The sequence below is a fragment of the Lupinus angustifolius genome, chromosome LG20, assembly GCF_001865875.1.
Source record: "Lupinus angustifolius cultivar Tanjil chromosome LG20, LupAngTanjil_v1.0, whole genome shotgun sequence".
In the NCBI taxonomy this organism is placed as follows: domain Eukaryota; kingdom Viridiplantae; phylum Streptophyta; class Magnoliopsida; order Fabales; family Fabaceae; genus Lupinus; species Lupinus angustifolius.
This window is the reverse complement of record NC_032028.1, coordinates 4,397,798-4,459,485: the sequence shown is the minus strand read 5'-3', so window position 1 is coordinate 4,459,485 and position 61,688 is coordinate 4,397,798. Positions and strand designations below refer to the sequence as shown.

Genomic DNA, 61,688 nt, shown 5'->3' with positions numbered 1-61,688 from the left:
TCATTATTAGACTTTAATATTTTGAAAACGTTAATTTTTTCCTATACAATTATTATGCACGTTAATTGTTTTAGGTAACAATTGTTAATTTAATCACATTAACTTTGGAAAGTTTAATATTTAAAACATTTAATATTTTGAACACTTTATGTATTCAGATTATAATAATAATAATCATTTAATATTTTGAACACGTTATGTATTCAGATTGTAATAATAATGTGTAATAATAATAATAATGTAAATAATTTTGAATTATTGATAGTTAACAATAGGAAAAATATTAAATGATTTATGCAAAATATTATTTAACCACGTTATAGGTTAAATTTTTTAGGCAATTGTTAATTTAGCCATGCTAACTTTTTGGAAGTTTAATATTTGAAGCATTTACACACGTTATGTATTCAGATTATAATAATAATGTAAATCATTTTGAATTGTAGATAATTAACTTTTTTATAGCTAAAATATTAAATGATTTATGCAAAATATTATTTAACAATGTTAACTTTTTGGAAGTTTAATATTATGTATTAAGGTTATAAAAATAATGGGTAATAATAATAATGTAAATCATTTTGAATTATTGATAGTATTCTTCTTCATATATAATAATGCTAAAAATCGAGAAACAAAGAACAAAGACATTATATTGTGTTATCATAGATGATGTGACAATTCAGGTGATGACACATATATGTGTAGAAGGTAATTTTTGGAGGGAAAAAACATAGATTCAATGAGGTCATGACACATGTCATAGATGATGATGCAATTCAATGAGGTGATGACATATGTATATGAAAGAGGTTTATTGGCAAGAATTTTTTGGAGGGAAAACATAGATTAAGTGAGGTCATGACACATGTGATAGATGATGTGTCAAATCAATGAGGTGATGACACATGTATGTGTAGGAGTTTTTTTGTTAAAAAGTAAATAGATAGATTATGCTTAGGGCTAATAATGTATGAATACAGTTTAATATTTATTCGAAACACAATTTGTTATCTAGTTCGATAAATTTAGTTCATGAACCAAGTGATTTCGATTTAAACTAAAAAATTAGCTCGTTAAATAAATGAGACAAACTTGAATCCAATATATTTCGATTTGTTAGATTCGTGATCTATCTCAGTTATATATATACAAAAGTGATTGAAGTGATAACATTTTTCATATAAAAATTATCAAAACAATAAATTAGTGTCATATAAATATATATATAGATTATTAAAATTAAATGTGCACTTATTTTTAACATTGACAATTCAAATACAATAAATGATTCATATTAGTTGTTGGCATTTCTAAGATTAAAATTTATTCTCATTTAAGTAACTTTATATATATATATATATAAATAAATAAATAAATAAGGACACACTTTTTAACAATGATGTCAAAATTGGACTGTATCGACCGGTTCAACTGGTGAACCGGTCTTCTAACCAGTACGGTACAGATGTTGAACCGGCCAAGTATCAAAACTGGTCAAAATCGATCAAAAATCGGTCAAAACCGGTGAACCGGTTGTTTTATATATATATATATTTTTGAAAAAAAACTTAAAAAACCCATTACATTGTGACCAATCTTTCCAACCCTTCTTCAATACTTCAAGACACATGCTTTCAAGGCATACTTAGATTACACATTTTGGTTCCTAACATTCGTGTGTAATCTCAGTGACATTTGTGTAATCTTGGAGTTCTGAAGATAGAATTTGGTGCAAAAATATAACATCGATATGAGACAACTTTGACTCTTTGATGTTAAATGTTAAAATTCCAAATTTATTTGTTTTGTACAGTGAGTTATGAACTTGTGTCATTCATTTATATTTTGTGGTTGTTAAGTAATACTTTTGAATTGATATATGTTTTGTAATTTAAATTTTGAATTTGTTAAAGACTTAAAGTTGTTTGTTTATGTGAATTTTGAGTAGATTATAAATATGGATTATAAATTTGAGTATCTACCTATTTAGAATTTTTTTTTGTTATATGTTTATTTATATATATATAAGTAGGTATATCCAGTTTAATCGGTATGCGATTTAATTACTGACTGTACCACTATACCAGTACCCTGACCGGTTTAATAACCGATACGGTTGTAACAATACTGATATTTAGTACATGAACTTTAATTAGTAGTTACATTACAAACTTTTATATATATATATATGATTCACTAAGAATCTTGTAGACCCTTTATATTTATGTTAATGAATAAGATAAATTTGAGCTGATTAACCTAATTCAGAATTTGTGTACTTTGATTAAGCTGAAAAATTGTATTGTATTGAATTTGACTTGAGTCAATCATTAACGAGTCGAGTTGAGTTAGATATGATATATTGATTTTATAATTTCATATTTTATAATAGTAATCCAAATACATAATCTATTTCAACCTAGGAAATAGGAAATAATAGGAAAGAAAGCTTCTGGTTCTGTCCCCCGTGACTCTCCAATTAATCCAATACTATTTATAACTGAAACCTAGAACTTTAAAACAATACTTAAGACTTTTTTGGGGCTTCGCATCCTTGAAACTCAAACTTTGGACTGATTCCATTACCATTTTTCTCAAAAGGGTCCCCAACCCTTAGTAATTAATTAATTACTATAATTTCCCTTCCAAGAGAACATGGTCTAATTCATTTGATTGGAGTATACATACATACTACTATTTATCTTGGGATTGTAAGTTTCCAACTCTAATAATAGGCATGAAATCCTGCAATTGACCAGTTTTTTGTCTTTTATGTATCTGTCTGCCTTCTTAATTTGGTTCCTCGATAATCTAACAAATTAAAATTGATTTTGGTACCTAGAAAATTGATATGGAAAAGCTAAATCTAACATATTTAATGTTTTCAATTTCATACTCTAAGAGGTCTATGCTAACAGACAACCAGGACCAAAAGGTTACTAATAATATATATGGAGGATGGACAATCATAAATTCTAAAAGAGATTATTTCTTTACTAAAAGGTTACTAATACTCTTAGTAATATTAAAAAAACTGAATAGATATTTCTATTCAACCATCAGGGAAAATACAAAAGTAGATAAAGATGAGTTATGTGACTAGAACAGTATTATAGTAATATAACTCAATGAGCAAGAGCAAGAAGCAACTACTAATTTCATCATTTATCATATCTGAAAACTAATACAAAGATAAAATTATGAGATGAATGAATAATATCAACTTTCAACTCTTTTTTATTTACCAGAAACACAATGAAGAATCACTTTTGCGGTTTAAAAGCTTTGAAAACCTTCTCCTGCGGTAATAGAAGGCGCATTTTAACCTTGACAATACTAACCTCCTAGCAGACCTTAGCCTCAGCCATATAACTTTCTTGGCACGGATCATAGAGCCTTTGATTCTCTCACTCAGACTCTTCTTTCTACTGAACTGGTAGCTTCTCAGGAATAGTTGTCTCTTCTCTATCATGGTGTAATTTTGCTCAGGGTTGTAATTGTAATGCCCAAAAGACTCAGTTCTAAACAATGGGTTCATTGTCAAACTTCCCATGACTCACTATGATTCTCAATCAGACCCAAAGAAGAAGAATAAGAAGAGAGGAATATAAAGAAATATATAGAACCAACTATTTAGCTGCTAGTTGTTGAAGCCAGATTTAAAAGAAAAAAGTGATTAGTGCAAGATTAAAGAGAAATATGTAGAAGAGAAGAGAAGGGTGTTCTGAATTGTAGAAATTCAAGGCACTTTGCTTTGTTTAAGGACAAGTCATGTTTGTTTGTTTTTTTTTTTTTTCATTCTTCTCTCATTCTCTCTTATACATGATGAAGGTGTGTGTGTATAGAACATTATTTTATGGAGCACTTTAACACATGGAGTGCCCTATTGGCTCGTGTTATTTTGGATGGACGGTCATGTGCATTTTTTGTCATCTTTATATATTTGACCCTTTTTTCTTTGTAATATTTTAACTATATATTACATGTTTTTCATATCTATGGTTATGGTTGAATTTACATGAGCCGTATAAGTCAAGACAAACACTCCCAACTACGTGTGGGCATAGGTTGGAACTTGGATGGTCAATTGAGTGTTTAAATCCTATACTCTTCTCAATCTATATATCTCTAGTTTATCTCTTTAGATCCTAATGTGTTAATGCTGCATCTGTATAAGTTTTTGTCCCTTACTCAAGTCATGCTTGCTTGGTTCAATGATAAATTGATTAAACTTTGGATATTCATGTAATGTAAAGGTAAATATTATAAACCTGATAAATAGTCTCACGAGAAGGAGGGTTAACAAAAAAGGTTTCCCTGTCTGGAATGGTGGAAACCATTTTTACCAACATTTTTGTTATAAAAATATAGTCTCCATCCATACATATATATATATATATACATACATATATATATATATACATACATATATATATATACATATATATATATACATATATATATATATATGTATGTATGTATATATATATGTATGTATGTATGTATATATATATATCCACGTCAGCAACTTATCTATGGTGGTTGATAATGGGTATCATGGTCAAAACAGATAGGAACTTTACCTAGGTGTGTGCCGTGTCCCAATAAAAGTAATGAGGACTATTACCACTACCACCAATCTTTGTGCTAAAAGAAAAAAATACACGAATCGAAAACAATATAAAACGTTTTGGATGATGATGAACACGATTGTTACGTGTGAATTGAAAAATATATGAACAATTCAAGTTGATGACGAATCACTATATTAATTACAAATACGCATTAGGTATCTATCACATTGTACAATCGCTTTTATAAGTCATGAGGCAAGTTTCAAATTATAATTTCTGATCAGTCATCAAATAGAATAGAACAGAAAGCGAGGGTTTCAATTTGATAAGTTTCTTGCAAAAAAGTATCACCACTAAAATAGTCTTTTTTTAAAATTTTCATTTTATAGCGTGCAGACTGATAATATATTTTAGTTGTGAAGAAAAGGACGAATGAGTTAGTTTTTGAACCTTCATAACACTCAACTAGTATTATATGAAATTAAGAAAAGTGGATAGTATAAATTTTCAGTTACTTTAGGCCTTTGACCCCTAAGAGTTTCCAACAGGAATAAGACAGTAGTAGATATTATTGCATCCACACGTGGATCAGGAAGCATGTCCAGAAGCATAAAGTTAAAATCAATAATGCAAAAGGGTCAAAGATGATGGCAATGGCATTCTATGATACAAAACCTGAATCTAGATTCAAGGTGCATAGGAATAAAGAAACGACCAATTAATTAGTTCTAATTCACATTCACTTAATATCTGTCATGTTTGAAGTATGCCAATGAATTATGTTATCTGCAATGTGCACATGATACACAACCATTTAAGACAATTACACTATGAAGAATGAACACCAATTATCAAGGACTGGTGTGCTTGGAAGCTATAAGGGCTTTTACTATAAATCTGACAAACCTTGGAGCTGGAAACCACAGTTAGCTCATAATTCTCTCCTAGAACCAAAAATGGAAAATGTTTAATGGCTCTCCACTTTCTTTCCTCTACTCTCCCCATGAATGACGATTTTCCAACCAACTGAGTTCTGTATATTCCCCATGGTCACCTCGTACCAGCTCCGTCAGCTGCGGGACCTTTTTCAGGGTAATTTGATGCATCCAAGTCCATAAGTATCATATCTAAGGCACTGATAGAGAATTTGACATATCCACAAGCAAGGTTGACTTCATTTCATTGGAACTTTTAGCATTAGAGACGGAGGGAGTGCAACTGTTAGAAAGACCAGAAAACTGTAATTCATCTACCTTGCTTCCAAACATAAGCTTATTCCTTCTCACAGAGTCCATCTCTGGTTCAGTTGGAACAAAGGTTCGTGACCTATACTTCCTTGTTCCCTCTTCACCTTCACCATGGTTATAGAGAACATAATCATTATATGTTGGCGTAAACTGCCAGAAGATTAAGTAACATCAGACTAGAAGTACTGATTCGACAAAACAAAAGTAGGGCCAGAATTATCGACAATATCCCCTATGAATTGAGGACTGCAAGTCATCAGAAACCATGATGGCTTCAGAACCCGGCCGTTTAAACTTAGGTCCACAGCTCCAGGACCACCAACCCATGCAGACATAGCTGTAGGAAATTATAAATAACCCAAGCGTCATAGCCGAAAATGTAGACAATAGAATGCAATAAATATACTACTCCTTCTTAACAAACAGATCTGTAAAATCTTAGAGATTTCACAGTTTTATGTTGCTGCCAGCTCTGTAAAATGAATTTATATTTAAAAAAAGTAACAACAAGGGAGATATTAAGATTAGTGAACTGAACATTTGAGGAGACATGAAAGAATGTAAAGAGAGTCGAATCAAACTAAAGGTGAACGAAAAAAAAGTGGCTTCCATTCTTACAACTACACATGTAAGCACTTTTGCTGCTTCAGCACTCGCCTTCACCTCAGTCACACAATCAACAGAATAATGCTACCGTTCTTTAACTCTTAAGCGTGTTTGGTGGTTACCAGCCAACAAGGTATTACGTATATATCCTAATTACTTGTCTTGAAAGGAAAATAAATAAATTTTTATCCTCGGAATTGGACCCCACCTAGATAGGATATCAGACAGTAAGTTCAAAGAATTAACTTCAAAGGTTTCTGAACAAAATAACACATGGGACTACTTCTGACTGTTCACTAAATCAAGACTTGAGCAGAATCATTGTAGGTAATTCTTATACCTGTATGAGTATACCATATGCGGAGACAAGTTCATCTTGCAAATCATTGAAACAAAAAAGAGATGAACAAATGTAAACAATGAAACATGAATGAACAAAAAGCATACAATACAGTATTCAGACTTGATATCAGCAACAACCAGGATATATAAAGAATCATAGAATAACTTACACTTCCTGGATGAAATTAAAATAGATTGAACTCTCAGGCAGAGCAAGGCACAACAATGACATTAATGCATAAACCTGTCAGAGAAAAATAAATTGAAACTGTCTAAACTAAATCATATATACATAACAGAATACGATATCGTATTATTCCTGGTGAAATATCAAAATTAGATAAATAAAAAACAAGCAAACCAACAACTAGGAATCACACAACCACGAAATGTGATAAGCAAAAATACACACTTCACACTTTGGTATTGAACCAATCGATTAAAGCAACATCCATTCTACTTTCTATACCAAGATAACTAATGGAAACATAACCAATCCTTAATCTGAAAGTACCCAATTCCTTACTCGCATACATACCCCGTTTCAACAGTCCTCTAATTGAGTAAATGAAATGTACTATAATGTGCATTTGACTTGGCATTTCAATTCCAGATCATAAACCCTAAAGCATGGCAACGAATTGACAACTTTGCTACTAAAGACTAATACTACTTTGTGCATTAAATGCACACAAACACCAATTTAACCATACTAAACAAACAAGCACCACTCAAAAATATATATTAAAATGTAGATAAAACATTATATAGATTACAGAATAAAAGTTCCAATTACAGCAAATTATTAACAAATATTAAGATAATCAAGACTCAAGAGTGTATAGAGGTACAGTAAAAAAAGCAGAAAGAGAGATTGTGGGTAAATAACTTAACGGGGCCGTGAAGATGATTCTGAGTATTTCTGACAATGTAGCGCAGAAAAGTGGGCTTGGTTTTTATGATGCTTAATGCAATGGAACATGATAGAACTGATGAATTGAAGGGTTACAAACTTACGGTGTAACTTACAATGATATACAAAGGGAATTTAACCTTCCTTTAGGATCTGTTTTGGAGGGAAAATAATAATAGACAAAAGGCTTAAACTCAAGTATTTCCTCCTCTAAAAACCCATCCTGTTATATTTGGATACAATTGAATTTGTATTTTTGGTGTTATTATTTTAGTTATAATAACTAAATTTTTAAAGTATTGTTAAAATTTTATTGTTCTATATATATATATATATTTATACAAAATTTTATCACTTGTAATAGTTATATAGTATTATTATAAAGATTTATATATATTTAATATATTGTTGATCATCCATTTTTTTATTCTTTTGAAGAGAATCAATAATTATTAAACATGAATAAAAAAAATGTAATAGTGACAATATATGGACTATTGCATATATTTTTAATTTTTTAATGGAATAGAAAATATGTAAATAATGGGTAGGTGACTTTTGTTTCCATTTCATCTTTTTTTTACAAGTAATAGTTTAATTTGTATGAGAATTTTTTGGATGAGAATTATATTTTACATTTTTCTGTGAAGTTACTTTTATGCCCTCGTTTAATAACCTATCAATCATAATTTTACAAATGGTGTTTTATGAATCAAATAAGATAGTCTAAGCTATAAGACAAGGATCATATATCGTATAATTTTTTTGTCCCTCTGTCCTAAATCAATTAAATTTCATAAAATATTATTAAAATATTAAATTTTGATTTTATAATTTTTGTTTTTAAATAAGTGGAGCTTTGTGATTGACTTGATACACCAAATAAAACATGAATGAGGCATGTGAACCTCATCCCTAAGCTCTCTTCTCTCTTGATCATCTTATTTTAATATTGATTTAGCATTAGAGAACATTCTCAAATGGAGAATGAGTTTAATATTTATGTAGTATAAAAATTATGTAGATTTTCTTTACAAAAAGATAAACTAATAATACGAAGGTAACAAATATCTTGTTTGATAGGTTATAGTTGAAAATATCTAAGGACCAATATTATCCTTCACACATAGAAACGTAGCGAGGTGGAAGTTTAAAAAGCCATACATTCATTCTGAAACAAGTGCTAGCCACCCTTATCTTCTAGCCGCTTCTTTCTCTATAAGGTTTTTCACTTTAAACCTCTTCCCGTCACAACAAAATGGCTTCTATCATTGGCGTTTCTTCCATTTACCAAACCCCTTCTCTCGAACTCCTTAAACGACAACAAACTAACCCCTCCGTTTCATTAAAACCATTGTCGTTTGACAACAAGTCTCACTTCAACACTGTTCTCAGAGCTCACCTCAATAACCGAACCCTTTCTGCCATTGCTACCAACAATTCTTCTGTTCTCAGTGAAGAAGCGTTTAATGGCCTTGGTTTTGATGATGTCACTCGTGACGATGATGAGTTGCGTGGTTTTGAGTATGAAAATGGAAACCCTTCTTCTGTTCCTGTCAGTAAAGATGAACTTGATGTTTCTAAGTTGGATTTGCCTTCTAGACTTATACAATCGCTCAATAAACGTGGAATTACTCACCTTTTCCCCATTCAGGTCTTTTCTCAACTTTCCCCTCTCCTTTTTTTTATTCAAATATGTAATTATTTTCCAGTTACTAGGGTGGGATGGCTTATATTTGTAATAATACGTGTCCTAAATAATTCATTAGGTGATAAAATCCAATTGTAATTACTATTTTTCACGATATAATAATGTATGTACCAATGTATAAGAGTTTATACAGTGTTACTGCATCGTCGAAAATCTTAAAGTAATGCAAAAGGACACATTACACTCTTAGTTCACTTCCTATTACTTATCTCTCATTTTTACAAATATTTGAAATTATTAAGAGTTTAGTTTCAATGCAATGTAAGTGTAAGTATTTTTATAGTATCAACCAATCATTGTATATTAGTATGGTACAGTAACATGTGTTTGGCTTTTGAGGCATCAACTATTTTTACTGACGTGGTAGTGTATGATTGGATGGCAATGTAAGAATCTTTAACCCTGTCAACGGATTAAAATTCAATGCAATTACTAACATATTGTTTGTGCTCCTTTCTTCTGGTAATTTGAAGGTAAATATATGTTTCAATGGTTAGTTACATTCACATTGTGGGCTAACATGGACTTATTTTGGTGGGTGCGTCTGCAATTGTTGTGTGATGCCATTACGGTGGGCACCACACACAAGGTGTTGCAGCCGTATCAAATGATGCTACACAGCCGACTATTTAAAACATTTATATATACGGGTTTAAGTTCCTGTTATTATCTATGCACTATGTGATTATCTTTGTTGCTATTATTGATGTTTATTTGTCTAATGTGTACAAAATCCTTCTTTAATTGCAACTTTACCCTCTCCTTTTTGTGTTGGTTAGAGAGCTGTGCTATTGCCCGCACTAGAAGGTAAAGATATCATTGCTCGGGCAAAGACTGGAACTGGAAAGACATTAGCGTTTGGAATTCCGATTCTTAAAGGCCTCAGTGATGATGACCGTAATTCTCTGAGGTGCACATCAATATTACACCCTATTCATTTTAGGTTTTCTAGATAAACTGATATTGATGCATTTGCTTGTTTATTGCAGGCGTGGTCGCCTTCCGAAAGCATTGGTCCTTGCACCTACTAGGGAGTTGGCAAAACAAGTCGAGAAAGAGATAAATGAATCTGCACCATATCTGAGCACAGTTTGTGTCTATGGTGGTGTTTCCTATGTAACACAGCAAAGTTCACTATCACGTGGAGTTGATGTAGTGGTTGGTACACCTGGTAGAATAATTGACCTAATAAATGGGAACAGCCTCAAACTGAATGAAATTGAGTATTTAGTCCTCGATGAAGCTGACCGTATGCTTGCTGTTGGATTTGAGGAGGATGTAGAAACAATTTTACAGACGGTCCCAGTCGAGCGGCAGACCATGCTTTTTTCTGCAACCATGCCGGGTTGGGTGCAGAAACTGTCAAGAAAATATTTGAAGAAACCATTGACAATAGATTTGGTAGGTTATTTTTCCTTTTCTGCTTATCTCCTCTCTAAATAATCAAATTGTTAATTAAAATATTGTAAATTTGGTTGCGGTCATGATCGATCTAGACTGCTGAGAATTGCGCTTACTGATGTTGAAGTTATTTTAAAATTAAAGTTAAATCAATATTTATGAATCTTTTGTAACCCTCAAAAATCATGGTTATGATGCACTTCCCTGTTTTTTGAAACAAGGTTGGTAATGAAGAAGAAAAGCTAGCTGAAGGGATCAAGCTTTATGCTATGTCAGCCACCTCTACTTCGAAGAGGACAGTTCTTTCTGATCTTGTAACTGTAAGTTTTTAGATGGTTGTTATAATCTTAACTTAATGTTTGGTAATATCTGCAGTTTGCATTTCTTGGTTGTAATAGTATTTATGTTCAGTAATATTACTGTCATTACTAGATTTGGAAACAAAAACTAATTCAATAAAAACTTGTTCAGCAAACTTTTTAGATGGTTGAAGCAGACTACTAACCAACTCTTCTCGAGAAATTTCATTTTTTAGCAGTCAAGTATACTGCAAAAGCAACCCTCCTCATATTGGGATCAATGTACTCTGTGTTGAGTACCCAGACACAAACTCATGGTTCTGTATTCTTTAAGATTGATTTTGCTTGTGAAAATTTGAAAGATATATTACACCAGCAAATTTTATGTTTTCTAATGCACTTAGTTACTGTTGATGCAAAGATAGGGAAGTTCAATAATTTCACTTAATGTTACTTCATTTTTAGGTTTATGCAAAGGGTGGGAAGACTATTGTTTTCACACAGACAAAAAAAGATGCTGATGAAGTGTCATTGTCCTTAACAAATATTATATCTTCTGAAGCATTGCATGGTGATATATCTCAGCATCAGAGAGAGAGAACATTGAATGGTTTCCGGCAAGGGAAATTCACGGTGCTGGTTGCCACTGATGTTGCATCTCGTGGACTTGATATTCCCAATGTTGATTTGGTAAGTTAAAAGGGCTGGTTTTTGGCCCCTCATCCACATTTAAATATCATATCTCCAGCCTTGGTTCTGTATGAACCTTGAATTCCAGCAGTTTTATTTTTTTATCATGCAATTCTTATTAAATGCCAACTGGGGCTGAGGTAGTAAGCCCTATCACTTTGTCTATTCAGGTTACTGAAGCACTTATGACATAAGCACTTATATATGAGATCTTATGACATAAGTACTTAGATTCCAATAATCATTTACATTTTGATGTATGCTATAAGAAACACTTACTGAATTGAGGTGTTTGGAAGATTCATTAGATAAATACTTCTAAGTGCACACCTTAATTCTTAAAAACTAATTAAAATTATCTTTTTGAATTCAAAATCAAAAAATAATTTAATATATATAATTATATGTGATTAAAAATATATTTAAAAAATTACAATTAAATTTATGTTTACATATTATCATACCATTATTAAAAAGTAAGATTTTGAATGTAAAAGAATAGTGAACATGCTGTACATTTGTTATATATATTATCATGTCAATGTCAACGGTGCTGTATATTTCTGTGTGGTGGACTAAGAAAAGAAAATGGCTCTCGTCTCAGCTAGAAAAAAAAAATTAGAAATGTAGAAAGGGGTGAGGCCAAGAGTCGGAGAAGGGGGATGAATTGGCATTTTTCATGTATTCTAGATAAGCTCTTTTTCATAAGCTTGCATTATGAGCTTATGAATGTAATATAGAAGAAGCTTGTATTTTTTTGAAGAGCTCTTTTTATAAGCTCTCACAAACACATTAATAAGTGTTTATAGAATAAGATAAGTTCAAATAAGCTTAAACTTAACTCTTCCAAACACTACCATAGAGTTTGAGTAGAAATTTGGTCTTTAGATATCTTATCCCTAGGTTGGGCAATCACTGTATTGCCTATTCTGGATTAGGATTTTCTTACTCTCAAGTTTGCGTTGCTTGTTCTAGTAGAATTTGGATTGTCTGCTTTGATACTAGGAGATGTTTTTTGTGCATCTGATGTTACTTTTCTATCTTTATCACTGTGCTCTATTTTTAGTCTGAATTAACAAGTTGACAGTTTGATGTTATATTTTATTAAATGTGTGGCTTAACAGTAGCTTGGTTAATTCTTTCATCTCATTCTCTATTCTGTTTACCACCAGAGAAGTTTAAGTTCCATATTTGAAGTACAAGTTCGATACTGAAATGCTTGTTGGCCTTACATGTTTTCTTCAGGTTATCCATTATGAACTTCCCAATGATCCTGAGACTTTTGTACACCGCTCTGGTCGAACTGGGCGTGCAGGAAAACTAGGTACTGCCATTCTGATGTACACCAGTAGCCAGAGGAGAACAGTTAGATCACTTGAGCGTGATGTCGGCTGCAAATTTGAATTTATTAGTCCACCAGCAATAGGAGAGATTTTGGAATCATCCGCCCAGCAAGTTGTTGCTACACTTAAACTTGTTCATCCTGAGTCTATTGAGTTCTTCATGCCAACCGCACAAAAATTGGTTGAAGAACAAGGAGCAAATGCCCTTGCAGCTGCACTAGCACAGCTGAGTGGATTCTCTCGACCTCCGTCATCCCGGTCTCTTATCAACCATGAACAGGTTTGGGGGAGTTTATATTTTCCAATATAAATTTGTAGGCCTTACAATTTTTGAAGGATTTATTTATCCCACATATCCGTTCTGGTTAATAATACTACTGATCTTGCAATTGATTTATACTTCATGTACAGTGTGTAAAGGATGTGCATCAAATAGAAAATTCTTTTCAGAAATAGAGAAATCTAAATAATGCTCCGGCACTATCACAATTACACTATAATATACTTGTATTTTATTAGGTGTTTATCAAACCCTAAAAGCTAGCTTATTTTGGTTTATTTTCATATTTTCTGTACGTAAAGCTTTGAAAACTAGTTATTATTTGATTAATTTTTAGTTGAAACTAGTTCCGGAAAAAACATTCAAGGTTGGTTCTAATTAATTAGATTTTTTTTAAATTCATTTTCCTTATTTCTCTTATTCCTAGTTTAATCTTCCATATGAATGATTTTTTGCTCTCATGTTATTTGGTTAGCTGATTAAAATCTTGGCATTGCAGGGATGGGTTACGTTACAACTGACTCGAGATGGAGATAACTCTAGAAGATTTCTTTCTGCAAGATCAGTAACTGGGTTTTTGTCTGATGTTTATTCTCCAGCAGCTGATGAAGTTGGAAAAATACACTTAATTGCAGATGAAAAGGTTTGCAAGTTCTTATAAACTTCAGTCCTTTTGATTTAATGCACCCACACCGTTGAATTTGTTTGACATTGCTAATGACTGATATCAGGTTCAAGGAGCTGTTTTTGATCTTCCGGAGGAGATTGCAAAAGAGTTACTCACTAAGGAGGTACCACCAGGCAACACTATTTCCAAGATCACCAAGGTAAGTTACAATATTTGGTTAATATTTTTTTGTTTTGTAGTTCTTTGTGCAGTGTTTCTTGTTTTCTCCCCACAAGCAAAACACCATATCTTGGTATCAGTTCATCGGATTACTAATTTGATAATGGCATTGCGTATGTTACTTTGTACTGGCAGTTACCTCCTTTGCAAGATGATGGACCTGCAAGCGATTTCTATGGGAGGTTCTCTGACGACAGAGAACAAGGAAGTTCTAGAAATCGGGGAGGAGGTTTTAAGAGCTCACGATCATGGGGAGGTAGTGGCCGAAACTCTGACGATGACTTTGGTGATTCATATGGGAGAGGTGGCGGTAGAGGTTACAGATCTGGCAACAACAGGTCTCAATCAAGGAGAAGTGGTGGAGATGACTGGCTAATTGGAGGTAGAGGATCAAGCAGGTCTTCATCAAACAGGTAATAATAACTGTTCAATTTTTATTTGATGATTTTATTCCTCCGCGAATTATACCAAGAGTCATATCTGATATAATATTTGAATGTACATAGCAGAGGTGGCTATGGAGGAGGGAGCTACGGAGGAGGGGCAGGGGCCTGTTTTAATTGTGGACAATCTGGGCATAGGGCAGCAGAATGTCCTAAGAAGAGAGACTTTTTTTAGTTTAGACATCTTGAAATTTGATGCCACCTTGTCCAAGGTTTGAGCTGCTACCACTGGTGATGATGGTCTAATAGGTTCAAGAAATTGAATTATGCTTCATCAAGAGGATTACAGAATCATTGCTAGCTACTTTGAAGCACTTGGGGTTTTGGTTTTAGAGATGTTTTACAGTCTATACCGCTGATGTAAAATTTATTATCACTTGTATTGCGGCTGTGATATTTGGCAAGAACAGTAATGTGGTCCTGTTTTGTCTATTTAACCGTCTTGTTTATGATCCGGATGAACCTTTATATGGTTTAGAAAAAGGGACAGGAATAGCTTTGCTTTATATGCAGAATATGTTTCCAACTGTTATTGTTAATTTGATATTCTTTATAAGACATTTCAACGTGGAAACCGATATTTTGTCATTTGATGCACTATTTTCTCTCCATTTATGGATGTGTACTTTCTAGGAATCTTTTTAACCTAAGATCATGACTTTACACTATAGTTAGCTTCACCAATCAAGAAGCTTTTTCAAAATTCCAATATGATTGCTAAAATTGTGAATGGTGTTAGCATGGAAAATGTTCACTAAGATAACAATTGTATTTTTCTTTTGGGAAATGTTGACAAGTGCTCTATTATTAACATTAGTCAATAGGACATTTTTCTTTTTATTTTGTGTATTTAATGAAATGTTAACAAGTGCATTAGTTAATTAGACCCTTCTATTGTCTGGGTAAAAAAAATTGATAAAAGAGAGATTAAGGAAAATGTATACCTAGAATTAAGGAACACGATTTGTTGTCTCAACTTATATTGAATTAATTAACATGTCCTGTTTTTATTAGACAATAAAAACCAGATATTAGGCAGCCAAAGAAAGTCATTAGCATGCACGTGAAACAAAAGGAAAGGCATAAAACCAAAGAAAGTCATAGATTCCATGTTCCAAACAATGCACACTACACTAAGTACTAAGTAGTGCATCTAAGCTACTTGCCAAAAAGAATGTTCATAACATTTCTACAAACAGGGCCACGTTTATTGCTAAGAACCTCCTTCACGGCTTTCTCATCAGGAACAAACCCCTTAGCCTTCATCTGCTCCAGCAACTCAGCAGCCTCATCAACCTTCTCCTCCTTAGCCAAAGCCTCAAACACTGCGGTGTAAGTTGCCGCGTTCGGCCTCATCCCTTTATCCATCATTTCCAAAAGATACTTCTTAGCATCCTTCAAAAACTTGGCACTAACACAAAGCCCTTTAACAAGAACAGCATAGGTATAAACATTGGGGGTGACCCCTGAAGCAAGCATGCGCATGTAAACCTTAAGAGCCTCTTTAGGCTGAGAAGCATTGGCATAGGCCTCAATGATGGCAGTGTGGGACACCACGTCGGGCATTTGACCCTTGTCTTTGATTTGTCCAAAGAGTTCTAAAGCTTCATGGGTTAGACCCTGCTTGGACAAATGGTCGAACATCTTGGCTGCATGGTTTAATAACCCATCACCGGTTCTCATGTTGTGGAAAATCTCTTGCAAGTCTTTTGGGTCTTTGGGTTCTTCTATTGCTGGTTTTTTGTTAAATGGGTCGTAAGGTGGTGGAAGCTTCTTGCTCTTGTCAATTTGTTTGGTGGGTGTAGCACCTTTTTCATCATCAGAATCGGAATCAGAATCAGAGAGTGAGAAATTGACCTTTGTGTCAATGTTTTTTCTAATGGGGTTACTTTCAGAGCTGAAATGGCGCTTAATGGAATCAAAAATTGAAACTTTGGGAGATGGGTATTTAGGGGAGAAGGGTTTTGTTGAAATGGGAAAAGGTGGATATGAAGTGAAAAATCTGCATTGGATTTGGAGGGAAGAGAGAAACAAAGGTGAAGTTTTAGAGGTGAAAATTAAAGCACGAGATATTGATACGAATGTGCCTTTGCCAGTGGCAGCAGAGAGAGCCATTGATAGTTGAGTTGTTCAGTTTTGATCGAGTGAGTGCTTCGTCACAAGTTCAGCAACGAGAAGAAAGGAAGGTTCTTTTCTCATTTCGAACCCTTCTAGAAAATTCGGATGGTGGCGAATATTATAGAATTTAACAAAAAAATTGTACTGCTATGAAATTTGATGACAAAATTATTATATTTGTCATCTAAATTATTTTTTATTTAAAAAAATAATCGATTATGAATCTTAAACCATAGCGTATGAATCTCATTTCGTATGCCACCCCGTGGATCGTATTAGATTATTGGGCCCAAAGCCCAAAACTTCAACGGCCCAAAGATTTGAAAAAACGCGCGCATTTTAACCACTGAACCAAGACATTTTGCTGTTATAAAGAAAAAAACGCGCGTCCATTTTGTCTTCTCTCGCGTTTGAAATTCAAAGAAACAAACAACGCATTTAGGCCAGATTCAATCAAACACTAAACTAGAACGGTAGTTCATTTTTCTTACAACTATAATAATACAAATCCATTGAAAAATTTACTTCATCGATTAATTCTCTGAATTTTTTGTGATTAAATTGAGCTCAATAATCTACAGAAGCATAGCGATTATATTGTGTTACTGTTCATATTACTATTCTGTTATTTACATCCCAAATGCTTGCGGTTATAGAGTTTCGAATCTTCGGATTTACTTTTTATGCTAGGCTTTTGCACGAGTTAATTGCAATTTAATAATACACGTGTTTTTTTTCCCAATCTTAGATGAATTTTGTAGTGTTTTAATTAGATTGTGTATAATTGCTTTTAGATTTAGAACGAAAACAGATTCATATATGGTTTACTTGTATCTGCATTAGCTTAACCAATGTCAACTAAAAAAGGAAGCCCAGAGAGTGGAGGTTCAAGAAAACGTAAGAATTCAGAGGTAACTGTTTTCATCTATGGTAACCTTACCTTATTTTTTGGTGCGGTATACTGTTTTATTTAATTTGATTTTCACAATAAACAGGTGGAAGAAAAAACTGGAGATGAAGCAGAATCACAGAATGTACAGGGGGAAGGATTTGAGGGCAACATTACTGGATCAGAAGAAATGGAGCTCAATATCTCTCTCATTCTTGAGAAGATTGAAAATTTCACTCAGAGGGTAACCTATCTAGCTATACACTGTGTGAAGCTTGAAATTGGAATCATACTATATGGAAAATAAACTCTTTAATTGACATGCCGAATTATATGGGTTACATGTAGGTATCTGAGCTCCTTGAATCAGGGAAAACAATGTTTAAGGAACTACTGAATGATTTTGAAGAGAAACTGATCATGTGAGCTGATAAGTTTTTGTTTTATTTTGGTATTCTTATTATTTTGATTTCTGCTGGTAAGATCATTTTAACTTCTATATGCAGGATTCATAAGGAGCAAGTGGAAAAGTGGCAGGAAGAAATCAAAGAATTGCGTGCACTCGATGCCTCAAATGAGGAAGCCAATGCTGTTCTGCATAATGCACGATATGTACTTCAGCTCACTAGCAATAATTAGTCAAGGTATTTGTCTAATACTTCAAGAATGAATAAATGTATAACTTCTTAGAAGGGTTTGGTTCATTTGAATTGGACTGTGGTCATCACCAGATTAATCTTTATGTGCAATATAGAAACTCATAACACTTGACTAATCTAGTTGGGGAAATAGTACATATTTCAATAGTGATGAATCATAATCAGGAAAATCTGTTCAATTTGAGTTTGGGGCATGGAAATTCAGGAACAGGAAGGGTGTTCCTTTAATAGTAAAAAGATGCAGGAGTGTAGCCTTTTCTTAACGTGCTTCAGATTTAAATTTGTCTTTGCTTGACCAATTTCCTTATGTAGAATTGAGCTTTGCTAAAGCCTAACATTGTTGAATCTTCACATGCAGGTTTTTCAACATTTGTTGATTAAGTGAAAACACCTGAGGTATATAATCCGTATTTCCCTTTATCTACAACCAATTAGTGCATCGAAATAAAATGACAAGAAAGTTTCATGCTTACTATAGCTACCACCGTTTTGGAAATAGGTTAGGCAGACATTTATATCACTGCTGCTGTTTCTTGGCTCGTACTTGGCGGATTTCGGTTAACAAATGTAAATGTGCTGCTGAGTAAGGCTGTAATATGTCTTTTCAACTTTTCCCATTAACATGCTTAAAATATCAAAAATAGTTAGTTTAATATTCTGAAATGTAGCTCAAGCATACCAAAGTTTGAATCTTACTGTTGAAATTAAGGTTGTGTGCAACAATTTGACAGTATCTTTTTGTTTGTTCATTGAACAGAAGGCTATATAGTTGTGCAGGCAATTAATTTCTTTTTGTAGTTTTATTTGTATTACTCTTATATACCTTGTGTGGCTAATAATAGTTGACATTATTGTACAATTGAATATCAGAGATGTATACTAGCTTATGCATGTTATGATAGACTCATAGTCTGGTTTATGCTAGAGTATTTGGTAGGTACTCTTATTTATTAGTCATGAACCATTGAAGACATGAATGATGAATCGAATAAAAATATATCTACATCGTGGTGGTTATTAGCCAACTCATTAGTGCTAATCTCTTGTAGTGAACGTTATCAATTATATGCAACAGTGTGCTTTGTAGATTTAAGGGAAGCAAAATCAAGAATAGAAATGAAGCAAACGACGGAAAAGAGATATATTATGCTAATAACTAAAGGGAAGTTTATTAGCATATGCATGTTATGTCACCCTCTTTATTTTCCTACGCTTAGCCTTGGGTTTGCATTTTACAATTAACCATAAGGTCTATGACCACATAAATATATGCAATTATGTATAATTAGTCTAACGTAAAAATGTTGGTCAAATTCATACATTTTGTTCTGTCTCAACATAGAAAAGAAAAGGAAAGTGATAATTTCAATTTTAAATTTCTCATTTTTCTTGACATACAAAATTATCAGTTATTGGTTTGAGAATATTTTGACATCAAAGGCTATATCCTAAATCCTAATTGGAGTTTCGAAGAAAGGCAATCTAGAGAAGCAGTTCAGGTGGAGAACAAATCTCTAATTCTAATAACTACCAAAGATCTTGCGTTGCCATTTTTTGTGGATATGGTAAATCACTCTAAACACCCAACTATTTGGACAATCGTAGATATAATACTTCATCATTGGGAAGTATCCATTTTAAGTGGTAATTATATTTAACTATCTTGCTTAGCTTCCTGATAAAGAAGGAAAGGAAAAGACATTGATTGTATCCGGTGAATAACTTTGGTATGTCTACCAAAAAAAGATTTCAGGTATTGTATCCAGTGAATCACCCAACTATTGGATTTGTATTATTCTTAATAACACGTATATTATGATCGATACAACTATTTTACGCTCAATAGCGTATAAATGAGCAAAATGCAACATCACAACCCTTCAAGGATTATTATTACTATTAAAAAAAAGAAGAGGAAACGTGTATCTTTATATATAAAGACCATATCTTCCTTTAGTTCTGCTTAACTAACTCTTCTTAGGAGCAAGTTTGGCTTTGATTGCATCAACCAGTTTAGTCTCAATCTGAAATGCCTTGGCAAGCACATCATCAGGCACAGTTGGTGTTGATGTAAACAAAGTTGCAGCTATTGACACAGTACCAGGTAGTTGGCTATTAAAGGCAGAAATAACAGCAGCATGGTTATCCCCATTGTTCTTCTGATAGTGTACCAAACCTTTTGGGAACACAAAGATTTCACCTTTCTTTATGGTCTTTGAGATGAGTTTGTTAGCTGTGGTGATAAACCCCACATCTAATTGTCCTTCCAACACAAACACAATCTCAGTGGCACGTGGGTGTGTGTGAGGTGGGTTAAGTCCCCCAGCTTTGTAATCTATCCTTGAAAATGATACCCCCAATGTGTTAAGGCCTGGAATTTTTTCTACATTGGCTGCAGTAACCAATGACCCCACTGTGTTGTTTATAATTCCAGGCTTGGCTAGACCGGCGAAGAAGAAGTCACTTTCTGTCACATTTGTTTCTGCCTTGCAAGCAAAACCATTCACCTTCACACCTGCACATAACATATAATGTATTAAGGGTTACAAATATAGCATTAGTTGATTATGAATAACCAATTATAATGACATAGTTGATTCTCTGGGTAATATAGCATAAGGTCTTATTATTATGCTGGTGAAATAGAGACTTATAAGTAAAGAACCATTTATAATGACATGGTGCTAGATTCTTGGGTGTAGTTACACCCTATTATTTTATTACATGCATGCACATCACTGATTAATTTCCTAAACATAATGTTTGTGAAAATGGTAATGTATATTATTACAATTACCTGAAGAGGGAAGAGCAACACAAAGGTCTTGGAGTGAGTCAGGGTCAGAAGCTAAGGCAAAGGAGATGACACTGTAGAGGATGACCAAAATTGCGAACATGTTTGGTGGCAACATGCTTTGGAGGATTAATGTATCTATTATATATAATAATAATAAAGAGGTGGGATGGAATGATGAATGAAAAAAGAAGAAAAGATTGATGTATAGCTAGAGAGAAGAGAGGTTAAATATTTGAGACTGATGGTAAGAAATGTGAAGAGGTGTTGTATTATATATATGAGGTATTTGTATATGGATTTAATATATATATATTGACAGTGTAAGTAATTTTTATACTATTTGTAAATTCCCACCATTTATATGTTTGCTAGTATTGACTTTCAAACAAAAATATTACAAATCAATGATGGATGATTGAGAGTATAAAAAACTTTACAAGCACATAGATTTTAAACTCTCTGTATATAGAGAATGATTATGGGCAGAGTAGATGGGAATGATGTGATGGTAAAGCATTAGCAAAAGTCCTTCATCTTTAATTCAAAGCAATTGAACAAAGGGGCCATGTTAGAATTCTTTTGAAGTCTTTATTTAGTTGAAAATATGATTATTCATGTAAATAGGAATTAACGTAGAGATTAGTTTTTGTTGATTCATGATTGATGGGAAAATGCCAACATTGAGAGTCCAATGAACAAGGTTTTGGTGAGAGTTGATAATAAGAAAGATATTGAGGCGTATGAGTGGCATGAATACCAAATCTGAACAACCTTTGGTAAAGGATTAGCCCCTTGAGACGAGACACCAACCGCTTCAGTTCTACCGTTCCTTTCAATGTTTATTACATCTCCAAAATCTGTGAAAAGCAATTGTGAACTCAATCACCTTATTTAAGTGGGACAACTTTAATTTAACTTGAATACACTATCATTTAAAGATTATACATATTCAAAAAATATATATATATATATATATATATATATTCATCATTCATTTATATTACATTTATTACATAGTTAATAATATACAAAGTTAATAATAATTAAACATGGTTATGCATATATTTTCCCCCTCTTAAATAGATAAACTGATATAATTTATAAATTTAAATTATAAGCATTACCAGGTAGTAACTAAATTTAACGTATATTTTTTAATATATAATTTATAATAAATAATATAATATAATTATGTTGTAATGATATATAAAACCTTTATCCTACAAAATTCTTATACACCCATATATGATTATAAATAAATTTTACATTTAAAAAAAAGTAAAACATCAAGATAAGCTAAGGTGACTCAAAGCATAACTTGAGTCTAGCTGAAAAATATGACTCTAATTTTTAAAGCATGAGCTCATTATAATTAGCTTTGAACAAAGATAAGTCAGTTAAAATTTAATAGATTTGTTTTACTTAAAAATATACGGTACATATACATGTTAATAATGTGCTGGGGTTAAGGGCTTAATTAAGTATTTATTGAATATTCTTTATTTTTAAATAAGTAAATAAAACTTATCCATAAGTTTTTGCTTAATAAAAATAAGCGAAAAATATTGATTTGAAGGTCATAATCTATTTTTGTAAATTATGACAAATTTATTTCATAAATTGATGTTCTCAGCTTTTTTTTTCTCTATAGCTCTTTAGCCGAAGTCATAATAATGGTAAAAAAATATAAATGAAAAATCATTTGCCTGTAGCGAAACATGGATGGGCCATTCTGTGTAGTTGTACTCAGTGCAGTATGTTAATATATGTGGAAAAAATTATTTAAGTTAAAATTATAATTATTAAATATTTTATGATTAATTATTCCTCCTGGTATATAAAGTGATATAAAATAATAAATAGTGGAACAACATTCTCAATTCCTCATGTTGATATACTCTTTCTTTTGTGACATAGTTTCTTACTTAACCAGTAAAGTACTACAAAAACTTGTAGTAACCTTCCATTAACTGAATTTCCAATAAACTTGGTTTGAGACTAGAGAAAAATATGTTTCATTTCGAAATGATTCAAAGACTAATTTTGATTTCTAAAATCAATTTTACTCCTAGCCCAAAATTGTTACATTATTAAATAGAGAAGCATTTAGTTAAAAGAAAAATAGAAAGAGAAAAGAGAATTATCCTGATGATTTCCAAATTCTCCCTTCCAAAGAAACCACCATAACAGATACATCATCATGATATTTACGTCGATCCCCATTAGGAATATCAAGCAATTCATGAAAATCCATTCCTGCCACAATAAAAAAAAATGTCATATAAGAAACAAGAAATAACACTCAAATTTTAATAAATTAACTTCCATTAAAAAACAAGTTATCAGAATTAGGTGGTTGTTTCTAGTTGGTAGCAAAGAGAATGATACATAATAATATATGACAAGAATCCTCATTTGTTTAAAGAGCTTTAATTATTCACAACTAATCTAAGAATCAAACATGTCAAATAGAAATCTTGCACCCCAAAAACATCCTAAACATGTAACGTTTTCATATGTTGACACTTGAAGTTAGAAGGATTACTAGTTTGTAAAAACAAAATCAAGGCTATTTTGATATAGCAGTGTAATTTTTTTACTAGTGTGATTTCTATGAAGCTATTATAAGAGCCAAACATTTTTAATGATAATGACAACAACACATAATTGGTTAATAGTGTAAAAACAGACACTGGGGATGCACCATAATTAATGTTGTGTACTATGAAGAGGAAAGTTGGAAACATTTGACATCTCTGATATTGGCACATGATAGCTTTCTTTTTATAGAGAAGGATGAAAGAGTATGTCTGTAACAAATTCCAATTCAAACATACGGCTCTTTCAGCAACATTGTAGGGCCACCTCGATAAAAATAGAACTCATTTCGAAAAGATGTTTGGTTTCAAAGAATTTGCTCAAGAACATTAAGTGGAAAGCAAGTTGAGAGGAGCAGGTGTAAAGAATTACTCAGATGTAATGTGTTAAGTTGTGAAAATAATATCTGAGGACTAGGAAAGTGGAGTAACTGACCATTCTTTTTAGCAGCGCGGAAGAGAAGCTCGGCAATAAGGTATTGTGCGGGGTCACCTTCGGGGACATTTTCCATGAACCACGTAACATGGGCTACTACCTCTTCATTGCTGAAATATTGGTAAAGCCCATCAGAGGAGAGTACCAAGAACTGGTCACTTGACGAAAGTCTGTGATGCAAAACAGAAGGTGTGCAACTTAGGTAAGGAGCAGTTCCCACATAATCAACTTGAAACATCTCCAGCAGAGCTTCGTTGAAAGATGGCTAAAACAAAGCAATCAATGTTAGAAAAAGGTTTCAATGATTCTGCATCGGATGGATTAAATAAAACAAACAAATAGTGCAAGGTATTTTATTACATAGTTAATAATATACAAAGTTAATAATAATTAAACATGGTTATGCATATATTTTCCCCCTCTTAAATAGATAAACTGATATAATTTATAAATTTAAATTATAAGCATTACCAGGTAGTAACTAAATTTAACGTATATTTTTTAATATATAATTTATAATAAATAATATAATATAATTATGTTGTAATGATATATAAAACCTTTATCCTACAAAATTCTTATACACCCATATATGATTATAAATAAATTTTACATTTAAAAAAAAGTAAAACATCAAGATAAGCTAAGGTGACTCAAAGCATAACTTGAGTCTAGCTGAAAAATATGACTCTAATTTTTAAAGCATGAGCTCATTATAATTAGCTTTGAACAAAGATAAGTCAGTTAAAATTTAATAGATTTGTTTTACTTAAAAATATACGGTACATATACATGTTAATAATGTGCTGGGGTTAAGGGCTTAATTAAGTATTTATTGAATATTCTTTATTTTTAAATAAGTAAATAAAACTTATCCATAAGTTTTTGCTTAATAAAAATAAGCGAAAAATATTGATTTGAAGGTCATAATCTATTTTTGTAAATTATGACAAATTTATTTCATAAATTGATGTTCTCAGCTTTTTTTTTCTCTATAGCTCTTTAGCCGAAGTCATAATAATGGTAAAAAAATATAAATGAAAAATCATTTGCCTGTAGCGAAACATGGATGGGCCATTCTGTGTAGTTGTACTCAGTGCAGTATGTTAATATATGTGGAAAAAATTATTTAAGTTAAAATTATAATTATTAAATATTTTATGATTAATTATTCCTCCTGGTATATAAAGTGATATAAAATAATAAATAGTGGAACAACATTCTCAATTCCTCATGTTGATATACTCTTTCTTTTGTGACATAGTTTCTTACTTAACCAGTAAAGTACTACAAAAACTTGTAGTAACCTTCCATTAACTGAATTTCCAATAAACTTGGTTTGAGACTAGAGAAAAATATGTTTCATTTCGAAATGATTCAAAGACTAATTTTGATTTCTAAAATCAATTTTACTCCTAGCCCAAAATTGTTACATTATTAAATAGAGAAGCATTTAGTTAAAAGAAAAATAGAAAGAGAAAAGAGAATTATCCTGATGATTTCCAAATTCTCCCTTCCAAAGAAACCACCATAACAGATACATCATCATGATATTTACGTCGATCCCCATTAGGAATATCAAGCAATTCATGAAAATCCATTCCTGCCACAATAAAAAAAAATGTCATATAAGAAACAAGAAATAACACTCAAATTTTAATAAATTAACTTCCATTAAAAAACAAGTTATCAGAATTAGGTGGTTGTTTCTAGTTGGTAGCAAAGAGAATGATACATAATAATATATGACAAGAATCCTCATTTGTTTAAAGAGCTTTAATTATTCACAACTAATCTAAGAATCAAACATGTCAAATAGAAATCTTGCACCCCAAAAACATCCTAAACATGTAACGTTTTCATATGTTGACACTTGAAGTTAGAAGGATTACTAGTTTGTAAAAACAAAATCAAGGCTATTTTGATATAGCAGTGTAATTTTTTTACTAGTGTGATTTCTATGAAGCTATTATAAGAGCCAAACATTTTTAATGATAATGACAACAACACATAATTGGTTAATAGTGTAAAAACAGACACTGGGGATGCACCATAATTAATGTTGTGTACTATGAAGAGGAAAGTTGGAAACATTTGACATCTCTGATATTGGCACATGATAGCTTTCTTTTTATAGAGAAGGATGAAAGAGTATGTCTGTAACAAATTCCAATTCAAACATACGGCTCTTTCAGCAACATTGTAGGGCCACCTCGATAAAAATAGAACTCATTTCGAAAAGATGTTTGGTTTCAAAGAATTTGCTCAAGAACATTAAGTGGAAAGCAAGTTGAGAGGAGCAGGTGTAAAGAATTACTCAGATGTAATGTGTTAAGTTGTGAAAATAATATCTGAGGACTAGGAAAGTGGAGTAACTGACCATTCTTTTTAGCAGCGCGGAAGAGAAGCTCGGCAATAAGGTATTGTGCGGGGTCACCTTCGGGGACATTTTCCATGAACCACGTAACATGGGCTACTACCTCTTCATTGCTGAAATATTGGTAAAGCCCATCAGAGGAGAGTACCAAGAACTGGTCACTTGACGAAAGTCTGTGATGCAAAACAGAAGGTGTGCAACTTAGGTAAGGAGCAGTTCCCACATAATCAACTTGAAACATCTCCAGCAGAGCTTCGTTGAAAGATGGCTAAAACAAAGCAATCAATGTTAGAAAAAGGTTTCAATGATTCTGCATCGGATGGATTAAATAAAACAAACAAATAGTGCAAGGTATTGTTGTCATAATCGAAAAGTTAGTTAAAGTCATACAAATGATTTTATTTGTCACCCTCACAAGTCTAGGTAGCTTGAACTACAATATTATATGGTAGCTTCAGGCTATTAACTGACATCGTAAAGAGAGCAATGCTAGCAAATACACTCTATTTAACACTGTAATTAGGTGGGTTTCATGTTGAATCAACTAGATAGAGTGTACCTATGCGATTTAGTGGGTCCTGCATAAAATCCATTCAATTATAGAGAATGTGTTAAGAAGAGTGTTTTAAAGAGGTGTTGCTAGCATTTTTCTCGGACATATAAACTAAGATGCTTCACAATTAATCTAAACTACCCCAAATGAATCTTCACATATGCGATAATGGTCAATTAGAAAATTTGTGGGACTGGGATGCAATGCAATAATATGCCAAAAATCCAACCTGCTGGTCCAATTTTCCGCCATTCCCTCAACTCTCTCTTTAAAGTATAGTAGTATACTAGACCTCGGAAATCAAAATGTGAAAACCCACCATTGACTGTCACCCACCCAAACACAGGGTAGACCCATGTAGAGGGCCATTAATTTGCTCTTAGCCTGAAGGGAGTTGGGATCGAAGAGAGTCAGAGAATCATGCCCAGCTATGACGTGGGCCTGTGATTGCCCCAACTACTTTTTACATAGTAGGGACCAAGACAAAAGTATCAGTTTAAACGGTGGATCACTTATTGCCAGCCTAAAATATCAACCACCTATCAAGGCAAATTGCTAAGAAATCAATAACCTAACATTCATAATCTTGTGGCCCCAGATTCCAAGAGTGTTGACTAGACCAATTCATGCCCACCTTCCATGACCATGAGGGTAAGTTTACCGCCAACCCGAAACCTTTGACTACTCTTTCCAATTAATAATTTTCCTAATACATACATGCAACTCCAGACCAATGAGGTCCATGATTAAAGATGCGCTTTCTACCATTTGGCATGTACAAATTATAGTCTCCCAAATCAAATATAGAAAATATTTCATAAAAGGGAGTTTACAAATGGGAAATCGACCAATTCCCAAAAGAGGCTAGGCCAGAATAATCCTACTTGATTCTGCTAGTATAATAGATTGTGACATTTAATCTACCAAGGCACTGACCATGCAGTCTTCCAAGTCAAGGATCAAAGTGAGAAAATGGTACTTACAGCTAATAGATTGTGACATTTATGGGACATAACCCCAACCAACATTTTATACTTCCGTTCGTGCCATCATTTAAGTCATTTGATGTGCATGCTTCTACTTGAGAGAGAGTTAAAAGTAAAAGACCGAAATAAGAAAATGGCAAAAATGGAACAAGAAGATCCATATGCCAGCCAATGGCAAACACTTTTTAATGACAATAAGATGCATAAACATCAGTTGGGAGTAATTGATTTTAGATTGGCACTTTTATAGTATCACTTATAACAACCAGCCATCTTCAAAGTTTCCCCTTCATTATATTTTTCTTGCTTGAAAAGGTTGATTTCAATGAAAGGAAATCACAAGGAGTCAAGGTCATAAACTATCTTATCCAGAACATATACAGTGAAATACTCCTCAAGAGAATAAATGCAAATAAAATATCTGAGGAAGATAATGCAAGAGAAAAGTAAATGGAGACAGATGTAAAGCTAGCTACAATTGCCAATATCCTCTGAAGCTATGACAAATGCATCATTTAGAAATTAAATAACTAGGTGATAAATGGTATCCACAATTCCACACACGCATACAGAAACAGTGAACTTAAGTTAATGGGTTTAAAGTCAGGATTTGTAATAAATATTTGAAGACAAAAGTCATGAAATACATGGCAAGGCTCCTCTAAAGTGCAAAGCCTAAAGTGCATGAATCTATACAAATTTTAATGTAGATTCATTAGTTGAGGTACGACGACCTCAACTATTTATTCATCATATTCAACGGTTTAGATTGAAGCACTTTCACCCCAAAGTGCAAAATGCACTTTAGAGGAGCCACGCCCTGATACATATATTGTTTCCTTATTTTACTGTATTTTCTGAAAAAATAGTAAGTATGAAAGCATGTGGAATCCCTACCTATAAGCTACAGACAAAAGGACTGCAGCAAACAAAATTTCAGATAAGTCAAAGTCAGAGTATCAACTGACCCTCTTCAAGAACCCAGCACCAAATGCTCTGGTGACTTTTAATTGTCCTTTCACTCTACCATTAAATATGGCTTGATTATCATCAGGATGTTCTGTTCTTATTCTAAAAACTTCCTGCAGAAAACATGCAAAGTTGAAAACTATTCAGTAAAAGTCGGATTTCATCAAATACCATCAGTTTTCCCTTCTAGTAAATGCTTCATATTTTAAATATGTTCGATGAAATATGACCCAGGTTTTTGCTAGTGAATGTAATGTTTGTAAAATATAAGAGAAATGCTAATGCAAAATGAACTTCGGAACAAATGTACCTAGAAATTGATTTTGCCATTTCGGAACCACATTATATTTTGCTTCATATTTTATCAAAATTCAATGAGAGAGGAAATCCACTGTTTCAGCAAATGACCAACAACTGTTCTGGACCATAACTGGATACGGTAAAGACAAATTTATGTTGATATACTACATTTTATTGTGTGGCAGAACAGTTTCATTATGAAAAAAAAGGTATCACAAACTATTCTATTCACCAATATAAGAAAATGGCAGAAACATACCTCTTCAGTATTTGTGCTGTGATCTATGGAAACCTGAACAGCCCTCATTTTCAATCTGCATATAGATATTTCTCTGTTTTTGTTCATCTTATTAACATCACTGTTTTGATTGTGAATTGGGGACTCCTCTGAAATCCGATCCAGCTCCATGCGTACTAATGACTCTCTAGATCGATTTTTATGCCTCTTTTCATCCTTGACAGAACTTGGATTAGGATGACGATCATTTGGTCTTTCTTGAGCCAAAATCACACAACTATCTCCAAGGTTCATGACATAAACATCTTGATCCTTCATCAGCATCACTAGAACACACGATCCCATTAAAGCAAGCTCTGGATTTTTATCCAGATTATTCTCCACCATTTTCATGTACGCCTCTTCTGCTCTTTCAAGGGCTCGTTCCATTGCTCTTAAAACTGCATTATGATCGATTCCAGACTTGCATCTTCTAATGGGTCCTGAGGCTTCCACTAGTTTCTCATCAACAAAAGCTTCCTCCCTATGCCAATCATAACTCCAAGGAAAAAGTTTCTTACATAGGGACTTTGGCTTCCTGTACATTTGTCTGAGTTTTGTATTGATAAATGACTTTCTTGAATTCTGCCGTTGCGCTGAAACAGAAAAAGCAGCTATTTGCTCCTGTTTAGTTGCATCGAACCCAATGCTTCCATCTTTTCCTGATGTAGTGGGATCTTCATCCCAATTTCTGGATATTTCTTCTTTTAAATTAGATGAGCAAGGTCTCATATGCCCCTCTAGTGTAGACTCCCTAGGAACAGAAGAATCTTTACCTTGTTCTGAGGCGGGGAAAAGACCCTGTTCATCCCAAGATTCCATCTGAAGTAGCTCATAAAGCCGCACACTTTTTCTACCTTTACCCGACAATTGTCCAAATGGAACAGAGGCTGGAGCAGTACATGGGATTGTCGAACTTCCGCAGTTAGGTAACTTGTTTTCAGCATTATCCTCAACTATCTCACGGTTAGATGACTGATCCTGGATTATTACTGGACCAGAAGAAGAACCTAAACTTCCTTGATTTGAATTAGCATGAACATCACATAGTTCCCCCCTATTGCTTACTGGAGCAGCCATAGATTTTACAGTTTTAGGGACTTCAGGTTCAAGTGGATGTGGATCTACCGGATTATCTTCATAATCCCAAAGTAACCCCTCCAGTTCCATGTCTATAAATCTATAAAGATGGCTCATCAGAAAATCAGGTGCATCTGGGCCACTAAAACCATCATATATCCCAATAAACAGCCACCCTTGTTCTTCAGAAAGCACTACATGAACCCTATCTTCACCAGCCTTGCCTTGAGCCCACTGCAAATTATGTGTATGTTTATACTCCACTTCAGATGGTCCAACTTCACCACAATTTCTAGCAACTTCGGATCGACACTTTGCCTCTCTGGAATGCCAAGCTAGTTGGGTCACTGGATGAAACAATAACCGTTGCATCCAACTGCCACTGGTAGAGTTCTTAGAGAAAGTCCGAGAAAAGGTATTCTTCATTGGTCCACTTACACTTCTCATGAGATGTTGGAGACGAGGCCTCCGGCGACCATGTGCAAGGGGTGCTGAAAAGTTGGATTTATCGTTATCATCAAGAGGGCCTGACATAACTCCCTTCTCTATTGGCCCAGACATGAAACCACCACCCCTATCCAACGGACCTGAGGCATAAGCTCTCTCCAGAGGCCCGGACATGAAACCATTCAAAGGTCCAGAACCACGCGGAACAGGCTGCAAAGGGATAGCAGCAAATGAGGCAGTTCCCTCAAACGAAGCAGCAGGTTCCAGGGCATCACTAGCAAACAATGCACTCTGGTTACCAGTCCTTGCAGTGGAAACATTGGCACTGACAGAAGCCCCCGAAATTGTCTTAAAAGTAGTTTCCGGAAAATTCTTACTCGGCTTGTGTATGCCAGAAGAATCTTCCATGCTATCATGCCTAAAGGATCCGCTCAAAGTTTCCGAATCAAGGGTACTGGAATCAAGAGTATACCTCTCAGAATTTGACGGGGTAATGGCAGGAGATTCAAATATGGATGGTCTCACATAACAGAAGGAATGACCTAACCCTTCATCTAATGGCTCTAGAAACTCCAAATCAACACCTTTGCCATTGAATGGTACCAAACAGCCAACAACACGAGAAGTACCATTACCCATTATTGCAAACAACAATCCAAAACAAAGCCCTTAGATACAAATATAAGGTTTCTAAAATTGAGCACTCTCAACAAATACAGATACAAAAGATAGACCGAACTCCTTGAAAACCCCATAACCTGAAGAACCACCCCATGATGATGAATACTCACCTCACCATGCATCACCATAAAACACAAATTCCCATGTGCTATTTCCACCAAAACTAGCATAAAAAAACACTCTTTAGCGCAGTAGGTGAGTATTGCAAACAGTGCCAAAGAGATAAAGCTAAGAAATTTTTTAAACAAATTAAAAATTTCTTGCAAACATGGTGATCTAACCTTGTGGGCAAAGTTGAAAACAGATCTAAGAGCAACAGAAACCCATTTCAGAATTTATAAAAAAAATTGTTCTTTCTTGTTTATGGAATCTGAGAAATAAACATTGGAGGGAACCATGGCCGAAATAACTCTTCCACGCATGAATTGAGTCATTGGGGCATAGCCACTAGTCCACTACTACCTTCAGTTGAATATAACAAATATAAAATAAATACAATTTTTTTTGTTGAGAAATGGTGTAAGGAGTGTGTTTTGGAACAATGGGGGAAGTTGAGCTTTAAGACAAAGAAAGTGAAGATGGGGGTTTTGGTTGGAATATTTTAAAATGAGACCAAAATAATTATAAATAAAATAATGGAGATTTGGTTAGATGATGAAGAATCATGCTGAGTTCATTTCAGGGGTTCTCTCTATCTTTGAGTTTTCAAATAGTTATATCTTTGGAGGTATAATATAATTGTTAAGTAATTAATCATTTTTGGATATCTAGTTATTCCTATCAACAACATGTATCATAATAAATTGATGCAAAAGCTTTAAGATGAATGGAAACTACTTAGTAATTAACTTCAATAATTAATTAAGTAGATGGAGGATTATCTAGTAAGAACACTAAGCTTCAGGTTGGTTAAAATAATTTGAAAACACGAGGTCGTCTAATCTTGTTATTGAAGTCTTTTATTAATCAATTTCATAATAGCATATCAAACAATATATTATATACCACATCAAAGGAAACTTCTTGCTAATTGCAATGAAATGAAATGTGAACTCAAATGAATTGTATTATTAAAAAGTTGAATTTTGAAATCATCACCAAGAAGTTGATGGTTAATCAATTAATGTAAGAGTGTAAAATGTATACACTAATAATATAAAGATTTATACATGTATATTTCATTATTCACCATTCATTATCTTTTTTTTTTAAATTAACAGTAATTAAAAATCAATGGTGATAATGTAATGACAATATATAAAATTCATACACTATCAATAAATGTACATTTTTTTCTCTTTATCTAACGTCATGCCTCATACATACATAACACATAAAGATCTTCTTTATTAGCAGAGTAAATAATTTTGTATGTAATAAAAATATAAATGAATGATTGACGATATATTATTCTATATAATTTTTGTATTAGTATTATATAAATATCACATTTATAAATCTAAGTCACGGTCAGCATTGGTGTTACACTGGTCAAAGTAGTAAATTCATTTTTACTTACTAATATTACCTTGATTTTCTTTTTAATAATGTGAACTTAGAATTATACAAATAGGAACTAATATTATCTGGACTTTTTAAACAAAATAAAAATTTAGTATGAAAGAATAGCATTAGCAAAAGGCAATTTTCAATCCATTTGTGTTATGATAGCAGAAATGCACTACACTTACATTTTCAAACCAATATTATGTTATTGGAGAATTTGAAATTATGTGAAGTTGTGGCAGCCACACGTTATTCATTACTCATTAGTGGCAAGATAAAAGAAAATGAGATATCCAACTTTTATTCTCCTTAGAATAATTAATTAAAAAATGAATACATGGATAAATATAATTTGAGTGCACAAATGTAGAACTAGTGAATAAAAATTATACCAGGATTTCCCACTACTCTACCAAACATATGTTGCATGATCATTGGAATTTAGTGCAATTCAATTTCACAATGCAAATTACTAGTCACAAAAATTAAACAAATTTAAGAGAAAAGTAAACTTATAAACTCGTGAGAAACATAACCAATTTCAAAAACTTTAACATTCCTTATCTTAAACTAATCATATATTGTCACATAAAGAAAAAAATAAAAATTAAAAATAACATTTTTATACTACTTATTAAAATTTAATTGGAATGGACAGAAAATGAAACTGCTACCTTAAGAATAGAGGAGTACATTTGTTGTCTCACAACTTGTATTACTGTATATATTATTAGTCTATGATTGGTTGAACAAATATTTTTAAATTAAAAAATTAATAATTAATTATTTTTTTGATCAATCATAAATGTAAATGTTTATCGTTAGAATAGGTGATATATGTTCATTGATTAACCAAACCCACTAGATAATCACGATGAGGTAAACTAGGTGGCCCCATTTGTTCTCTTTTCAACGCTTATAATGAACAAATAAAATAAATAGCCATGACTTCAGGTACGTATCTTATTATGTTAATAAGCTATATAAATGTGTAGTGAATAATAAGCATCCTACAAATATATTATACACCTCAAGTGGGTATCTTCGACCAAAGTCTTCGCTCAGATAAAAATAATTAATTTAAACGGGAATAAGTGAGGCAAATTAAACCACCAATTATGCAATGGAACCTTCCACGTGCAACATTACGCACGCCATGAAAATGGACGTAATGGCTTTACAAATTACAATAGTCATAAAAAGTTTTGTGTTAAAAGAAAGAGAGAAAACATATATGCCCTTAAGATAATTTTATATTGTCACTGAATTATTTATTGTTCATTTTTTATTATTATTGACTTTTAAACATAAGTAATATAAATAAATTGTGTATCATATACTGATTATGTACAAATTTTTATAGCGAAAGTAGATCTATTTCAAACTTTAAAAAAATGGAGCATGTTCTTTTCTTTTAATTAAAAAAATATTGAAGATTGAGTAAGAGGTACTCACCAATATAAATCGAATCAACACATATATGAGACATATTAATTGAGGTCACTTCTTGTTACATGAAAGTGACATGCATATATTTTACGCTTATGGGTGGCTCAACTATAAGGCAACTCAAGCAGTGGCTCTATGCCCACAAATATGGAGAGAGAAAATTAGTTATCCCAAATTATGTTCCACACAAATTATATTGAAATAAAAATAGAAAAAATAATAAATATTTAATTTTTTAATTGAAATGTCATATTTTTATTAATCCAATATATAGTTTGGGATAATATATCCTTGTCCTCAAATATCGTAGGTATTTAAATTTTTATTACTTTTAATCGTTAATAATGGACAAAAAAAAGACTTGGTGAGACTACTTGTTATAATGTGATACTTTCAAGAATAATTTGGTTATTTTACTATTTAGTTTGGTACAATATCATAGTTTCAAGGGCATTTATTTAGGTTTAACAGTGATTTTTTTGTAATCAAGGCTTTTGCATATCATTTAATTATGATAATTTAATAAAAAAGTCATTATGAAAAACCCAAAAATAAACTTCAAGTAAATAAGGCTCATTTTAAATTTGACTAGGACCTGATATAGCTAGGCCACTCTTATTAGTGTTAAATATAATTATAAAAGATTAAAATATATAAGACTAAGACTTAGTAACTTTTTAAGTTGTCATATATTCTAATTTATTCAATTTTATAGTTTTAATAAAACTAACTTCTAATCTCAAGCTACATGATTATATACGTGATTTATTCATCTAATTCACATAAAAAATGTCCTCGAACATCTTCCAAATCCACTCCTTAATTAATTAAAAGTATGTTTTTCCTATATTTAGAAGAGAGGGTGAAAGATGACTAAAAAAGTGGGTAAACCAAAAACACCTTGGTCTGCATGGATATAATAAAGTATGAAAGTTATTTTTTAAGGGGTAAAAGGTGTACAAGTTATGATACGTGAGGTATATTGATATTTTCAAATGTTTATTACTGTGTTAACTATCATCACAGTTTTGTAAGATAAATATTTAGAAGCGTGATGTTTCTATAATTCTTAATTTCGTGTAATTGTTTATAATTACATCTGTGGATACGCTACCCCCAATCCTCTAATGAATATTGTTTTCTGCTTAATCATCTTATAAATAATTTTGAGTTTAAAGTGCAAAGAATTTAAACTTATATATTTGATTTGGTTTCTTCATAAGTTTTTGAGGTGAAGATAATTTTTATTTCCTGAATAGTCGACTCAATTAATAGAATTGTGTCACATTACAATTTAAAATTTGTGCACTGTTTTTATACTGTGAGCACATCATTCACCATCAATTTGTATTACTTTTTATTTGAGAGTCAATAATAATTAATAAATTAATGGTGGATGATTGACTGATAGTGTAAAAAACATTTACATAGTATACATATTAAATCCTATAAAATATACTTTTCATTAAGAAAGTGAAAAAGAACGAGGAATAGGGAAGTCCACTTTGTGTTAGTTAAAGATTACTTGTCAAAGGGTCATAGGTTATATGACAATCACGTGGCTTAGTTGCTGTTGATGATGATCAACTCTAATTATTTATACACTCATCATTTTCTTATTATACTCATAACTTTGTCTCATTCAATGAATTCCCATGTTATATGCATCCACTCCATGATTCATGAGTAGAAGACAACAAAACCAATTTGTATTTAGAATAACCTATGATCCAAATCTGTGTAGATTTGGTATTTTTGTTAACTGGTATATATAATGTTTATGTGCAGGATATACTAATGATACATACTTGCAATCACATGTAAATCTAACCAAGATGAGAGTGTTATTTTGTGATACAAGTGATATTATATTCCCCCCAAAATAGGATGATGTAAATGTAACATTATTTAGAATTTGATTGTGAAGTTAATGTGATGTATCGTGTAGGAGTAGAATGAGACTCCTCTCCAGTAATGGAGAGGCAAGTGATGCCAAAACCTAAAGAAAATATAATATGCTTTTACATTTATACCTTTATATTTATTATAATAAGACAAATTTATCTTTTAAACTAAAGGGAAAAGTTACATTTGCCTCTCCATTAATGGAGAGCAGCCTAACCCGTAGGAGTAGTAATTGAGTAAGTGTGAGTAGAATGAATAGTGGGTAAGATAAAGAAAGAAATGTCAGGGTCAGGGGTCAACAATAGTACTAGTCCAAACCTCAAAGTTGATTAATAACGTAACATATCATGCTTCTTGGTTGAATTGAAAATTTGATGTATCACACCCTTGTGGTCTTACGTGATAAGGGACAATTATTTAATCACTCCAGATCAATATTGACCAAACTGACAATAATGGACGAATTTGATGCAGATTGTCAAACTCAATGGTCTAATATATAGAAAGAGATTATCTCTCCCAAAACAGTATCATTCTTTATTTTGGACTAATCATAATATTATTTATTTTTTTATAAAAATTATTTTATTCATATAACAATATATGATTGGTTTGGGATAAGAATAATACATCATTTGGGATAGTTGATTTTTCCCTTATCTATATCGGTTGCTTCATTATATTTATTAAAATAGCACCACAAAACTACCTTGTTTTTTTTCTTAAAGAAAGAAGAAAGGTAAAACTGAGAAAGGGAAAAGTGCCCTAAATTAATGTCAAATTTAATCACTCCTTTTCTGATTTTGTTGTATTGAAGGTAAAACAAACGCAACAAAAACTTCTTGAAACAATGGGTTATGTCTCCCTTAATAGATTAAAGTCGTTAAACCTGTCAAATGAAACAATCTACGTCACTGGTCCAACCACAACTATGTTTCTATTTGAATCCATTGTTCTCTTTCCAACATCACGTATCTAATGTCAAAATTTAGGTGACAATGTAGCAATTTCTCATTTTCTTATTATTAATAAACATTGGACTAGTTATTATGAACTCCATTTTATAGGCACGAATATTAAGTGGGTAAGGGTAATAATGATAGCATTGTTGGAATGTGGGGTTTGGAGTGATTAAGGGTAATTTAAGAAGAAAAAAATATTAAAAGTGGGGTGTGTCAAACTAATTGTGGAGTGTGTAAAATTCTACTCCTCTTTTTCACCCTTCCCTTATATATGGGTCAATGGGTGGACCTTTATGTTTTATTGGATCCAAGCCGAACACCCTATATAACTTGTCATTACATTTTCTCATTTCTTTTGTCTGAGATTGACTTGAGTATATGTAATATTTTTACATGAAAAAATAAAAATGATATCTTGACACTAGTTTTCCACACACTCCTCTTAACACTTTATAAACATTATCAAACAAACTTTGCTTTTACAATATCAATAAATAGATGGCTAATGGTTATAAAGTAGAGGAAGAAAGGGATACAAGACAAGGAATAAGAGTAAGAATATCATTACTCTTTTTATGCATATCTTAGACTACTATTGCCAACCAACATGAAACTTTCTGGCATGTTCAAACCATCTCAAGACCACTTAGGTAAAGGATGGAACAATGAACAGTATGTGAATTTTCAACTCATCAAGATATTAGCATTATAGCATAGACCTTATTTCCCAACCTCATTGTTGCTAGCTCAACCTTCATGGGTGTAATTCAGCCAAGTCAGCCAAACACTTCCAACTTTAACTGATGATCTAAAACTATACCGTCTTTGGAAGTGTTCGGCGAATAAGCCAAAGCTTGCAGACTTACAATATGACAACTCAGGTAGAATCAAAGTGTAAATGTGAAAAAATGAAAGACTTGTTGTAATAAGATCATAAAAATTGTATAAATGAGAGGTGTTGTGTGTATAAGTATAAGTGATTGGCAATGTTCAATAAACTATACTTGTATTCATTTTTCTGTGATCCATACATCATTACATAACTCACTAGAACTATTGTGCATGCACAGCCCTGTCACTGTCCTTTAGAGCTTCTTTCCTAATGGATGTGAGGTTCTTTTTTATCTCATTGCATAGTCTACCCTCTATAAGATGAACAGGCAACCACAGCTTTGGCTTAACATCAACAATATATGAGAGAGTTGTGTTAACTTCTTGAGATTCCTCACAGCTTCCAATGTTGGACTGCTGCAAAACCATCAACGTTTACAAAGTTAGCATTGCATTTCTATGTCAACACCTCGAATATCTATGCACTTTTTTGTTTCATTCTTATAATTTGTTCAGCATCTTTTAAAACAAACTAATGAAGAAATTGAGATCCCTTGTTTCTTTAGAACTCAGTGTCAACTTAGTCAATACCGAATTACACAAATTTGAGTACCAAAATATTATAAAGTCCACATATAATTGGTCACCGACAAAGGCTAGCCAAGATCCATTATGTTTAAAGTGTTGATTTTAGAAACCAAAAGTTCAACATTAGAAAAACACTAATGATACAGAAAAGTACCTCAAAGTCTGATTTATGTAATTGATTGTATGCGTAGTGCAGGATGCAGAAGAATAATAAAAACTATGGAACAAAAAAAAATTCTACCTGCAAAATAGACCATTTTCCTTCAAAGATTTGAAAATCTCCTTCAACCATCTTGAAATCGATATCACGTTTCATACCAGAAGGAAGAGTCTCCAATTCTTTCTCATAACAATCTACAACTCCTTTAGCATTAAATTTTATCCCAAATGCCAGGTTCTGCTGTCCAATCTGTTCAGCAAATGTTACAACAACCGCTGTAATTCAAGTGAAATGCATAAACAAGGAAAAGTCTGAATAGAAAAAATCAATCTAAAGTTCAGGTCACAGGAAAATAAAACATACTGTGGCATTGAATTTGTAAAGGTTGCAACTTAGAGGAAATAAATTAGGTAAGACCACGTTTGGCCTTACTATAATGTAATCAGACATAAAGTGTGATTTTAAACCTGACTGACATAACCAAGCCAAAACTTGTTTATTTACTTTTTGCCAAGTCCAAAACTAAATATCAGTAATATAAGCATAAGACCACATTGACTTAATTTCTGAAAGTAAAATGCTGCACCGACTAACTTTGTGCATATCGTATCATTCACTCAAATCGTTGTTCCCATACTCTGAACGTGTGGATGAATATGCATCATCATCATCATCATCACCCACAATTGATGCCGTGATGATTTCCAAGCCAGCTCTGGAAATAAAGTATCTGCAACTCTAATTAAACATGCTATGCGAACATATATCATCAAGCTGGATGTGCTTCAAATCTCTCAAATAATAGTCATTTATGGACATCTGTTCTTCAACACTTGTATGGAGCTAATTGTTTGCAACATAATCATGTTGACCTAAATTTTCATATTATCCACATTACTTAAGATGTCTTTGAGACTAATCAAGTTATACTTGCACATTTTAAAACCACTCTAAAGAAATGACAGTATTGGATGAACGTAACTATGAAAACAAGAAGAAAACTCATTATGTATACAAAAGTATTAGAAAAGTCTCCGGTTTTTTGAAATCATCTAATTAACATTCACTCCATTTACAATAAAGACCATAAGATCCATTACACAGAAGCAAAATCAATTATCAGGAATCCAGGATGCAAGAGATTAAGTACTGATTCTCTTTGGGTATGCTGCTTGTCTCTTTGTTTATAGCAAAGTCTAGCATATAGAATTATAGATAATGCAAGCTTTAAAGATTTATTAGTTTTCAGGGTATATTACTATAGGTATAAAAGATATGTTAAAAGTTCACTTGCTAAGGTTTTATCACGATCATTCAATGTTTGTGAATAACTTGCTCACCACATTTTCTGCAGTAGAAAAAACTTTGTGAATAACTAAGGCAGCTTTTGACACAAGACAGAAAGAGATGAGATGTTCCTTTCTCTTTGTTTCCAGGGCATAGTGAAACCGAAATGTCCTATGTTTTAGTCTCATCATATGTCTTCGTTTCATCTATTTATAAAGTATACCAAACATAGAACAGAACATATGAACCCATCCAAACGGTACCTAATGTGTTGTTATTTAAAACTTAGCAAATTAATAAAATGCATTGCGAGACAGGATTGACATTATTGGCAACAACATGCATGATGCAACCAATTTCACAAAAAAAATGCAGACTTTAAATACCCCTTTTGGAATCATCATAAATTGGCAAAAAATGCAACTAACAATTTCATAAAAAATCAAACTTTAAAAACACCCTTTTGAAACATATCATCACAGAAAATAAGACATAGGGAGGAACCTGCAAAAGGCGAGCATATCTATCACCCTTTTGGATCAATTGACTAACGGCAAGACCAGGAATAAAATCAGATAACCTCTCATAATCAGTGAGGATGCTCCAAATAGCATCAAGCGATGCCTCAATTGAAATCCTGGATTCAATTCTTCGCGTGTTCTTCTCCATCTTCATCACCTCAATGTAAACCCCATCTTCCGTTAAAGACTCTGACCCTTCTTCATCTTCTTCACCTTCAACCCTGTCATCACCCTCCTCCTCCTCCTCTGCTATCATTAAATCTCCAGAATAATATTCATCATCATCATCATCAATGGTGGGGTTGGATTTGGAAGCACATAACAAGGAAGGTGTAAACTTGAATAAAGAGCGTGGTTTAGGAGTGGAAAAGGAATGATGGGTATTGAAATGAAAAGGGTGAAAGAATAAGAAAGAGTGGGTAATGGAAATTGAATTAGAAGGAGAAGGTGCAGGTTGGGGGAATATGAATGGAGAGAGTGATATTTGTGAGGTTGCAGGGAAGACGTGCATTGTTCTTCACTTTGTGATCAACATAGACAAAGTAACCTCTGACTCTGACCACATACAACACCTAATTTTGTTTTATCATTATTCTGGTCTCATATTCCCAACACAATTCTCATTTACCAAAAACTAAGAAGTGCCAATATCAATCTTTGATAGTGAAAATTTTAGGAAAAATGTACTCTACAAGATATAACAAATTAGGATGAGTATAGATACCTTAAAGAATGATTTTTCAACCTTGTCTTTGTTTCATCATATTCTAACTCTAATATTCACTTTTGCTTTTTTTTTCTTTTTCTTGTTATTCTTCCGATTATACCCTTAACTAAAAATTCTCTCAATTAATAAATAAAGAATCAAATACTATAAAAACAAAAGAAAAAATAATATAGTAAAAACATTTTTATCCTTTTAATATATTTTATGTCCTTAATTTCAAGGAATGGAAAATTTACCTATTATGATGGGGATTGGTTAATAAGTACACCGGTAATACTTGTTAAGGAATTAGGGAACATAAAAGAAGTACATCCACACTAACTTTAATAGTTTTAATATTAAATTTAACATTTCTCACTACAAAATAACTCCTTTTCTTTCATTAAAGAATGACTTAAGAATGTACCCCAAAAAAAGAATGACTTAAGAATACTTGTTAGTTTAAGGGGTCTCTTAAATTCTAAAAACAAGCAATTAATTATGGTAAAAGTATTGAAAATCTAGCTTCAACATCATCTCTTAAATATTAAATGATCTTATAATCATTTAAAAAACTATTATACTATCAATATATAAATTATTTTCTTTTCTTTTGAAGAAATAGCTTTAGGCTCTTATCCTACGGAATTTAAGAAAACCCTATTTAAATTATTTAACTACACTATCCCAATCGTTTACATTCAAAGCAGTACATGCAGACATTATTTGAACTTTTTTATTTGGCTTGATACTATATTTTTATATGATTTCATGATTTAGACTCCATAGCTAGACAATGACCATGTTGTATTTGGACATTTGAATCTCAGAACCATGAGGGGGTTATAGATATCTGCAGTGCAAGTGCATTTAGTGAATTAATTTCTTGATTTATACTGAACCCATATTTTTTTGTATTACTATAGTAATACCTATAACCCTAATTAATATAGTAATTGTCTACTCTCTTATAAATTTCAGCTTCTGCAATTTGCATTTACTTTTCCAATCCATTTCATGATGCCAGTTGCATGATTCTCATGTTTAAGCATCACCATTCTGTGGAAGCAATTACGAATTATTATAAACTTAGACTTGAATCTTGATTTGCTTGATAAGTTTACTACAATATTATAAACCTATGCAAGTACCATGGGTTGAGTTGAGGTTGGATCCTTTGCTTGTTGTTGTCTTCTTGGATTTCTCATATTTCAGGTAATTCTTCTTTGATATTATGGATGCTATTCAAAGCATGATCAGCACCTGGCACCAAATCTGGACGCCCCACTTGCCATCATTATTATGTTCACTTATGTCACATATTTAGTTATGAACATATAATACATATTTATTTAACTTCTTAGATCTCTAAATAATATGCATATATAGCAGATTATAGCTTTACAATAACAGTGTGAAGCCCAGCTGCTTTTCCACTTGCAACATTTCTGACACTGTCATCAAAAAAATATATGTAGAAGATAGATTATGAATTGATTCCATGAGTTTAGGAACCTATGGCCAAAAGCATATAAATAAATAAGAGAAAAATGTATGTATCGACTTTTACACTATCGTTATATCATCCAATATTTATTTTTAATCATCATTGACTTATTGACTATGTATAAATCTTTACACTGACGTTGCATATGAATATTATGTAAACTTTATTTGAAGTCATGTATAAAATGTATAAATGGATCTTAAGAAATCATAGTTTTCACATCCATAAGAATAGTTACAGATTACTAACCTTTCCCCATGGCGATACGATCCTCCATTTAGTTGTTGTTTGGTGTTCTTGGTTTATAGATCTGATAGAGCAATCTTTATGGGCAAAGATAGGGACAATGTTTATGGTCCTTTTTCTTGTTAGTATAGTGCTTCCATCAAACACTATATATAGGCTCTTTTCCAAGAGTCTTAACATTTCATTGATGACTCTTCATCCAAGAGTTATGTCATTCAAACAATGAAATAATATATCCATTCATGTCACAAGAGGCATATTTCTTACATATTACACTCGATAAATAAACACATAAAGTAAGTAAAGTAATCTTCCCACGGTCACTTTTTAGGTAAGTTATCAATCTTACTGTTTTCTTTGGATGCACATTAGCAATCCTAATAGCAGCTTCAAAGGCTTCCACAGAAGGTTTGCAAAGGATTTGTGAGTGAGAGCTGAAACATTCATTCAAGTGATTATTAATTTGTTTGGGAGGGTTAAGCGTTTCGAAGCATATGATACCCTCAAAACAATCTTCCAATCCAAATCTTTTGAGAACTTTAACTGCATGTGCCTTATCAGCATTGGTGAATACCTGCAAAGAACATTTTAGTCTTAAAATTTTATGGAATGTTCATGAATGAACAAACTGATATAGAAGGTTGAAGTTTTTTTCTGACATACTAATTTACGCTGAGGCATGGAAATCAGAAGGTTCCTTAGTACTAGACCAGGCTTCAGTTTCTCATATGGTAATCTTCCATGCACGTAAGCATGAAAGTGATCATCATCAAACTCATAACCTAGGACCTTAGGAAAAATTATAAGACTTGAAGTTAATAACTCATTGATATTGTATCATGAATAATGTATCAGTATTTGATGAAGAGAAAACTCATGAGAATACATAATCTTTATATACCTTCAATCCTGCGCTGCCATAGTTGTTCCATACTCCTTGTACAAATCAAGGCACATCTTTGCTACTTCACTTTCTTGAATATGCAAGTGTTCCAACATATAGTCTGTAAAGTATAAACAAGATCAGTTAATTAACTCTAGTAGTTATGTCATTATTATCTGAAAACTAGAATTAATATAATATGTTTTTAACTATGGTAGTTTATGTTTGATTCAAGGGCTCTTGGGTTACTGTCACTCTTACTCTTTTTTAATTCAATTTTTTATTTATGTATAAGATTAATGTTAAGAATATTGCATTGGATAAGTGGAAACACTAAAATACAAGATAGGATCATGAATGAGTGTATTAGAGAGAAAGTTGAGTTAGCAAATATTTTTTATAAATTGGTAGAATCCCACCTTAGTTGCTTGGAGAATGGAGATGGAGAAGGTCTGTCAAAGCTTTAGTGAGGAGAGTAAACTAGATGAATGATAGAACTATTGTTAATTAGTTATAGGTGAAACCGTGAAGGAGGTTTTAGATTTAAATAGTTTGTCTATAGACATGATTTGCAATAGGATATTATGATGTTGTTTGATCTATGTAGTTGACTTTGTGAAAAGGCTTGGCTATTGTTGATTATTATAAATTATAGTTTAATTACTTTGTTGGTCCTTGAACTTTTTGGGAAATTAGAATAGAGTCTTACACTGAAAAGTTTTTAATTGAGTCTCTGAACTCGTGAAAATTTGTAAGAGTCTGTCATATATAGGAAGGAATCTTGAATTTTCCTCAAAAAGTTCAGGACCAATAGTGTAATTAAACCTAAAGCATAATATTGCTGATTCTGTCTCCTAACTACGATGTAAACAAATGTTGGCATTATGTACTTACTCAAGTGCTTTTCATTAACAATTTGTAGTTTTGCTGGGCTTGGAGCTGGTCTTGTCTGGGGGACACTTCAGGAATATACCAAGAGGCTTGTCTATGGTACACCTTCCCAAGGCAATAAACCTGCGCTTTCCCCGCTCCTATCTGAACAAAATGCAGAACGCTTAGCTCTTGCACTTTGTAGAATGCGTGGAGCAGCACTCAAAATTGGGCAGATGTTGAGCATACAGGATGAATCTCTTGTTCCTGCTCCGGTACAGTGGTCTGTCTTTTATACTTGTGGCTTAATGGGTTTTGGTGCACACATATATAATGGATTACATATGTTGTTTCTGAAGTAATTTGTTGATAGTAACTAGAATTGTTGGCTGGTCTTCTGCAATTTAAACTGAAGCTGAGATTAAATTGAAATTTTTAGCATTGAATTTCCAGTGATGAAAAATTTAACACTGAATTTTAAAGGCTGAAAATGTATTGATATCACCAAAAGGAATTGTTTTCTTTCAATTATTTAATTATGAAAAAGCCACTCAAGCTTAAGGGAAAATTTAACTGCACAATTATAAAACCTGCAATGCTATTTGGGACTGAATGTTGGGCGATACAATGCGAACAAGAGAATAAACTCAATGTAATATAGATGAGAATGATGCGTTCGATGAGTGAATACACTAGACAAGATAGCATTCAGAATGATTGTGTTAGAGAGAAAATTGGGCTAGATCTCATGTATGAAAGATATTAGAATCTCACCTTAGGTGGTTTGGGGCGGACATATGTGGAGGAAACCATTAGAAGCCTAAAAAAAGGAAAGTATATCAAATAGAGGGTAATCCAATTTCTAGAGGCAGAAGGAAGCCAACAAAAACCTTAGGCAATAACAACATGATTAAGAAGGATTTAGAGATCAATGTTTTGATAATGTACATGATTTATGATAGAGTATTATGACATCGTTTGATCCATGTAGCCGAGCTCATCTAGTGAGATTAAGACTTGGTTGATCTAGTTATATTAAACAAGAGCTGCTAAATCATTTTCAGCACTGAGTTGAGGTTTTAAATAGGCTTTTAAGTCTTTGTTTTTTTATAGTAATTGTATAATGTGCATCAACCTATATTGAGTGGCATCAGCTGTCAGATGAGTTTTTATTTCAAATGGTCTGGGTTTGACAGAGCAAAAATGCAGACGTTAGAAACAAAGTACATATTTTATAAACAAATAAATAGAGACTGCTTAGTGGATAAAGATCTTCTTAGATGATAGTTTGCCTTGATCATGTGTTCCATGATCAGAAGTGCTAGGTATCTTTTGCAGCTTTGACAATTAGGTTGTGAATCTGTTATGTTTCCGTAGATTATTTGGCTTCTGGTAGTGTCTTCGAAAATGGTGTTTACAATTGTTATATTTGCTGTTAACATCTCTTGTATTCTCTATCAATCAATGTTTATACCAGTCACAGATAAACATATCTGATGAGCTTCAAAAACTCAAAATTTGCTTTCCTCACTTTTTCTTTAAAGTCGGAAGACTAAAGGTGACTTGGGGCTATCTAATCTAACTTTGAATTTATATTAACATAAAAGTTTCTCTTATAAGAGCAAGAAGTTGCAATAGTTGCTTTTCTTATATACGAGATCTTATGTTAAATATAATTCCAAACAGAACAATTTGCATTTTCCTAACAACAATATTGTGCAACTTTATATTGTTACACCTGCTAAGTATAGTCTAACAAGGTTCCTCTTAATAAATTTAGGTCCACCAAGCTGTCATAAAGGATGGCATGCAAGTCGCAATGAAAATTCAATACCCTGGCGTTGCAGATAGCATCGAGAGTGACATTGAGAATGTGAAACTTCTTTTAAACTATACAAATCTAATTCCTGAAGGACTTCATCTTGACAGAGCTATAAAGGTACATATTTGTTGATGGAATTCATGTGTGCTTTCGGTTGTATGTTTATATTCATATCCTGATTTTCGTAGCTTTTAAACCCTCAAAACCTACTGTCTTGTATGTAGGGGTTTGGATCCCTAAGTCCCTCTCCCCTTCCTTTCTATCTATTTCTTTCCTCACCCTTTATCCCATCCTATCTGATATTACTTGTGCTCTCTTCTAAACTAGATTATGCAGGGTGATATTTTTCTATGGCAGATACTTACCTGGATTCTCTTACCTATCATATAAAAAAACACTGTCTCTGTCATTTGTCAACTGTATCCACCTATATGTTAAAGATTGCTTGCATTCTTGTATTATTTTATAGGTGGCCAAAGAGGAATTATCTCGCGAGTCTGATTACAAGTTGGAGGCAGCAAGTCAGAAGCGATTCCGTGATCTGCTTGCGGGCAAGGAAGGATTTTATGTTCCAATAGTTGTGGATGATATTTCAAGCAAGAGAGTATTGACTACAGAACTTGTTTATGGTAATTACAATAAACTTCAAAGTTCTTGTAATACATTCTTTATACATCCTTGCTTACAGCTTGCATAATATATGTACAAGTAAGTTGCTCAAAAGGTATAAGTTGTTTACTGCAGCTGCATCTGAAACCCTGTTGGTTAAGGTTCCATCGTAAACCCAGTTGGTAATGAGAGAATTAGCCTCACGTGTATTTAAACCACACCTGGAACATTGAGGTAGACGATGTGTGACTTACTTCTCAATACTGCTTAGATTGTCAGTGAGATGTTTTGAGAATATCGTTCTGTCACCTCAATGACATAGTTTTTATTAAGAAAAAAGATAAATGCATAACGCTTTCATTGACTCCATGCTCAAATATTTAGCTTTCAGTGAGAACACCATTTGTCCTGTTCATTACTCATATGATGCTTTTATTTTTCTTTCACTATAATTTTGTTATTGTTCTATTGGGGAGACTGGCAGAAAAGAATGTGTGTGTAAACTGGGGATTGCTTATTCAATTAAATGATGAATTTATTTACATTATTTTCATTAAATAATTGTAATGGTATCCTATTAACAATTCTATTGTATTCACGTTGTAGTTTATCTTTGAACATGGGGTTGTTGCTACAGGAATTACAATTGACAAAGTGGCATTGCTAGACCAGGAAACTCGTAATTATATTGGGAAGAAGTTATTGGAGCTCACATTGTTGGAGTTATTTGTATTCCAATTTATGCAAGCACGTTATTTCACCTTTGTTTATTATACGTGCATAGTAAAATTATTACATATCACTGTTGACACTCTGATCATAGCATCAGCAATCAGAAAACTCAGTTATGAGCATAGAAAATTTGAAGTGCATCTGCTGTCATCTTGAATGATGAATTTTGGTTTAGTTCAAGACATTGTTGTTGAAAGACTTGAGTAAAATGTAATGAAAGATTAGGTTTGGGTGGAACACTATCATCCTCAACTGACATAATATCTTTCACTCGCTTCCATGTTACTTGCTTGTGAACTGATTTTGATTTAAGTGGAGAACTTTATGCCATTTCTTTTACTGTTTATATCCTATACACTTAAAAGAGCAAGCTAGGTATGGTGAAATGAAGTTATACTGATTGGGGCTGCTATAGTGTTGACAATACCATTACCAAGATGCTTTCACATATTCCTAGTAGAGTTTCTAAAAAATAATACAATAAGGCCCAACTTATCCTATTCCTAACAGCTCATGTACCATATTAATGAATTTCATTTTCTATGTTTTGTTGCTTCATGTTTTTCAATGTCAACTTTTTGGAGTTTTCCTTTAAATCACTACTTCAACTCTGATAATGCGGTCTCTAACCTTGGGGTGTTCTCTTCCACGCAGACTGATCCTAATTGGGGTAATTTTTTATACGATGAGGCGACAAAGACAATCAATCTTATTGATTTTGGAGCTGCAAGGGATTTCCCAAAAAAATTGTTGACGATTATTTAAGAATGGTTGGTTCTCTTCCTTTCTAATTTATATTTTTTACCTGTAGTAGTTAAGCTTAAGCTTGAAATATTCATTTGGGTTCTTGTTTTCTGCTTAAAATTAATGTTGCTGAGATTTTATTAGGACTTATCTAAAATTTAAAGAATATGCAAAAAGAGAATTTAAGTGCCTCTAGTTGTCTAACTAGTTATGTTATCACAATAACTAAGGTGACTATGCAATTGTTTCAATCAGCATGGTAAACAGGCTCTACTGCTAATAATTTTTTGTAATTCAATATTCTCAACTGTTTTAGCAATTTGGTAGGTTGTACGGCTTCAACTTGGAAGGAGGTCTTGAGCTGCTTTACTACTTTACCCCTTCCTTAAGCTGAGCTGCAAATTCCTCAAACCTCTTACTACTATTATTTATTGTTTCTGATCTTTAATTGATTAGGTTCTAGCATGTGCAAACAGTGATAGTGATGAGGTAGTTGAGATGTCCAGGAGACTAGGATTCCTCACTGGAACGGAATCAGATGTAATGCTAGATGCCCACATTCAAGCTGGTTTTATTGTGGGTTTGCCTTTCTCAAGACCTGGTGGTTTTGACTTCCGATCAAGCAACATTACTCAAAGCATTTCGCACCTCGGGGCGACAATGCTTAAGCACAGGCTCACTCCGCCACCTGATGAAGCATACAGTCTGCACAGAAAGCTTTCTGGTGCTTTTTTGGCATGCATTAAAATTGGAGCTGTTGTTCCTTGTAGAGACCTATTGCTTGAAGTGTACAAGCATCATAAGTTTGGTGAAGAAGTAAATGAGGTGTTATCAAGTGACTGTCTATAGCCTTTTTTCTTCTCCTATTGATATTTTCCCCCAATTAGAATAACCTTTAGGGTGCTAGTTTGTGTCCAAGCTCCTGAACAGGAATATTTCATTTTGTTCCTCAAATAGAGTTTTTGTTGGGGACAGTTACCCCTTTCCCCATTTGTAACTTATAGTTGCTTATAGAGTTTTATCCAGATGTATTCTTTGAAAGGTTATTGATTCTTCATAATATTGTAATAATATTGAAAGGTTATTGATTCTTAAAGATTATTTGAAAGGTTATTGATTCTTTGAAATGTTTTATTCTGCTGTCCTCAATTTGAAATATGAATATCCATTCATCATGCCTGCGTGCTTTATTGCAGGTTGGATTAGCTGAGATCGCTGTTAATGTTCATAATTTTTCCCCGGTGAGTCAATTCAACATTAGTTAACATTCTGTTATTGACAAGTCATTGATTCTATAAGGTAATAATGTATGTTTTTCAAACCTGATATCTGAATAGAATATGCATCATGACTACACGAACCATACTTTCTCTATTCCTAAACAAAATCTAGAGTAAAATTTACATCTCTTATGAGACAAGATTTTAATGCTCAGCAGTTAATATTGATTGATTATTCACATTCCTTCCATGGTAACTTGAACAAAGTTTTATCCCTTTCTAGTATATGCTTACATGTGGTCAGAAAAAAGCTTAAACAAATGAAGTCTAAAATATAATCACTTTTGAAATGTTATTGCAAACATGATTCTTAAAATATTGAATCTGCAACACACATAATTAACTCTATTGATCCCAAAGGCTAGATTTTAAAACCAAATTTTCAAATTACAAATTCATAAAAACTAATTTACAATATCCAAGAAGTTCCAAATACTAAAGCCAACTTTCACTCAACCTATGTTTGGTTCCTTAGGGTAGAATGCAATGTAAATTCTGTAACTTGTATACCAAAGAAAAAGAAGAAGAAAAGAATGCAGTGCAACTTTTGCAAAGAATCAATGCCGTAATAAGTGGACAGAGCAAACTAGAGCATCAGATCCTTTTCCCCCTTGGGTCCACTGAATAAAGAAAGAGTTGAAATAGAAATGTTAATTAATTACTATAACACTTGACATTACTAGGGTCTCTAACCATTCATAGTTGCACTTAATGTCAATTGTACATGAAATAAATTATAATAACGTCCTTTTGGAAACTCAAAACATGAAAAAATGGAATAAAATAAAAAAATTAATATTATAAAATTCTTAATTTGTATGTAATATTTTTCCCTCAAGTGATTATAAAGATTATCTAGATGATTCATTGGAATTATTCATACTTTAATAACGTGAGACTAAAGTGATGAATAAAAATAAAATTTATGATATAATTATCAACAGGGAAATTTGATACCTCTAAAAGCCACATTTTAACGTGATTGGCTCAGTTAGTGCTTTCAATTATACCTTTTGGGTAAGTAAGAGTTATCGATGGGAACACATCTATTAGTAATAATACTAGTAAACATAAATTGATTCGTTTGATTTATCCGTGCCTTAAAGGTTGGTAAAGTCCCTATCAAAATCACTAAAATAAGGGAAATAGTATAAAGAAAAGCACTATGAATGTGTTCATAAATCATAATGAAGAGGTGGAGTAGTTTTTACGACAACATATTAAAGTGTAATGTTTTGATTTTATGAAAAAAGAGAACAACATATGAGGACAAGTTGTGCACTAAAGTCAGTGTGTGTTTCTAGACTTTGGCTTTTAAGCAGTAAGATAAGCTTGGCTTCTCTCAAAAGAGTTGAGAAACGATGAATGGTCCTTGTTAATTGTGCAGAGACAAAGCAATAGAGAGATTTAGCAGTAGTTGTTGTAGTTTTAGTTGTGAAAGTTGAATATGACAAACAAGACTACAATGAAGCTGGTTTTGTTAGCCGTTGGATTTGCATGCTTAGTTTCTGGGGTTATTTCCTCTGGATCTGACACACACTCTATGCTTTCCTTCTTAGAAAATGGTGCTGTCTCAGTTTCGAGTACAAAGCCTTCTTCTTTACCCCAACCTGTCATGGTTGGCCTCACTCTTATTGAGGGAGCTGCTTCTACAGGAGCTGGTTTCTCTCTCCTCTCTCTCTTTTTCTCTTTCAAATTATTTTTCAGTTGTTTCTTCTTATTTGTGAATGCCACATTCTATGTTTGTTTGTGATATGTACTCAGTATTACACAATTCACATTACATTCTTTGTTGAGGATGTAAGCACTAAGCATAAATTTTATGGCCCACTTTCATTAGATGAGAATCTTACATATTAATATACCCTTTGTGATATTACATAAAATACCACATTTGGTAGCTCATCCATATCATGTTTCTCCTTTTAAAATTGTATGCACAGCATTTGAGAGGTTGGTCCTTTAACCTCTCTCTTCATCTTGCCTTATTATTTGCTAGAGTTGCCTTGCTTTTCTCCTCCAAATTATTTACTTGTTAGCCTTTAGTAACAATTCTAATTTGTGGGGTGCTATAATGGGGGAATTTCAGAAGAAGATTAACCTGTTAGCTCTTTATCTCAAATGCTCCATATTCCACATGAACATCCCTTGATTGTACCTCCTGCGATGGATATTGTTTGGATTTATTCCTGACTAAATATTTAATATTTGTATGGATCTATGTATGCTTTCTAAATTATACAATACATGTAATATAGACAGCTTATGCTTGTTTGAGTAATTGGAGCTGTTGTTCCTTGTAGAGACCTATTGCTTGAAGTGTACAAGCATCATAAGTTTGGTGAAGAAGTAAATGAGGTGTTATCAAGTGACTGTCTATAGCCTTTTTTCTTCTCCTATTGATATTTTCCCCCAATTAGAATAACCTTTAGGGTGCTAGTTTGTGTCCAAGCTCCTGAACAGGAATATTTCATTTTGTTCCTCAAATAGAGTTTTTGTTGGGGACAGTTACCCCTTTCCCCATTTGTAACTTATAGTTGCTTATAGAGTTTTATCCAGATGTATTCTTTGAAAGGTTATTGATTCTTCATAATATTGTAATAATATTGAAAGGTTATTGATTCTTAAAGATTATTTGAAAGGTTATTGATTCTTTGAAATGTTTTATTCTGCTGTCCTCAATTTGAAATATGAATATCCATTCATCATGCCTGCGTGCTTTATTGCAGGTTGGATTAGCTGAGATCGCTGTTAATGTTCATAATTTTTCCCCGGTGAGTCAATTCAACATTAGTTAACATTCTGTTATTGACAAGTCATTGATTCTATAAGGTAATAATGTATGTTTTTCAAACCTGATATCTGAATAGAATATGCATCATGACTACACGAACCATACTTTCTCTATTCCTAAACAAAATCTAGAGTAAAATTTACATCTCTTATGAGACAAGATTTTAATGCTCAGCAGTTAATATTGATTGATTATTCACATTCCTTCCATGGTAACTTGAACAAAGTTTTATCCCTTTCTAGTATATGCTTACATGTGGTCAGAAAAAAGCTTAAACAAATGAAGTCTAAAATATAATCACTTTTGAAATGTTATTGCAAACATGATTCTTAAAATATTGAATCTGCAACACACATAATTAACTCTATTGATCCCAAAGGCTAGATTTTAAAACCAAATTTTCAAATTACAAATTCATAAAAACTAATTTACAATATCCAAGAAGTTCCAAATACTAAAGCCAACTTTCACTCAACCTATGTTTGGTTCCTTAGGGTAGAATGCAATGTAAATTCTGTAACTTGTATACCAAAGAAAAAGAAGAAGAAAAGAATGCAGTGCAACTTTTGCAAAGAATCAATGCCGTAATAAGTGGACAGAGCAAACTAGAGCATCAGATCCTTTTCCCCCTTGGGTCCACTGAATAAAGAAAGAGTTGAAATAGAAATGTTAATTAATTACTATAACACTTGACATTACTAGGGTCTCTAACCATTCATAGTTGCACTTAATGTCAATTGTACATGAAATAAATTATAATAACGTCCTTTTGGAAACTCAAAACATGAAAAAATGGAATAAAATAAAAAAATTAATATTATAAAATTCTTAATTTGTATGTAATATTTTTCCCTCAAGTGATTATAAAGATTATCTAGATGATTCATTGGAATTATTCATACTTTAATAACGTGAGACTAAAGTGATGAATAAAAATAAAATTTATGATATAATTATCAACAGGGAAATTTGATACCTCTAAAAGCCACATTTTAACGTGATTGGCTCAGTTAGTGCTTTCAATTATACCTTTTGGGTAAGTAAGAGTTATCGATGGGAACACATCTATTAGTAATAATACTAGTAAACATAAATTGATTCGTTTGATTTATCCGTGCCTTAAAGGTTGGTAAAGTCCCTATCAAAATCACTAAAATAAGGGAAATAGTATAAAGAAAAGCACTATGAATGTGTTCATAAATCATAATGAAGAGGTGGAGTAGTTTTTACGACAACATATTAAAGTGTAATGTTTTGATTTTATGAAAAAAGAGAACAACATATGAGGACAAGTTGTGCACTAAAGTCAGTGTGTGTTTCTAGACTTTGGCTTTTAAGCAGTAAGATAAGCTTGGCTTCTCTCAAAAGAGTTGAGAAACGATGAATGGTCCTTGTTAATTGTGCAGAGACAAAGCAATAGAGAGATTTAGCAGTAGTTGTTGTAGTTTTAGTTGTGAAAGTTGAATATGACAAACAAGACTACAATGAAGCTGGTTTTGTTAGCCGTTGGATTTGCATGCTTAGTTTCTGGGGTTATTTCCTCTGGATCTGACACACACTCTATGCTTTCCTTCTTAGAAAATGGTGCTGTCTCAGTTTCGAGTACAAAGCCTTCTTCTTTACCCCAACCTGTCATGGTTGGCCTCACTCTTATTGAGGGAGCTGCTTCTACAGGAGCTGGTTTCTCTCTCCTCTCTCTCTTTTTCTCTTTCAAATTATTTTTCAGTTGTTTCTTCTTATTTGTGAATGCCACATTCTATGTTTGTTTGTGATATGTACTCAGTATTACACAATTCACATTACATTCTTTGTTGAGGATGTAAGCACTAAGCATAAATTTTATGGCCCACTTTCATTAGATGAGAATCTTACATATTAATATACCCTTTGTGATATTACATAAAATACCACATTTGGTAGCTCATCCATATCATGTTTCTCCTTTTAAAATTGTATGCACAGCATTTGAGAGGTTGGTCCTTTAACCTCTCTCTTCATCTTGCCTTATTATTTGCTAGAGTTGCCTTGCTTTTCTCCTCCAAATTATTTACTTGTTAGCCTTTAGTAACAATTCTAATTTGTGGGGTGCTATAATGGGGGAATTTCAGAAGAAGATTAACCTGTTAGCTCTTTATCTCAAATGCTCCATATTCCACATGAACATCCCTTGATTGTACCTCCTGCGATGGATATTGTTTGGATTTATTCCTGACTAAATATTTAATATTTGTATGGATCTATGTATGCTTTCTAAATTATACAATACATGTAATATAGACAGCTTATGCTTGTTTGAGTTGGTTGTGTATCCTATCTGTAAATTGTAAAGACAGTCTCCAATGCATAAATTTGTTTGCTTTCAAATCTGGCAGTGTGTTTGGATGGAACATTACCTGGTTACCATTTGGATCGTGGATTTGGATCCGGTGCAAATAGTTGGCTAGTTCATTTGGAGGTATGTCCAAGTATTTCCAAGGTTTAATAGTGTCTGAAAATTTGCTTATTGTTCTAGCCTGTAATAATAATTGGTGTATATTGAGAAAACAGGCCATAGAGAAAAAGTAATATTTCAAGTCTTGATGCTCCTATGCTACCTTTGCCTAGCATTGATGCATTTATTAATACCTGCAGGGAGGAGGATGGTGTAATACCATTAGAAACTGTGTCTACAGAAAAGCTAGTCGTCACGGTTCCTCAAAGTATATGGAAAGTCAAATACCATTCATGGGAATATTGAGCAATAAAGCTGAAGAAAACCCTGGTTTTTCTCTTTACCCTACTCACCATGCTTACATTATCTTAGTCATTAAAATTTGCACTCCTGGAGGGTGAAAATTGTGTATACTGAAGTTCGTGTTCTCTCATTTTTCTGGACCTAATCTATTGTGCACAGATTTCTTTAATTGGAACAGAATCAAATTAAGGTACTGTGATGGGGCATCTTTCAGTGGTGATAGTCATGATGAGGTCTGTGAGAGTAACACATCACATATTCTTTTCCTTATGCTTGTACAATTTGGGACAGAAGTTGAGTATTTAAATTTTCAAATATCAACATAAACTTTGTTGTAATGTAAAACTATTCAAATTACTGAATGAACAAATCTTTTTTATTATCTGTTTCTTCACTGATGTGAATGACACACATATCTTTCTAATGAACAAGGTTCTGCTAAATCCCCTTTAGTGCTGGAGAGTTAATTATTAAGGAGAGTTTCGTTACTTTGGAATTTGTGATTGCTTTAATTTGTGAATTTTGTTTGTTTTCAGTCTGCACAGCTTCAATTCCGAGGACAAAAGATATGGCTAGCTGCAATGGAGGAATTAATGTCCAAAGGAATGCAGAATGCTGAACAGGTTTCATACAACTAATTAACTATATCTGTTCTTCAATCTTTAATATGCATGGATGGTAATCAATAGATGTATATCAGGCCCTTCTCTCTGGATGCTCCGCGGGTGGTCTGGCGTCTATAATACACTGTGATGAGTTCCGGAACTCGTTTCCAGAATCTACCAAAGTTAAATGTTTGAGTGATGCAGGATTTTTTCTTGACGCGTAAGTTTTATATTTTTCTTTACAGAACTTTTCCTAGATTATACCTTTGGTGTAAACTTTGTTATAGTTGATTGTATGTTCTTAAATCATGTAGAACTGATGTATCTGGAGGCCACACACTGAGGAATCTATTTGAAGGTGTAGTTCAGTTGCAGGTGGTATTTAACTTAGTTTTGTAGTAAAAAAAATCTGAATAAGACTACAATGTTAGTAGATTCTGGTTCTGACTATCTTGTTATAATATTTAATTAATTTAATTATATATAATGTGCCAAAAACAACAAATTATTTCCATAGTTATAGTCTTATAGAGGATTTGTAATATGTCAAAGATCAATCACCATCCTAAATACTTGAGTTATTAAGTGAGGGCATATGAATGAAATTACATCTATAACACAACCATAAATTTATTCAGTGTTTTACTTCTTTGATGCATGGTTAAGAAAACCTGTACAAAGATGTTATGTAGCTGATGTTTTGAAAAGTGAAACTGTAGGAGGTACAAAAGAATTTGCCAAGTAGTTGTCTCAACAAACTGGATCCGACTTCGGTAATTCTTATTCTCCATGTCATGCTATCCAAACTTGAAATTACTTAAACATTCAAATATTAAACATGTGGTATATCTTTTTTCAGTGCTTCTTTCCTCAGAATATGGCTGAGCATGTTCAGACTCCATTGTTTATACTCAATGCGGCTTATGATTCTTGGCAGGTATCGTTAATTAATGCACTGTTTCTCATGTATTCTTTATTGATGTTCCTGATGTTATGCTAATTACAAGGAACACATCTTCATATGTCTTGAAACTTATACATCACATTGTCACCAAAAGTTCCTGCCTGACTAATTTGTTGTCTTGGATTATCCTTTGCCTCAAACGGCTCCCATAGTCAGTTTTTTTGTCTTATAATACCCTCTTTTCTTTTTTAAGAGTAAGATAATTGATTCTGAATTTCACACCACTAAAACCTAGGACTGACACTTTCACCAAAAACCCAAGCTCTGCGGTCAAACCAGGAGTAACAACTAAGATAATCATTCATGTTGAACCCTTTATTGCATTTTATATATGCTTCAACATGATTACTATTAATTTTATATGACATGGTCTAACTCTTATAATTGTTTCATCAGGTTCAAGCCAGTTTAGCCCCACCTTCAGCTGACCCCTTTGGCTATTGGAATGACTGCAAATCAAACCATGCAAATTGTAGCTCATCTCAAATTCAGTTCCTCCAAGGTGACTTTAATCTCTACCATTACATATTATGCAGAGCAGTGATGTACATGTATGACATTTTCTTTTCTCTTCTCATAACGTACTGTCTCTACTAATGTGAATTATACACAGCAATGGGTGTACTCCTGTAAATCTTCATTATTGTATCCTTTCTAACATAATATTATATATCTTCTGTGAAGCAGACTTCAGAGTTCAATTGCTAAATGACTTGAAAGACTTCTCAAGTTCATCTCAAACCGGGCTATTCATAAATTCTTGTTTTTCTCATTGCCAGTCTGAGAGACAAGGGACATGGTTTTCTGATGATTCTCCCCTTCTTGGGAACACGGTATGCTCAATATAGATTGGCATTCTTTTCAGACAATGGGGTTGGACTAAAGAAACTTATGGGGGTCAATGTTCCATTACATCTGTTCAGACTCATAATTCATTCTCTTTTAATAGGCGATTTAGATATAGTTTGAAACATAGACAGTGGATATTGAATATAGAGAGGATTAGAAAAAACATTCTGGAAAACCTCCTTGCCATGGCAAAAGCTCTTAGAACATGTCACGGAAACATATCAATATGGTCTTTCCATGAAGCATCAAAATGTAATGGACAACTGAGACTTATTTCATTTACAATTTATAGATAGAAGTGACTTTTAAAGCCTTTGATGGAATATTCACTACTTAAGCTTCATGCCTTCCTCCCTTTTCTATTTGTTGTTCTTAGAAAATGTTCTTATAAGCTTACATTACACATTTTATTATCCTTGCAGCCAATTGCAGTTGCTGTGGCAGACTGGTATTTTGATAGAGAAGTTGTCAAAGCTATTGACTGTGCCTACCCCTGTGATAACACCTGCCATCATCTGGTTTTTAAGTGAGACAAATTTATTGTTCCTCATATGGTAATATGATATTTAACCTTTCATCCTTGTAATTGTCATTTGTGCATCTAATATTCATTAATTGTTATGGAAAGACTGCTCTTGCATGAGGATGTAATGCAATTGATTATCTATTTATTTTCACTGATAATAAGTCATGTCAATAGGATCTATTTAGTCTTCTTGTGTGATAGGATCTCTCACTATATAATTCTTGTGCGCTATCATGTCAATGAGAATGGAATGATTTTTAATGTAAGTTTAATCCTCTCCTAATCTCCTTCTTAAGTGGCTCTTACACCTGTTTTTGTCTATCTTCATACATGAGGATTGTTTAAGACAGACAAAGCTAACACCACAACAAATAGTAACAGTTGCTTAACATAATGTGTCAATGATTAATACATAAATCTCTCGGAATAAAAGCAGAGAAATCCGGATAGACATGGAATTAATCTCCATATATATCACAGATGTACAACTCATAGCAGCAAGTATAATAATTATTGTAAACTATAATATGTTTTTTTGCATGATATCTTCTCATCCATTAAGGCCTCTTACACCCTTCTTTCATAATAAGTACACAAAAGCCAGCAAGTACTTCAGAAAAAGAAATAAGAATAAACACCTGGACAGTACTTAAACAAGTGATAACAAAACAGGATTCTCTGCATCATATGCAAGTATCATATTAAGCAGTGATGATACTTCAGTAAAAGAAATATTTTTTTGGACGAAACATAAAACAAACATATATAGAACTTCAGTAATGAAAATGCAGAATTTTACCTCAACTTCAGTAAAAGAAACAGAAATGAAAATGAAGAGCAAAGCCAAGACTCAAGTTCAAGAATCGAGAGATTCTTGAAATCAAGATTCAAGATCTTGATTCTTGAATTCAAGATTTTGATTCTTGAATCTTGATTCTTGATCAAGATCTTGATTCTTGATTTTTGAATTCAAGACTCAAGATCTTGATTCTTGAAGTCAAGATTCAACAAAAATCAAGATCTTGATTGATCTTGATTCTTCATCAAGAACCAGGATCTTGAATTCTGATTCAAGATTCTTATTTCTTGATTCAAGATTCTTGATATTGATTCATGAACAAGAAACAAGAACCGACTTCCTTTTCAACTCTACTACGTATTTTTTTCCACTTTCCTTACTTGTAAACACTACAAGGCTATCATTTCAGACATATCAGAAGCATAGAAGGTGACCCAACAAGAATTGAAGAATTACAGATGAATGTGGGAAAAAAAAAGAATGACACAAATTACAAACGCACAGCCTAATATTCTTGCAGAATTTATAGCTAGACAATCAAAGAATAGAGTTTAGTTTCATATAGCAATGAATAGAAAGGAGATCAAGTAAAAAAAAGCCTGCAAACACATAAAAAATAGATTTTGAATCAAAATCTCAAATGGGGTATTAGAATCCAAAAGAGGGTAGGAAGAGTGCCCAAAAAATAAAAATAAAATGAAAGTGTATAGAAAATGCAGAGAGCATGGTGTACCTGAAAGACCCATCATTGAAGGAGAATAAGAAGATTCTCGATCATGGTGGTAGTTGATGAAGAAGGTAAATGGGTTGAAAGTGGATAAAGTAGGGTAGGCAAAGTCTATGACTTCCTAAATGCTTGGTTTATAAGTCTACTGTGTTATAATAAGGCAAATGAATCGCATAAATGTTGGTTGATAATGCTGCAAGAAACATAATAAGGAGAAGAAAAAGAAAGGAGAAGAGGACCCAAAAAAAATCTTGGACACATCATCATGAATTCTGCATCTTATTTTTTCTGTTTTTGAAATACAAGTATGAAGTTTGCTTTTATTTGATGTTTAGAGCAGGAAAATTTACGTGGATAGTGTAGTGTAGTTTGACTACACTATCACATGTTTGATATATGTTTCAAAATATTTATGAAAGTAGTGTATTTTTTGAGAAGTCGTGGATGGGATCCACGACTTTGGGGAAAGTCGTGGATGGGGAAGTCGTGGATCCCATCCACGACTTTCTGTCTCTCCATGGAAGTCGTGTATCCTATATACGACTTCCATAAAAATCAAGAACCACTAGGCTACAAAGTTTTTTATTATTATTATACAATGGAAGTCGTATATAGGGTGCACGACTTCCATGGAGAGAGAATATATCAAAAAGTCGTGGATGTGATGCACGACTTCTCCAAAGTCGTGGATCTCATCCACGACTTTCCCCAAACTCGTGGATCCCATCCACGACTTTCCCCAAAATCATGGATACCATCCATGACTTCTCTAAAAAATACACTAGTTCCGTAAATATTTGAAAACATATACCAAACGTGTGATAGTGTAATCAAACTACACTATCCACGTAAATTTTCCGTTTAGAGCCGTTTGAAAAATCAACCTTTGCATTTTTTTTTTCTGATTTTGTTTGGCTGTTATATAAATCATCATCCACTTTTTTACACCTACATAAATCCCTACATTTTATACTTTCATTATACTGATAAATAAGTGTAATCTTTTAAACAAAAAATGTGATAAATGCAATTAAGCTAACCAAAACATGATATATTGTGGAGACAAATCCAAATAATATGAGTCAATACATCTTTATTATTATTTGTGGTGTTCTTTACATAAAGTATAGAGCGATTTAAACAATATTTCTTTAGAACTGTTGATGCATTTTGTAACAAAAAATAATGCAAATACATTGATTTGTATATTATTTGAA

General features: G+C 32.7%; 10 protein-coding genes across 19 annotated transcripts; 4 read left to right on the top strand and 6 right to left on the bottom strand.

Moving 5' to 3' along the window:
* On the top strand, positions 8,834–15,255 carry LOC109335824 (DEAD-box ATP-dependent RNA helicase 3, chloroplastic-like). Its single transcript, XM_019572032.1, has 10 exons — positions 8,834–9,339; positions 10,176–10,306; positions 10,386–10,797; positions 11,019–11,117; positions 11,562–11,786; positions 13,032–13,409; positions 13,909–14,052; positions 14,141–14,236; positions 14,392–14,669; positions 14,766–15,255. The coding sequence occupies exons 1-10, from the start codon at positions 8,944–8,946 to the stop codon at positions 14,872–14,874; spliced, it is 2,268 nt and encodes a 755-aa protein (XP_019427577.1). The 5' UTR covers positions 8,834–8,943; the 3' UTR covers positions 14,875–15,255.
* Positions 15,692–16,915, bottom strand: LOC109335825 (pentatricopeptide repeat-containing protein At4g38150-like). Its single transcript, XM_019572033.1, has 2 exons — positions 15,842–16,915; positions 15,692–15,763 (listed from the first exon to the last, which is right to left on the bottom strand). Exon 1 carries the CDS (start codon positions 16,812–16,814, stop codon positions 15,858–15,860), a length of 957 nt encoding a protein of 318 aa, XP_019427578.1. The 5' UTR covers positions 16,815–16,915; the 3' UTR covers positions 15,692–15,763; positions 15,842–15,857.
* On the top strand, positions 17,146–19,250 carry LOC109335828. The gene is made up of 6 exons (XM_019572036.1): positions 17,146–17,290; positions 17,661–17,728; positions 17,813–17,950; positions 18,055–18,128; positions 18,213–18,350; positions 18,724–19,250. The coding sequence occupies exons 2-5, from the start codon at positions 17,669–17,671 to the stop codon at positions 18,343–18,345; spliced, it is 405 nt and encodes a 134-aa protein (XP_019427581.1). The 5' UTR covers positions 17,146–17,290; positions 17,661–17,668; the 3' UTR covers positions 18,346–18,350; positions 18,724–19,250.
* On the bottom strand, positions 20,127–21,405 carry LOC109335826 (germin-like protein subfamily 2 member 4). Of its 2 annotated transcripts, XM_019572035.1 has the most exons (3): positions 21,356–21,405; positions 21,163–21,316; positions 20,127–20,880 (listed from the first exon to the last, which is right to left on the bottom strand). In XM_019572035.1, the coding sequence occupies exons 2-3, from the start codon at positions 21,275–21,277 to the stop codon at positions 20,333–20,335; spliced, it is 663 nt and encodes a 220-aa protein (XP_019427580.1). In that variant the 5' UTR covers positions 21,278–21,316; positions 21,356–21,405; the 3' UTR covers positions 20,127–20,332. The 2 variants fall into 2 exon arrangements, with proteins under 2 accessions (XP_019427580.1, XP_019427579.1); XM_019572034.1 differs by having other exon boundaries at positions 21,163–21,372.
* Positions 23,141–24,512, bottom strand: LOC109335829 (protein phosphatase 2C 32-like). Its single transcript, XM_019572037.1, has 2 exons — positions 24,196–24,512; positions 23,141–23,418 (listed from the first exon to the last, which is right to left on the bottom strand). The coding sequence occupies exons 1-2, from the start codon at positions 24,431–24,433 to the stop codon at positions 23,303–23,305; spliced, it is 354 nt and encodes a 117-aa protein (XP_019427582.1). The 5' UTR covers positions 24,434–24,512; the 3' UTR covers positions 23,141–23,302.
* LOC109335823 (protein phosphatase 2C 32-like) lies at positions 25,521–32,575 on the bottom strand. 5 transcript variants are annotated; one of them, XM_019572030.1, is made up of 5 exons: positions 30,788–32,574; positions 29,640–30,748; positions 29,080–29,193; positions 26,576–26,840; positions 25,521–25,798 (listed from the first exon to the last, which is right to left on the bottom strand). In XM_019572030.1, exons 1-5 carry the CDS (start codon positions 31,821–31,823, stop codon positions 25,683–25,685), a joined length of 2,640 nt encoding a protein of 879 aa, XP_019427575.1. In that variant the 5' UTR covers positions 31,824–32,574; the 3' UTR covers positions 25,521–25,682. The 5 variants fall into 5 exon arrangements, 4 of the variants coding, with proteins under 4 accessions (XP_019427575.1, XP_019427574.1, XP_019427573.1 ...); XM_019572029.1 differs by having other exon boundaries at positions 29,640–32,028; positions 32,147–32,574; XM_019572028.1 differs by having other exon boundaries at positions 29,640–32,574.
* LOC109336016 lies at positions 38,591–41,827 on the bottom strand. Of its 2 annotated transcripts, none has more exons than XM_019572344.1 (3): positions 41,058–41,827; positions 39,348–39,515; positions 38,591–38,932 (listed from the first exon to the last, which is right to left on the bottom strand). In XM_019572344.1, exons 1-3 carry the CDS (start codon positions 41,583–41,585, stop codon positions 38,741–38,743), a joined length of 888 nt encoding a protein of 295 aa, XP_019427889.1. In that variant the 5' UTR covers positions 41,586–41,827; the 3' UTR covers positions 38,591–38,740. The 2 variants fall into 2 exon arrangements, with proteins under 2 accessions (XP_019427889.1, XP_019427888.1); XM_019572343.1 differs by having other exon boundaries at positions 38,591–38,935; positions 41,058–41,822.
* On the bottom strand, positions 42,985–44,544 carry LOC109335414 (suppressor of disruption of TFIIS-like; the record flags this gene model as incomplete). Its single annotated transcript, XM_019571549.1, is given in 5 exon segments — positions 42,985–43,089; positions 43,186–43,249; positions 43,881–44,107; positions 44,197–44,341; positions 44,447–44,544. Coding segments are annotated over 5 exon segments (639 nt in total), but the record flags the coding sequence as incomplete, so codon positions are not given.
* On the top strand, positions 45,239–50,286 carry LOC109335413 (protein ABC transporter 1, mitochondrial-like). The gene is given in 8 exon segments (XM_019571548.1): positions 45,239–45,644; positions 45,726–45,738; positions 47,067–47,225; positions 47,578–47,737; positions 48,355–48,464; positions 49,104–49,194; positions 49,197–49,219; positions 49,650–50,286. Coding segments are annotated over 8 exon segments (1,293 nt in total). The 5' UTR covers positions 45,239–45,300; the 3' UTR covers positions 50,043–50,286.
* On the top strand, positions 51,611–59,110 carry LOC109336015 (pectin acetylesterase 6-like). 4 transcript variants are annotated; one of them, XM_019572342.1, is made up of 13 exons: positions 51,611–51,769; positions 51,861–52,134; positions 55,640–55,722; positions 55,899–56,028; positions 56,161–56,234; positions 56,538–56,624; positions 56,702–56,826; positions 56,921–56,981; positions 57,326–57,379; positions 57,466–57,543; positions 57,967–58,072; positions 58,258–58,403; positions 58,842–59,110. In XM_019572342.1, the coding sequence occupies exons 2-13, from the start codon at positions 51,921–51,923 to the stop codon at positions 58,947–58,949; spliced, it is 1,266 nt and encodes a 421-aa protein (XP_019427887.1). In that variant the 5' UTR covers positions 51,611–51,769; positions 51,861–51,920; the 3' UTR covers positions 58,950–59,110. The 4 variants fall into 4 exon arrangements, with proteins under 4 accessions (XP_019427887.1, XP_019427886.1, XP_019427884.1 ...); XM_019572339.1 differs by lacking the exons at positions 51,611–51,769; positions 51,861–52,134 and adding exons at positions 54,424–54,582; positions 54,674–54,947; XM_019572340.1 differs by lacking the exons at positions 51,611–51,769; positions 51,861–52,134 and adding an exon at positions 54,424–54,947 and having other exon boundaries at positions 58,842–58,963; positions 58,999–59,110.

What these genes read in the sequence shown, in the direction of transcription:
- LOC109335825 (XM_019572033.1), bottom strand. Translation starts at nt 16,814, where the DNA reads ATGGCTCTCTCTGCTGCCACTGGCAAAGGCACATTCGTATCAATATCT.
- LOC109335823 (XM_019572028.1), bottom strand. Translation starts at nt 31,823, where the DNA reads ATGGGTAATGGTACTTCTCGTGTTGTTGGCTGTTTGGTACCATTCAAT. An exon ending in GTGCTGGGTTCTTGAAGAGG is followed by an intron (nt 26,841 to 29,079) that starts GTCAGTTGATAC and finishes GCTTTGTTTTAG; the next exon opens with CCATCTTTCAACGAAGCTCT. An exon ending in CCGCGCTGCTAAAAAGAATG is followed by an intron (nt 25,799 to 26,575) that starts GTCAGTTACTCC and finishes TTATTGTGGCAG; the next exon opens with GAATGGATTTTCATGAATTG.
- LOC109336016 (XM_019572343.1), bottom strand. Translation starts at nt 41,585, where the DNA reads ATGCACGTCTTCCCTGCAACCTCACAAATATCACTCTCTCCATTCATA. An exon ending in GATATGCTCGCCTTTTGCAG is followed by an intron (nt 39,516 to 41,057) that starts GTTCCTCCCTAT and finishes TTTGCTGAACAG; the next exon opens with ATTGGACAGCAGAACCTGGC. An exon ending in GAAAATGGTCTATTTTGCAG is followed by an intron (nt 38,936 to 39,347) that starts GTAGAATTTTTT and finishes ATGGTTTTGCAG; the next exon opens with CAGTCCAACATTGGAAGCTG.
- LOC109335826 (XM_019572035.1), bottom strand. Translation starts at nt 21,277, where the DNA reads ATGTTGCCACCAAACATGTTCGCAATTTTGGTCATCCTCTACAGTGTC. An exon ending in TGTTGCTCTTCCCTCTTCAG is followed by an intron (nt 20,881 to 21,162) that starts GTAATTGTAATA and finishes TGTTATGTGCAG; the next exon opens with GTGTGAAGGTGAATGGTTTT.
- LOC109336015 (XM_019572342.1), top strand. Translation starts at nt 51,921, where the DNA reads ATGACAAACAAGACTACAATGAAGCTGGTTTTGTTAGCCGTTGGATTT. An exon ending in AGCTGCTTCTACAGGAGCTG is followed by an intron (nt 52,135 to 55,639) that starts GTTTCTCTCTCC and finishes CAAATCTGGCAG; the next exon opens with TGTGTTTGGATGGAACATTA. An exon ending in GTGGTGATAGTCATGATGAG is followed by an intron (nt 56,235 to 56,537) that starts GTCTGTGAGAGT and finishes GTTTGTTTTCAG; the next exon opens with TCTGCACAGCTTCAATTCCG.
- LOC109335824 (XM_019572032.1), top strand. Translation starts at nt 8,944, where the DNA reads ATGGCTTCTATCATTGGCGTTTCTTCCATTTACCAAACCCCTTCTCTC. An exon ending in AACCATTGACAATAGATTTG is followed by an intron (nt 10,798 to 11,018) that starts GTAGGTTATTTT and finishes TTTTGAAACAAG; the next exon opens with GTTGGTAATGAAGAAGAAAA. An exon ending in AGCAGGTCTTCATCAAACAG is followed by an intron (nt 14,670 to 14,765) that starts GTAATAATAACT and finishes TGTACATAGCAG; the next exon opens with AGGTGGCTATGGAGGAGGGA.
- LOC109335829 (XM_019572037.1), bottom strand. Translation starts at nt 24,433, where the DNA reads ATGTTTCAAGTTGATTATGTGGGAACTGCTCCTTACCTAAGTTGCACA. An exon ending in CCGCGCTGCTAAAAAGAATG is followed by an intron (nt 23,419 to 24,195) that starts GTCAGTTACTCC and finishes TTATTGTGGCAG; the next exon opens with GAATGGATTTTCATGAATTG.
- LOC109335828 (XM_019572036.1), top strand. Translation starts at nt 17,669, where the DNA reads ATGTCAACTAAAAAAGGAAGCCCAGAGAGTGGAGGTTCAAGAAAACGT. An exon ending in GAAAACGTAAGAATTCAGAG is followed by an intron (nt 17,729 to 17,812) that starts GTAACTGTTTTC and finishes CACAATAAACAG; the next exon opens with GTGGAAGAAAAAACTGGAGA. An exon ending in TTGAAAATTTCACTCAGAGG is followed by an intron (nt 17,951 to 18,054) that starts GTAACCTATCTA and finishes GGTTACATGTAG; the next exon opens with GTATCTGAGCTCCTTGAATC.